General features: G+C 52.7%; 2 protein-coding genes across 2 annotated transcripts; one reads left to right on the plus strand and one right to left on the minus strand.

Moving 5' to 3' along the window:
• Positions 1-31,842: 31,842 nt before the first annotated feature.
• On the plus strand, positions 31,843-37,741 carry aoc1 (amine oxidase, copper containing 1). Its single transcript, XM_002943016.5, has 5 exons — positions 31,843-31,965; positions 32,059-33,620; positions 35,375-35,663; positions 36,056-36,188; positions 36,897-37,741. Exons 2-5 carry the CDS (start codon positions 32,081-32,083, stop codon positions 37,164-37,166), a joined length of 2,232 nt encoding a protein of 743 aa, XP_002943062.2. The 5' UTR covers positions 31,843-31,965; positions 32,059-32,080; the 3' UTR covers positions 37,167-37,741.
• Positions 37,742-39,767: 2,026 nt separating this feature from the next.
• Positions 39,768-59,306, minus strand: LOC100486443 (zinc finger protein Xfin-like). Its single transcript, XM_031903940.1, has 8 exons — positions 59,066-59,306; positions 57,640-57,711; positions 54,776-57,046; positions 46,262-46,320; positions 45,707-46,181; positions 45,456-45,554; positions 43,406-44,740; positions 39,768-42,839 (listed from the first exon to the last, which is right to left on the minus strand). The coding sequence occupies exons 1-8, from the start codon at positions 59,205-59,207 to the stop codon at positions 41,998-42,000; spliced, it is 5,295 nt and encodes a 1,764-aa protein (XP_031759800.1). The 5' UTR covers positions 59,208-59,306; the 3' UTR covers positions 39,768-41,997.
• Between the last annotated feature and the right edge of the window lie 1,642 nt (positions 59,307-60,948).

Consider the following 60,948-nt stretch of genomic DNA (forward strand, 5'->3'; position numbering starts at 1 on the left):
ACAGTAATGGCTGCTGGTTGGCCCATTCTCTAACAGTAATGGCTTGCTGGTTGGCCCATTCTCTAACAGTAATGGCTGCTGGTTGGCCCATTCTCTAACAGTAATGGCTGCTGGTTGGCCCATTCTCTAACAGTAATGGCTGCTGGTTGGCCCATTCTCTAACAGTAATGGCTGCTGGTTGGCCCATTCTCTAACAGTAATGGCTGCTGGTTGGCCCATTCTCTAACAGTAATGGCTGCTGGTTGGCCCATTCTCTAACAGTAATGGCTGCTGGTTGGCCCATTCTCTAACAGTAATGGCTGCTGGTTGGCCCATTCTCTAACAGTAATGGCTGCTGGTTGGCCCATTCTCTAACAGTAATGGCTGCTGGTTGGTCCATTCTCTAACAGTAATGGCTGCTGGTTGGCCCATTCTCTAACAGTAATGGCTGCTGGTTGGCCCATTCTCTAACAGTAATGGCTGCTGGTTGGCCCATTCTCTAACAGTAATGGCTGCTGGTTGGCCCATTCTCTAACAGTAATGGCTGCTGGTTGGCCCATTCTCTAACAGTAATGGCTGCTGGTTGGCCCATTCTCTAACAGTAATGGCTGCTGGTTGGCCCATTCTCTAACAGTAATGGCTGCTGGTTGGCCCATTCTCTAACAGTAATGGCTGCTGGTTGGCCCATTCTCTAACAGTAATGGCTGCTGGTTGGCCCATTCTCTAACAGTAATGGCTGCTGGTTGGCCCATTCTCTAACAGTAATGGCTGCTGGTTGGCCCATTCTCTAACAGTAATGGCTGCTGGTTGGCCCATTCTCTAACAGTAATGGCTGCTGGTTGGCCCATTCTCTAACAGTAATGGCTGCTGGTTGGCCCATTCTCTAACAGTAATGGCTGCTGGTTGGCCCATTCTCTAACAGTAATGGCTGCTGGTTGGCCCATTCTCTAACAGTAATGGCTGCTGGTTGGCCCATTCTCTAACAGTAATGGCTGCTGGTTGGCCCATTCTCTAACAGTAATGGCTGCTGGTTGGCCCATTCTCTAACAGTAATGGCTGCTGGTTGGCCCATTCTCTAACAGTAATGGCTGCTGGTTGGCCCATTCTCTAACAGTAATGGCTGCTGGTTGGCCATTCTCTAACAGAATGGTGCTGGTTGGCCATTCTCTAACAGTAATGGTGCTGGTGGCCCATTCTCTAACAGTAATGGCTTGCTGGTTGGCCCATTCTCTAACAGTAATGGCTGCTGGTTGGCCCATTCTCTAACATGTAATGGCTGCTGGTTGGCCCATTCTCTTAACAGTAATGGCTGCTGGTTGGTCCATTCTCTAACAGTAATGGCTGCTGGTTGGCCCATTCTCTAACAGTAATGGCTGCTGGTTGGCCCATTCTCTAACAGTAATGGCTGCTGGTTGGCCCATTCTCTAACAGTAATGGCTGCTGGTTGGTCCATTCTCTAACAGTAATGGCTGCTGGTTGGCCCATTCTCTAACAGTAATGGCTGCTGGTTGGCCCATTCTCTAACAGTAATGGCTGCTGGTTGGCCCATTCCTCTAACAGTAATGGCTGCTGGTTGGCCCATTCTCTAACAGTAATGGCTGCTGGTTGGCCCATTCTCTAACATGTAATGGCTGCTGGTTGGCCCATTCTCTAACAGTAATGGCTGCTGGTTGGCCCATTCTCTAACAGTAATGGCTGCTGGTTGGCCCATTCTCTAACAGTAATGGCTGCTGGTTGGCCCATTCTCTAACAGTAATGGCTGCTGGTTGGCCCATTCTCTAACAGTAATGGCTGCTGGTTGGCCCATTCTCTAACAGTAATGGCTGCTGGTTGGCCCATTCTCTAACAGTAATGGCTGCTGGTTGGCCCATTCTCTAACAGTAATGGCTGCTGGTTGGCCCATTCTCTAACAGTAATGGCTGCTGGTTGGCCCATTCTCTAACAGTAATGGCTGCTGGTTGGCCCATTCTCTAACAGTAATGGCTGCTGGTTGGCCCATTCTCTAACAGTAATGGCTGCTGGTTGGCCCATTCTCTAACAGTAATGGCTGCTGGTTGGCCCATTCTCTAACAGTAATGGCTGCTGGTTGGCCCATTCTCTAACAGTAATGGCTGCTGGTTGGCCCATTCTCTAACAGTAATGGCTGCTGGTTGGCCCATTCTCTAACAGTAATGGCTGCTGGTTGGCCCATTCTCTAACAGTAATGGCTGCTGGTTGGCCCATTCTCTAACAGTAATGGCTGCTGGTTGGCCCATTCTCTAACAGTAATGGCTGCTGGTTGGCCCATTCTCTAACAGTAATGGCTGCTGGTTGGCCCATTCTCTAACAGTAATGGCTGCTGGTTGGCCCATTCTCTAACAGTAATGGCTGCTGGTTGGCCCATTCTCTAACAGTAATGGCTGCTGGTTGGCCCATTCTCTAACAGTAATGGCTGCTGGTTGGCCCATTCTCTAACAGTAATGGCTGCTGGTTGGCCCATTCTCTAACAGTAATGGCTGCTGGTTGGCCCATTCTCTAACAGTAATGGCTGCTGGTTGGCCCATTCTCTAACAGTAATGGCTGCTGGTTGGCCCATTCTCTAACAGTAATGGCTGCTGGTTGGCCCATTCTCTAACAGTAATGGCTGCTGGTTGGCCCATTCTCTAACAGTAATGGCTGCTGGTTGGCCCATTCTCTAACAGTAATGGCTGCTGGTTGGCCCATTCTCTAACAGTAATGGCTGCTGGTTGGCCCATTCTCTAACAGTAATGGCTGCTGGTTGGCCCATTCTCTAACAGTAATGGCTGCTGGTTGGCCCATTCTCTAACAGTAATGGCTGCTGGTTGGCCCATTCTCTAACAGTAATGGCTGCTGGTTGGCCCATTCTCTAACAGTAATGGCTGCTGGTTGGCCCATTCTCTAACAGTAATGGCTGCTGGTTGGCCCATTCTCTAACAGTAATGGCTGCTGGTTGGCCCATTCTCTAACAGTAATGGCTGCTGGTTGGCCCATTCTCTAACAGTAATGGCTGCTGGTTGGCCCATTCTCTAACAGTAATGGCTGCTGGTTGGCCCATTCTCTAACAGTAATGGCTGCTGGTTGGCCCATTCTCTAACAGTAATGGCTGCTGGTTGGCCCATTCTCTAACAGTAATGGCTGCTGGTTGGCCCATTCTCTAACAGTAATGGCTGCTGGTTGGCCCATTCTCTAACAGTAATGGCTGCTGGTTGGCCCATTCTCTAACAGTAATGGCTGCTGGTTGGCCCATTCTCTAACAGTAATGGCTGCTGGTTGGCCCATTCTCTAACAGTAATGGCTGCTGGTTGGCCCATTCTCTAACAGTAATGGCTGCTGGTTGGCCCATTCTCTAACAGTAATGGCTGCTGGTTGGCCCATTCTCTAACAGTAATGGCTGCTGGTTGGCCCATTCTCTAACAGTAATGGCTGCTGGTTGGCCCATTCTCTAACAGTAATGGCTGCTGGTTGGCCCATTCTCTAACAGTAATGGCTGCTGGTTGGCCCATTCTCTAACAGTAATGGCTGCTGGTTGGCCCATTCTCTAACAGTAATGGCTGCTGGTTGGCCCATTCTCTAACAGTAATGGCTGCTGGTTGGCCCATTCTCTAACAGTAATGGCTGCTGGTTGGCCCATTCTCTAACAGTAATGGCTGCTGGTTGGCCCATTCTCTAACAGTAATGGCTGCTGGTTGGCCCATTCTCTAACAGTAATGGCTGCTGGTTGGCCCATTCTCTAACAGTAATGGCTGCTGGTTGGCCCATTCTCTAACAGTAATGGCTGCTGGTTGGCCCATTCTCTAACAGTAATGGCTGCTGGTTGGCCCATTCTCTAACAGTAATGGCTGCTGGTTGGCCCATTCTCTAACAGTAATGGCTGCTGGTTGGCCCATTCTCTAACAGTAATGGCTGCTGGTTGGCCCATTCTCTAACAGTAATGGCTGCTGGTTGGCCCATTCTCTAACAGTAATGGCTGCTGGTTGGCCCATTCTCTAACAGTAATGGCTGCTGGTTGGCCCATTCTCTAACAGTAATGGCTGCTGGTTGGCCCATTCTCTAACAGTAATGGCTGCTGGTTGGCCCATTCTCTAACAGTAATGGCTGCTGGTTGGCCCATTCTCTAACAGTAATGGCTGCTGGTTGGCCCATTCTCTAACAGTAATGGCTGCTGGTTGGCCCATTCTCTAACAGTAATGGCTGCTGGTTGGCCCATTCTCTAACAGTAATGGCTGCTGGTTGGCCCATTCTCTAACAGTAATGGCTGCTGGTTGGCCCATTCTCTAACAGTAATGGCTGCTGGTTGGCCCATTCTCTAACAGTAATGGCTGCTGGTTGGCCCATTCTCTAACAGTAATGGCTGCTGGTTGGCCCATTCTCTAACAGTAATGGCTGCTGGTTGGCCCATTCTCTAACAGTAATGGCTGCTGGTTGGCCCATTCTCTAACAGTAATGGCTGCTGGTTGGCCCATTCTCTAACAGTAATGGCTGCTGGTTGGCCCATTCTCTAACAGTAATGGCTGCTGGTTGGCCCATTCTCTAACAGTAATGGCTGCTGGTTGGCCCATTCTCTAACAGTAATGGCTGCTGGTTGGCCCATTCTCTAACAGTAATGGCTGCTGGTTGGCCCATTCTCTAACAGTAATGGCTGCTGGTTGGCCCATTCTCTAACAGTAATGGCTGCTGGTTGGCCCATTCTCTAACAGTAATGGCTGCTGGTTGGCCCATTCTCTAACAGTAATGGCTGCTGGTTGGCCCATTCTCTAACAGTAATGGCTGCTGGTTGGCCCATTCTCTAACAGTAATGGCTGCTGGTTGGCCCATTCTCTAACAGTAATGGCTGCTGGTTGGCCCATTCTCTAACAGTAATGGCTGCTGGTTGGCCCATTCTCTAACAGTAATGGCTGCTGGTTGGCCCATTCTCTAACAGTAATGGCTGCTGGTTGGCCCATTCTCTAACAGTAATGGCTGCTGGTTGGCCCATTCTCTAACAGTAATGGCTGCTGGTTGGCCCATTCTCTAACAGTAATGGCTGCTGGTTGGCCCATTCTCTAACAGTAATGGCTGCTGGTTGGCCCATTCTCTAACAGTAATGGCTGCTGGTTGGCCCATTCTCTAACAGTAATGGCTGCTGGTTGGCCCATTCTCTAACAGTAATGGCTGCTGGTTGGCCCATTCTCTAACAGTAATGGCTGCTGGTTGGCCCATTCTCTAACAGTAATGGCTGCTGGTTGGCCCATTCTCTAACAGTAATGGCTGCTGGTTGGCCCATTCTCTAACAGTAATGGCTGCTGGTTGGCCCATTCTCTAACAGTAATGGCTGCTGGTTGGCCCATTCTCTAACAGTAATGGCTGCTGGTTGGCCCATTCTCTAACAGTAATGGCTGCTGGTTGGCCCATTCTCTAACAGTAATGGCTGCTGGTTGGCCCATTCTCTAACAGTAATGGCTGCTGGTTGGCCCATTCTCTAACAGTAATGGCTGCTGGTTGGCCCATTCTCTAACAGTAATGGCTGCTGGTTGGCCCATTCTCTAACAGTAATGGCTGCTGGTTGGCCCATTCTCTAACAGTAATGGCTGCTGGTTGGCCCATTCTCTAACAGTAATGGCTGCTGGTTGGCCCATTCTCTAACAGTAATGGCTGCTGGTTGGCCCATTCTCTAACAGTAATGGCTGCTGGTTGGCCCATTCTCTAACAGTAATGGCTGCTGGTTGGCCCATTCTCTAACAGTAATGGCTGCTGGTTGGCCCATTCTCTAACAGTAATGGCTGCTGGTTGGCCCATTCTCTAACAGTAATGGCTGCTGGTTGGCCCATTCTCTAACAGTAATGGCTGCTGGTTGGCCCATTCTCTAACAGTAATGGCTGCTGGTTGGCCCATTCTCTAACAGTAATGGCTGCTGGTTGGCCCATTCTCTAACAGTAATGGCTGCTGGTTGGCCCATTCTCTAACAGTAATGGCTGCTGGTTGGCCCATTCTCTAACAGTAATGGCTGCTGGTTGGCCCATTCTCTAACAGTAATGGCTGCTGGTTGGCCCATTCTCTAACAGTAATGGCTGCTGGTTGGCCCATTCTCTAACAGTAATGGCTGCTGGTTGGCCCATTCTCTAACAGTAATGGCTGCTGGTTGGCCCATTCTCTAACAGTAATGGCTGCTGGTTGGCCCATTCTCTAACAGTAATGGCTGCTGGTTGGCCCATTCTCTAACAGTAATGGCTGCTGGTTGGCCCATTCTCTAACAGTAATGGCTGCTGGTTGGCCCATTCTCTAACAGTAATGGCTGCTGGTTGGCCCATTCTCTAACAGTAATGGCTGCTGGTTGGCCCATTCTCTAACAGTAATGGCTGCTGGTTGGCCCATTCTCTAACAGTAATGGCTGCTGGTTGGCCCATTCTCTAACAGTAATGGCTGCTGGTTGGCCCATTCTCTAACAGTAATGGCTGCTGGTTGGCCCATTCTCTAACAGTAATGGCTGCTGGTTGGCCCATTCTCTAACAGTAATGGCTGCTGGTTGGCCCATTCTCTAACAGTAATGGCTGCTGGTTGGCCCATTCTCTAACAGTAATGGCTGCTGGTTGGCCCATTCTCTAACAGTAATGGCTGCTGGTTGGCCCATTCTCTAACAGTAATGGCTGCTGGTTGGCCCATTCTCTAACAGTAATGGCTGCTGGTTGGCCCATTCTCTAACAGTAATGGCTGCTGGTTGGCCCATTCTCTAACAGTAATGGCTGCTGGTTGGCCCATTCTCTAACAGTAATGGCTGCTGGTTGGCCCATTCTCTAACAGTAATGGCTGCTGGTTGGCCCATTCTCTAACAGTAATGGCTGCTGGTTGGCCCATTCTCTAACAGTAATGGCTGCTGGTTGGCCCATTCTCTAACAGTAATGGCTGCTGGTTGGCCCATTCTCTAACAGTAATGGCTGCTGGTTGGCCCATTCTCTAACAGTAATGGCTGCTGGTTGGCCCATTCTCTAACAGTAATGGCTGCTGGTTGGCCCATTCTCTAACAGTAATGGCTGCTGGTTGGCCCATTCTCTAACAGTAATGGCTGCTGGTTGGCCCATTCTCTAACAGTAATGGCTGCTGGTTGGCCCATTCTCTAACAGTAATGGCTGCTGGTTGGCCCATTCTCTAACAGTAATGGCTGCTGGTTGGCCCATTCTCTAACAGTAATGGCTGCTGGTTGGCCCATTCTCTAACAGTAATGGCTGCTGGTTGGCCCATTCTCTAACAGTAATGGCTGCTGGTTGGCCCATTCTCTAACAGTAATGGCTGCTGGTTGGCCCATTCTCTAACAGTAATGGCTGCTGGTTGGCCCATTCTCTAACAGTAATGGCTGCTGGTTGGCCCATTCTCTAACAGTAATGGCTGCTGGTTGGCCCATTCTCTAACAGTAATGGCTGCTGGTTGGCCCATTCTCTAACAGTAATGGCTGCTGGTTGGCCCATTCTCTAACAGTAATGGCTGCTGGTTGGCCCATTCTCTAACAGTAATGGCTGCTGGTTGGCCCATTCTCTAACAGTAATGGCTGCTGGTTGGCCCATTCTCTAACAGTAATGGCTGCTGGTTGGCCCATTCTCTAACAGTAATGGCTGCTGGTTGGCCCATTCTCTAACAGTAATGGCTGCTGGTTGGCCCATTCTCTAACAGTAATGGCTGCTGGTTGGCCCATTCTCTAACAGTAATGGCTGCTGGTTGGCCCATTCTCTAACAGTAATGGCTGCTGGTTGGCCCATTCTCTAACAGTAATGGCTGCTGGTTGGCCCATTCTCTAACAGTAATGGCTGCTGGTTGGCCCATTCTCTAACAGTAATGGCTGCTGGTTGGCCCATTCTCTAACAGTAATGGCTGCTGGTTGGCCCATTCTCTAACAGTAATGGCTGCTGGTTGGCCCATTCTCTAACAGTAATGGCTGCTGGTTGGCCCATTCTCTAACAGTAATGGCTGCTGGTTGGCCCATTCTCTAACAGTAATGGCTGCTGGTTGGCCCATTCTCTAACAGTAATGGCTGCTGGTTGGCCCATTCTCTAACAGTAATGGCTGCTGGTTGGCCCATTCTCTAACAGTAATGGCTGCTGGTTGGCCCATTCTCTAACAGTAATGGCTGCTGGTTGGCCCATTCTCTAACAGTAATGGCTGCTGGTTGGCCCATTCTCTAACAGTAATGGCTGCTGGTTGGCCCATTCTCTAACAGTAATGGCTGCTGGTTGGCCCATTCTCTAACAGTAATGGCTGCTGGTTGGCCCATTCTCTAACAGTAATGGCTGCTGGTTGGCCCATTCTCTAACAGTAATGGCTGCTGGTTGGCCCATTCTCTAACAGTAATGGCTGCTGGTTGGCCCATTCTCTAACAGTAATGGCTGCTGGTTGGCCCATTCTCTAACAGTAATGGCTGCTGGTTGGCCCATTCTCTAACAGTAATGGCTGCTGGTTGGCCCATTCTCTAACAGTAATGGCTGCTGGTTGGCCCATTCTCTAACAGTAATGGCTGCTGGTTGGCCCATTCTCTAACAGTAATGGCTGCTGGTTGGCCCATTCTCTAACAGTAATGGCTGCTGGTTGGCCCATTCTCTAACAGTAATGGCTGCTGGTTGGCCCATTCTCTAACAGTAATGGCTGCTGGTTGGCCCATTCTCTAACAGTAATGGCTGCTGGTTGGCCCATTCTCTAACAGTAATGGCTGCTGGTTGGCCCATTCTCTAACAGTAATGGCTGCTGGTTGGCCCATTCTCTAACAGTAATGGCTGCTGGTTGGCCCATTCTCTAACAGTAATGGCTGCTGGTTGGCCCATTCTCTAACAGTAATGGCTGCTGGTTGGCCCATTCTCTAACAGTAATGGCTGCTGGTTGGCCCATTCTCTAACAGTAATGGCTGCTGGTTGGCCCATTCTCTAACAGTAATGGCTGCTGGTTGGCCCATTCTCTAACAGTAATGGCTGCTGGTTGGCCCATTCTCTAACAGTAATGGCTGCTGGTTGGCCCATTCTCTAACAGTAATGGCTGCTGGTTGGCCCATTCTCTAACAGTAATGGCTGCTGGTTGGCCCATTCTCTAACAGTAATGGCTGCTGGTTGGCCCATTCTCTAACAGTAATGGCTGCTGGTTGGCCCATTCTCTAACAGTAATGGCTGCTGGTTGGCCCATTCTCTAACAGTAATGGCTGCTGGTTGGCCCATTCTCTAACAGTAATGGCTGCTGGTTGGCCCATTCTCTAACAGTAATGGCTGCTGGTTGGCCCATTCTCTAACAGTAATGGCTGCTGGTTGGCCCATTCTCTAACAGTAATGGCTGCTGGTTGGCCCATTCTCTAACAGTAATGGCTGCTGGTTGGCCCATTCTCTAACAGTAATGGCTGCTGGTTGGCCCATTCTCTAACAGTAATGGCTGCTGGTTGGCCCATTCTCTAACAGTAATGGCTGCTGGTTGGCCCATTCTCTAACAGTAATGGCTGCTGGTTGGCCCATTCTCTAACAGTAATGGCTGCTGGTTGGCCCATTCTCTAACAGTAATGGCTGCTGGTTGGCCCATTCTCTAACAGTAATGGCTGCTGGTTGGCCCATTCTCTAACAGTAATGGCTGCTGGTTGGCCCATTCTCTAACAGTAATGGCTGCTGGTTGGCCCATTCTCTAACAGTAATGGCTGCTGGTTGGCCCATTCTCTAACAGTAATGGCTGCTGGTTGGCCCATTCTCTAACAGTAATGGCTGCTGGTTGGTCCATTCTCTTAACAGTAATGGCTGCTGGTTGGCCCATTCTCTAACAGTAATGGCTGCTGGTTGGTCCATTCTCTACAGTAATGGCTGCTGGTTGGCCCATTCTCTAACAGTAATGGCTGCTGGTTGGCCATTCTCTACATTATGGCTGCTGTTGTCCATTCCTTAACAGTAATGGCTGCTGGTTGGCCCATTCTCTAACAGTAATGGCTGCTGGTTGGCCCATTCTTAACAGTAATGGCTGCTGGTTGGCCCATTCTCTAACATGTAATGGCTGCTGGTTGGTCCATTCTCTAACAGTATGGCTGCTGGTTGGTCCATTCTCTAACAGTAATGGCTGCTGGTTGGCCCATTCTCTAACAGTAATGGCTGCTGGTTGGCCCATTCTCTAACAGTAATGGCTGCTGGTTGGCCCCATTCTCTAACAGTAATGGCTGCTGGTTGGCCAATTCTCTAACAGTAATGGCTGCTGTTGGCCCATTCTCTAACAGTAATGGCTGCTGGTTGGCCCATTCTCTAACAGTAATGGCTGCTGGTTGGCCCATTCTCTAACAGTAATGGCTGCTGGTTGGCCCATTCTCTAACAGTAATGGCTGCTGGTTGGCCCATTCTCTAACAGTAATGGCTGCTGGTTGGCCCATTCTCTAACAGTAATGGCTGCTGGTTGGCCCATTCTCTAACAGTAATGGCTGCTGGTTGGCCCATTCTCTAACAGTAATGGCTGCTGGTTGGCCCATTCTCTAACAGTAATGGCTGCTGGTTGGCCCATTCTCTAACAGTAATGGCTGCTGGTTGGCCCATTCTCTAACAGTAATGGCTGCTGGTTGGCCCATTCTCTAACAGTAATGGCTGCTGGTTGGCCCATTCTCTAACAGTAATGGCTGCTGGTTGGCCCATTCTCTAACAGTAATGGCTGCTGGTTGGCCCATTCTCTAACAGTAATGGCTGCTGGTTGGCCCATTCTCTAACAGTAATGGCTGCTGGTTGGCCCATTCTCTAACAGTAATGGCTGCTGGTTGGCCCATTCTTCTAAACAGTAATGGCTGCTGGTTGGCCCATTCTCTAACAGTAATGGCTGCTGGTTGGCCCATTCTCTAACAGTAATGGCTGCTGGTTGGCCCATTCTCTAACAGTAATGGCTGCTGGTTGGCCCATTCTCTAACAGTAATGGCTGCTGGTTGGCCCATTCTCTAACAATAATGGCTGCTGGTTGGGCCCATTCTCTAACAGTAATGGCTGCTGGTTGGCCCATTCTCTAACAGTAATGGCTGCTGGTTGGCCCATTCTCTAACAGTAATGGCTGCTGGTTGGCCCATTCTCTAACAGTAATGGCTGCTGGTTGGCCCATTCTCTAACAGTAAGGCTTGCTGGTTGGCCCATTTCTAACACTAATGGCTGCTGGTTGGCCATTCTCTAACAGTAATGGCTGCTGGTTGGCCCATTCTCTAACAGTAATGGCTGCTGGTTGGCCCATTCTCTAACAGTAATGGCTGCTGGTTGGCCATTCTCTAACAGTAATGGCTGCTGGTTTGTCCATTCTCTAAACAGTAATGGCTGCTGGTTGGTCCATTCTCTAACAGTAATGGCTGCTGGTTGGCCCATTCTCTAACAGTAATGGCTGCTGGTTGGCCCATTCTCTAACAGTAATGGCTGCTGGTTGGCCCATTCTCTAACAGTAATGGCTGCTGGTTGGCCCATTCTCTAACAGTAATGGCTGCTGGTTGGCCCATTCTCTAACAGTAATGGCTGCTGGTTGGCCCATTCTCTAACAGTAATGGCTGCTGGTTGGCCCATTCTCTAACAGTAATGGCTGCTGGTTGGCCCATTCTCTAACAGTAATGGCTGCTGGTTGGCCCATTCTCTAACAGTAATGGCTGCTGGTTGGCCCATTCTCTAACAGTAATGGCTGCTGGTTGGCCCATTCTCTAACAGTAATGGCTGCTGGTTGGCCCATTCTCTAACAGTAATGGCTGCTGGTTGGCCCATTCTCTAACAGTAATGGCTGCTGGTTGGCCCATTCTCTAACAGTAATGGCTGCTGGTTGGCCCATTCTCTAACAGTAATGGCTGCTGGTTGGCCCATTCTCTAACAGTAATGGCTGCTGGTTGGCCCATTCTCTAACAGTAATGGCTGCTGGTTGGCCCATTCTCTAACAGTAATGGCTGCTGGTTGGCCCATTCTCTAACAGTAATGGCTGCTGGTTGGCCCATTCTCTAACAGTAATGGCTGCTGGTTGGCCCATTCTCTAACAGTAATGGCTGCTGGTTGGCCCATTCTCTAACAGTAATGGCTGCTGGTTGGCCCATTCTCTAACAGTAATGGCTGCTGGTTGGCCCATTCTCTAACAGTAATGGCTGCTGGTTGGCCCATTCTCTAACAGTAATGGCTGCTGGTTGGCCCATTCTCTAACAGTAATGGCTGCTGGTTGGCCCATTCTCTAACAGTAATGGCTGCTGGTTGGCCCATTCTCTAACAGTAATGGCTGCTGGTTGGCCCATTCTCTAACAGTAATGGCTGCTGGTTGGCCCATTCTCTAACAGTAATGGCTGCTGGTTGGCCCATTCTCTAACAGTAATGGCTGCTGGTTGGCCCATTCTCTAACAGTAATGGCTGCTGGTTGGCCCATTCTCTAACAGTAATGGCTGCTGGTTGGCCCATTCTCTAACAGTAATGGCTGCTGGTTGGCCCATTCTCTAACAGTAATGGCTGCTGGTTGGCCCATTCTCTAACAGTAATGGCTGCTGGTTGGCCCATTCTCTAACAGTAATGGCTGCTGGTTGGCCCATTCTCTAACAGTAATGGCTGCTGGTTGGCCCATTCTCTAACAGTAATGGCTGCTGGTTGGCCCATTCTCTAACAGTAATGGCTGCTGGTTGGTCCATTCTCTAACAGTAATGGCTGCTGGTTGGCCCATTCTCTAACAGTAATGGCTGCTGGTTGGCCCATTCTCTAACAGTAATGGCTGCTGGTTGGCCCATTCTCTAACAGTAATGGCTGCTGGTTGGCCCATTCTCTAACAGTAATGGCTGCTGGTTGGCCCATTCTCTAACAGTAATGGCTGCTGGTTGGCCCATTCTCTAACAGTAATGGCTGCTGGTTGGCCCATTCTCTAACAGTAATGGCTGCTGGTTGGCCCATTCTCTAACAGTAATGGCTGCTGGTTGGCCCATTCTCTAACAGTAATGGCTGCTGGTTGGCCCATTCTCTAACAGTAATGGCTGCTGGTTGGCCCATTCTCTAACAGTAATGGCTGCTGGTTGGCCCATTCTCTAACAGTAATGGCTGCTGGTTGGCCCATTCTCTAACAGTAATGGCTGCTGGTTGGCCCATTCTCTAACAGTAATGGCTGCTGGTTGGCCCATTCTCTAACAGTAATGGCTGCTGGTTGGCCCATTCTCTAACAGTAATGGCTGCTGGTTGGCCCATTCTCTAACAGTAATGGCTGCTGGTTGGCCCATTCTCTAACAGTAATGGCTGCTGGTTGGCCCATTCTCTAACAGTAATGGCTGCTGGTTGGCCCATTCTCTAACAGTAATGGCTGCTGGTTGGCCCATTCTCTAACAGTAATGGCTGCTGGTTGGCCCATTCTCTAACAGTAATGGCTGCTGGTTGGCCCATTCTCTAACAGTAATGGCTGCTGGTTGGCCCATTCTCTAACAGTAATGGCTGCTGGTTGGCCCATTCTCTAACAGTAATGGCTGCTGGTTGGCCCATTCTCTAACAGTAATGGCTGCTGGTTGGCCCATTCTCTAACAGTAATGGCTGCTGGTTGGCCCATTCTCTAACAGTAATGGCTGCTGGTTGGCCCATTCTCTAACAGTAATGGCTGCTGGTTGGCCCATTCTCTAACAGTAATGGCTGCTGGTTGGCCCATTCTCTAACAGTAATGGCTGCTGGTTGGCCCATTCTCTAACAGTAATGGCTGCTGGTTGGCCCATTCTCTAACAGTAATGGCTGCTGGTTGGCCCATTCTCTAACAGTAATGGCTGCTGGTTGGCCCATTCTCTAACAGTAATGGCTGCTGGTTGGCCCATTCTCTAACAGTAATGGCTGCTGGTTGGCCCATTCTCTAACAGTAATGGCTGCTGGTTGGCCCATTCTCTAACAGTAATGGCTGCTGGTTGGCCCATTCTCTAACAGTAATGGCTGCTGGTTGGCCCATTCTCTAACAGTAATGGCTGCTGGTTGGCCCATTCTCTAACAGTAATGGCTGCTGGTTGGCCCATTCTCTAACAGTAATGGCTGCTGGTTGGCCCATTCTCTAACAGTAATGGCTGCTGGTTGGCCCATTCTCTAACAGTAATGGCTGCTGGTTGGCCCATTCTCTAACAGTAATGGCTGCTGGTTGGCCCATTCTCTAACAGTAATGGCTGCTGGTTGGTCCATTCTCTAACAGTAATGGCTGCTGGTTGGCCCATTCTCTAACAGTAATGGCTGCTGGTTGGCCCATTCTCTAACAGTAATGGCTGCTGGTTGGCCCATTCTCTAACAGTAATGGCTGCTGGTTGGCCCATTCTCTAACAGTAATGGCTGCTGGTTGGCCCATTCTCTAACAGTAATGGCTGCTGGTTGGCCCATTCTCTAACAGTAATGGCTGCTGGTTGGCCCATTCTCTAACAGTAATGGCTGCTGGTTGGCCCATTCTCTAACAGTAATGGCTGCTGGTTGGCCCATTCTCTAACAGTAATGGCTGCTGGTTGGCCCATTCTCTAACAGTAATGGCTGCTGGTTGGCCCATTCTCTAACAGTAATGGCTGCTGGTTGGCCCATTCTCTAACAGTAATGGCTGCTGGTTGGCCCATTCTCTAACAGTAATGGCTGCTGGTTGGCCCATTCTCTAACAGTAATGGCTGCTGGTTGGCCCATTCTCTAACAGTAATGGCTGCTGGTTGGCCCATTCTCTAACAGTAATGGCTGCTGGTTGGCCCATTCTCTAACAGTAATGGCTGCTGGTTGGCCCATTCTCTAACAGTAATGGCTGCTGGTTGGTCCATTCTCTAACAGTAATGGCTGCTGGTTGGCCCATTCTCTAACAGTAATGGCTGCTGGTTGGCCCATTCTCTAACAGTAATGGCTGCTGGTTGGCCCATTCTCTAACAGTAATGGCTGCTGGTTGGCCCATTCTCTAACAGTAATGGCTGCTGGTTGGCCCATTCTCTAACAGTAATGGCTGCTGGTTGGCCCATTCTCTAACAGTAATGGCTGCTGGTTGGCCCATTCTCTAACAGTAATGGCTGCTGGTTGGCCCATTCTCTAACAGTAATGGCTGCTGGTTGGCCATTCTCTAACAGTAATGGCTGCTGGTTGGCCCATTCTCTAACAGTAATGGCTGCTGGTTGGCCCATTCTCTAACAGTAATGGCTGCTGGTTGGCCCATTCTCTAACAGTAATGGCTGCTGGTTGGCCCATTCTCTAACAGTAATGGCTGCTGGTTGGCCCATTCTCTAACAGTAATGGCTGCTGGTTGGCCCATTCTCTAACAGTAATGGCTGCTGGTTGGCCCATTCTCTAACAGTAATGGCTGCTGGTTGGCCCATTCTCTAACAGTAATGGCTGCTGGTTGGCCCATTCTCTAACAGTAATGGCTGCTGGTTGGCCCATTCTCTAACAGTAATGGCTGCTGGTTGGCCCATTCTCTAACAGTAATGGCTGCTGGTTGGCCCATTCTCTAACAGTAATGGCTGCTGGTTGGCCCATTCTCTAACAGTAATGGCTGCTGGTTGGCCCATTCTCTAACAGTAATGGCTGCTGGTTGGCCCATTCTCTAACAGTAATGGCTGCTGGTTGGCCCATTCTCTAACAGTAATGGCTGCTGGTTGGCCCATTCTCTAACAGTAATGGCTGCTGGTTGGCCCATTCTCTAACAGTAATGGCTGCTGGTTGGCCCATTCTCTAACAGTAATGGCTGCTGGTTGGCCCATTCTCTAACAGTAATGGCTGCTGGTTGGCCCATTCTCTAACAGTAATGGCTGCTGGTTGGCCCATTCTCTAACAGTAATGGCTGCTGGTTGGCCCATTCTCTAACAGTAATGGCTGCTGGTTGGCCCATTCTCTAACAGTAATGGCTGCTGGTTGGCCCATTCTCTAACAGTAATGGCTGCTGGTTGGCCCATTCTCTAACAGTAATGGCTGCTGGTTGGCCCATTCTCTAACAGTAATGGCTGCTGGTTGGCCCATTCTCTAACAGTAATGGCTGCTGGTTGGCCCATTCTCTAACAGTAATGGCTGCTGGTTGGCCCATTCTCTAACAGTAATGGCTGCTGGTTGGCCCATTCTCTAACAGTAATGGCTGCTGGTTGGCCCATTCTCTAACAGTAATGGCTGCTGGTTGGCCCATTCTCTAACAGTAATGGCTGCTGGTTGGCCCATTCTCTAACAGTAATGGCTGCTGGTTGGCCCATTCTCTAACAGTAATGGCTGCTGGTTGGCCCATTCTCTAACAGTAATGGCTGCTGGTTGGCCCATTCTCTAACAGTAATGGCTGCTGGTTGGCCCATTCTCTAACAGTAATGGCTGCTGGTTGGCCCATTCTCTAACAGTAATGGCTGCTGGTTGGCCCATTCTCTAACAGTAATGGCTGCTGGTTGGCCCATTCTCTAACAGTAATGGCTGCTGGTTGGCCCATTCTCTAACAGTAATGGCTGCTGGTTGGCCCATTCTCTAACAGTAATGGCTGCTGGTTGGCCCATTCTCTAACAGTAATGGCTGCTGGTTGGCCCATTCTCTAACAGTAATGGCTGCTGGTTGGCCCATTCTCTAACAGTAATGGCTGCTGGTTGGCCCATTCTCTAACAGTAATGGCTGCTGGTTGGCCCATTCTCTAACAGTAATGGCTGCTGGTTGGCCCATTCTCTAACAGTAATGGCTGCTGGTTGGCCCATTCTCTAACAGTAATGGCTGCTGGTTGGCCCATTCTCTAACAGTAATGGCTGCTGGTTGGCCCATTCTCTAACAGTAATGGCTGCTGGTTGGCCCATTCTCTAACAGTAATGGCTGCTGGTTGGCCCATTCTCTAACAGTAATGGCTGCTGGTTGGCCCATTCTCTAACAGTAATGGCTGCTGGTTGGCCCATTCTCTAACAGTAATGGCTGCTGGTTGGCCCATTCTCTAACAGTAATGGCTGCTGGTTGGCCCATTCTCTAACAGTAATGGCTGCTGGTTGGCCCATTCTCTAACAGTAATGGCTGCTGGTTGGCCCATTCTCTAACAGTAATGGCTGCTGGTTGGCCCATTCTCTAACAGTAATGGCTGCTGGTTGGCCCATTCTCTAACAGTAATGGCTGCTGGTTGGCCCATTCTCTAACAGTAATGGCTGCTGGTTGGCCCATTCTCTAACAGTAATGGCTGCTGGTTGGCCCATTCTCTAACAGTAATGGCTGCTGGTTGGCCCATTCTCTAACAGTAATGGCTGCTGGTTGGCCCATTCTCTAACAGTAATGGCTGCTGGTTGGCCCATTCTCTAACAGTAATGGCTGCTGGTTGGCCCATTCTCTAACAGTAATGGCTGCTGGTTGGCCCATTCTCTAACAGTAATGGCTGCTGGTTGGCCCATTCTCTAACAGTAATGGCTGCTGGTTGGCCCATTCTCTAACAGTAATGGCTGCTGGTTGGCCCATTCTCTAACAGTAATGGCTGCTGGTTGGCCCATTCTCTAACAGTAATGGCTGCTGGTTGGCCCATTCTCTAACAGTAATGGCTGCTGGTTGGCCCATTCTCTAACAGTAATGGCTGCTGGTTGGCCCATTCTCTAACAGTAATGGCTGCTGGTTGGCCCATTCTCTAACAGTAATGGCTGCTGGTTGGCCCATTCTCTAACAGTAATGGCTGCTGGTTGGTCCATTCTCTAACAGTAATGGCTGCTGGTTGGCCCATTCTCTAACAGTAATGGCTGCTGGTTGGCCCATTCTCTAACAGTAATGGCTGCTGGTTGGCCCATTCTCTAACAGTAATGGCTGCTGGTTGGCCCATTCTCTAACAGTAATGGCTGCTGGTTGGCCCATTCTCTAACAGTAATGGCTGCTGGTTGGCCCATTCTCTAACAGTAATGGCTGCTGGTTGGCCCATTCTCTAACAGTAATGGCTGCTGGTTGGTCCATTCTCTAACAGTAATGGCTGCTGGTTGGCCCATTCTCTAACAGTAATGGCTGCTGGTTGGTCCATTCTCTAACAGTAATGGCTGCTGGTTGGTCCATTCTCTAACAGTAATGGCTGCTGGTTGGCCCATTCTCTAACAGTAATGGCTGCTGGTTGGCCCATTCTCTAACAGTAATGGCTGCTGGTTGGCCCATTCTCTAACAGTAATGGCTGCTGGTTGGCCCATTCTCTAACAGTAATGGCTGCTGGTTGGTCCATTCTCTAACAGTAATGGCTGCTGGTTGGCCCATTCTCTAACAGTAATGGCTGCTGGTTGGCCCATTCTCTAACAGTAATGGCTGCTGGTTGGCCCATTCTCTAACAGTAATGGCTGCTGGTTGGCCCATTCTCTAACAGTAATGGCTGCTGGTTGGTCCATTCTCTAACAGTAATGGCTGCTGGTTGGCCCATTCTCTAACAGTAATGGCTGCTGGTTGGCCCATTCTCTAACAGTAATGGCTGCTGGTTGGCCCATTCTCTAACAGTAATGGCTGCTGGTTGGCCCATTCTCTAACAGTAATGGCTGCTGGTTGGCCCATTCTCTAACAGTAATGGCTGCTGGTTGGCCCATTCTCTAACAGTAATGGCTGCTGGTTGGCCCATTCTCTAACAGTAATGGCTGCTGGTTGGCCCATTCTCTAACAGTAATGGCTGCTGGTTGGCCCATTCTCTAACAGTAATGGCTGCTGGTTGGCCCATTCTCTAACAGTAATGGCTGCTGGTTGGTCCATTCTCTAACAGTAATGGCTGCTGGTTGGCCCATTCTCTAACAGTAATGGCTGCTGGTTGGCCCATTCTCTAACAGTAATGGCTGCTGGTTGGCCCATTCTCTAACAGTAATGGCTGCTGGTTGGCCCATTCTCTAACAGTAATGGCTGCTGGTTGGCCCATTCTCTAACAGTAATGGCTGCTGGTTGGCCCATTCTCTAACAGTAATGGCTGCTGGTTGGCCCATTCTCTAACAGTAATGGCTGGGATTGCTGGTTGGCCCATTCTCTAACAGGAAAGGCTGCTGGTTGGCCCATTCTCTAACAGTAATGGCTGCTGGTTGGCCCATTCTCTAACATGTACTGGCTGCTGGTTGGCCCATTCTCTAACAGTAATGGATGCTGGTTGGTCCATTCTCTAACAGTAATGGATGCTGGTTGGCCCATTCTCTAACAGGAAAGGCTGCTGGTTGGCCCATTCTCTAACAGTAATGGCTGCTGGTTGGCCCATTCTCTAACATGTACTGGCTGCTGGTTGGCCCATTCTCTAACATGTACTGGCTGCTGGTTGGCCCATTCTCTAACAGTAATGGATGCTGGTTGGCCCATTCTCTAACATGTAATGGCTGCTGGTTGGCCCATTCTCTAACATGTAATGGCTGCTGGTTGGCCCATTCTCTAACAGTAATGGCTACTGGTTGGTCTATTGTCTAACATGTAATGGCTGCTGGTTGGCCCATTTTCTAACAGTAATGGCTGCTGGTTGGCCCATTTTCTAACAGTAATGGCTGCTGGTTGGCCCATTCTCTTACATGTAATGGATGCTGGTTGGTCCATTTTCTAACAGTAATGGCTGCTGGTTGGCCCATTCTCTAACAGTAATGGCTGCTGGTTGGCCCATTTTCTAACAGTAATGGCTGCTGGTTGGCCCATTCTCTAACATGTAATGGCTGCTGGTTGGTCCATTCTTGAACAGTCATGGCTGCTGGTTGGTCCATTCTCTAACAGTAATGGCTACTGGTTGGCCCATTCTCTAACAGTAATGGCTGCTGGTTGGCTCATTCTCTAACAAGAATGGCTGCTGGTTGGCCCATTCTCTTACAGTAATGGCTGCTGGTTGGCCCATTCTCTCACAGTAATGGCTGCTGTTTGGCCCATTTTCTAACAGTAATGGCTGCTGGTTGGCCCATTCTCTTACAGTAATGGCTGCTGGTTGGCCCATTTTCTAACAGTAATGGCTGCTGGTTGGCCCATTCTCTAACAGTAATGGCTGCTGGTTGGCTCATTCTCTTACAGTAATGGCTGCTGGTTGGCTCATTCTCTTACAGTAATGGCTGCTGGTTGGCCCATTCTCTTACAGTAATGGCTGCTTTTTGGCCCATTCTCTAACAGTAATGGCTGCTGGTTGGTCCATTCTCTAACAGTAATGGCTGCTGGTTGGTCCATTCTCTAACAGTAATGGCTACTGGTTGGCCCATTCTCTAACAGTAATGGCTGCTGGTTGGTCCATTCTCTAACAGTAATGGCTGCTGGTTGGCCCATTCTCTAACAGTAATGGCTGCTGGTTGGTCCATTCTCTAACAGTAATGGCTGCTGGTTGGCTCATTCTCTTACAGTAATGGCTGCTGGTTGGCCCATTCTCTAACAGTAATGGCTGCTGGTTGGCTCATTCTCTTACAGTAATGGCTGCTGGTTGGCCCATACTCTTACAGGAATGGCTGCTGGTTGGCCCATTCTCTAACAGTAATGGCTGCTGGTTGGCCCATTCTCTAACAGTAATGGCTGCTGGTTGGCCCATTCTCTTACAGTAATGGCTGCTGGTTGGCCCATTCTCTAACAATAATGGCTGCTGGTTGGCCCATTCTCTAACAGTAATGGCTGCTGGTTGGCCCATTTTCTAACAGTAATGGCTGCTGGTTGCCCCATTCTCTAACAGTAATGGCTGCTGGTTGGCTCATTCTCTTACAGTAATGGCTTCTGGTTGGCCCATTCTCTAACACTAATGGCTGCTGGTTGGCCCATTCTCTAACATGTAATGGCTGCTGGTTGGTCCATTCTCTAACAGTAATGGCTGCTGGTTGGTCCATTCTCTAACACTAATGGCTGCTGGTTGGCCCATTCTCTAACAGGAAAGGCCGCTGGTTGGCCCATTTTCTAACAGTAATGGCTGCTGGTTGGCCCATTCTCTAACATGTAATGGCTGCTGGTTGGTCCATTCTCTAACAGTAATGGCTGCTGGTTGGTCCATTCTCTAACACTAATGGCTGCTGGTTGGCCCATTTTCTAACAGTAATGGCTGCTGGTTGGTCCATTCTCTAACACTAATGGCTGCTGGTTGGCCCATTTTCTAACAGTAATGGCTGCTGGTTGGCCCATTCTCTAACATGTAATGGCTGCTGGTTGGTCCATTCTCTAACACTAATGGCTGCTGGTTGGCCCATTTTCTAACAGTAATGGCTGCTGGTTGGCCCATTCTCTAACAGGAAAGGCCGCTGGTTGGCCCATTTTCTAACAGTAATGGCTGCTGGTTGGCCCATTCTCTAACATGTAATGGCTGCTGGTTGGTCCATTCTCTAACACTAATGGCTGCTGGTTGGTCCATTCTCTAACAGTAATGGCTGCTGGTTGGCCCATTTTCTAACCGTAATGGCTGCTGGTTGGCCCATTCTCTTACATGTAATGGCTGCTGGTTGGTCCATTCTTGAACAGTCATGGCTGCTGGTTGGTCCATTCTCTAACAGTAATGGCTACTGGTTGGTCCATTCTCTAACAGTAATGGCTGCTAGTTGGCCCATTCTCTAACAGTAATGGCTGCTGGTTGGCCCATTCTCTTACAGTAATGGCTGCTGGTTGGACCATTCTCTAACAGTAATGGCTGCTGGTTGGCCCATTTTCTAACAGTAATGGCTGCTGGTTGGCCCATTCTCTTACAGTAATGGCTGCTGGTTGGCCCATTTTCTAACAGTAATGGCTGCTGGTTGGCCCATTCTCTAACAGTAATGGCTGCTGGTTGGCCCATTCTCTAACAGTAATGGCTGCTGGTTGGCTCATTCTCTTACAGTAATGGCTGCTGGTTGGCCCATTCTCTTACAGTAATGGCTGCTGGTTGGCCCATTCTCTTACAGTAATGGCTGCTGGTTGGCCCATTTTCTAACAGTAATGGCTGCTTTTTGGCCCATTCTCTAACAGTAATGGCTGCTGGTTGGCCCATTTTCTAACAGTAATGGCTGCTGGTTGGCCCATTCTCTAACATGTAATGGCTGCTGGTTGGCCCATTCTCTAACAGTAATGGCTACTGGTTGGCCCATCCTCTAACACTAATGGCTGCTGGTTGGCCCATTCTCTTACAGTAATGGCTGCTGGTTGGTCCATTCTCTAACAGTAATGGCTGCTGGTTGGCCCATTCTCTAACAGTAATGGCTGCTGGTTGGCCCATTCTCTAACAGTAATGGCTGCTGCTTGGCCCATTCTCTAACATGTAATGGCTGCTGGTTGGTCCATTCTCTAACATGTAATGACTGCTGGTTGGTCCATTCTCTAACATGTAATGGCTGCTGGTTGGCCCATTCTCTAACATGTAATGGCTGCTGGTTGGTCCATTCTCTAACAGTAATGGCTGCTGGTTGGCCCATTCTCTTACAGTAATGGCTGCTGGTTGGCCCATTCTCTAACACTAATGGCTGCTGGTTGGTCCATTCTCTAACAGTAATGGCTGCTGGTTGGCCCATTCTCTAACAGTAATGGCTGCTGGTTGGCCCATTTTCTAACCGTAATGGCTGCTGGTTGGCCCATTCTCTTACATGTAATGGCTGCTGGTTGGTCCATTCTTGAACAGTCATGGCTGCTGGTTGGTCCATTCTCTAACAGTAATGGCTACTGGTTGGTCCATTCTCTAACAGTAATGGCTGCTAGTTGGCCCATTCTCTAACAGTAATGGCTGCTGGTTGGCCCATTCTCTTACAGTAATGGCTGCTGGTTGGCCCATTTTCTAACAGTAATGGCTGCTGGTTGGTCCATTCTCTAACATGTAATGGCTGCTGGTTGGTCCATTCTCTAACACTAATGGCTGCTGGTTGGTCCATTCTCTAACACTAATGGCTGCTGGTTGGCCCATTTTCTAACAGTAATGGCTGCTGGTTGGCCCATTCTCTAACAGTAATGGCTGCTGGTTGGTCCATTCTCTAACACTAATGGCTGCTGGTTGGCCCATTCTCTAAAAGTAATGGCTGCTGGTTGGCCCATTCTCTAACAGTAATGGCTGCTGGTTGGTCCATTCTCTAACAGTAATGGCTGCTGGTTGGCCCATTCTCTAACAGTAATGGCTGCTGGTTGGTCCATTCTCTAACAGTAATGGCTGCTGGTTGGTCCATTCTCTAACAGTAATGGCTGCTGGTTGGTCCATTCTCTAACAGTAATGGCTGCTGGTTGGTCCATTCTCTAACAGTAATGGCTGCTGGTTGGCCCATTCTCTAACAGTAATGGCTGCTGGTTGGTCCATTCTCTAACAGTAATGGCTGCTGGTTGGCCCATTCTCTAACAGTAATGGCTGCTGGTTGGCCCATTCTCTAACAGTAATGGCTGCTGGTTGGCCCATTCTCTAACAGTAATGGCTGCTGGTTGGCTCATTCTCTAACAGTAATGGCTGCTGGTTGGCCCATTCTTAACAGTAATGGCTGCTGGTTGGCCCATTTTCTAACAGTAATGGCTGCTGGTTGGCCCATTCTCTAACAGTAATGGCTGCTGGTTGGCCCATTTTCTAACAGTAATGGCTGCTGGTTGGCCCATTCTCTAACAGTAATGGCTGCTGGTTGGCCATTCTCTAACAGTAATGGCTGCTGGTTGGCCCATACTCTAACAGTAATGGCTGCTTGTTGGCCCATTTTCTAACAGTAATGGCTGCTGGTTGGCCCATTCTCTAACAGTAATGGCTGCTGGTTGGCCCATTCTCTAACAGTAATGGCTGCTGGTTGGCCCATTTTCTAACAGTAATGGCTGCTGGTTGGCCCATTCTCTAACAGTAATGGCTGCTGGTTGGCCCATTTTCTAACAGTAATGGCTGCTGGTTGGCCCATTCTCTAACAGTAATGGCTGCTGGTTGGCCCATTCTCTAACAGTAATGGCTGCTGGTTGGCCCATTTTCTAACAGTAATGGCTGCTGGTTGGCCCATTCTCTAACAGTAATGGCTGCTGGTTGGCCCATTTTCTAACACTAATGGCTGCTGGTTGGCCCATTCTCTAACAGGAAAGGCCGCTGGTTGGCCCATTTTCTAACAGTAATGGCTGCTGGTTGGCCCATTCTCTAACAGTAATGGCTGCTGGTTGGCCCATTTTTAACAGTAATGGCTGCTGGTTGGTCCATTCTCTAACAGTAATGGCTGCTGGTTGGCCCATTCTCTAACAGTAAAGGCTGCTGGTTGGCCCATTCTCTAACAGTAATGGCTGCTGGTTGGCCCATTCTCTAACAGTAATGGCTGCTGGTTGGCCCATTCTCTAACAGTAATGGCTGCTGGTTGGCCCATTCTCTAACAGTAATGGCTGCTGGTTGGTCCATTCTCTAACAGTAATGGCTGCTGGTTGGTCATTCTCTAACAGTAATGGCTGCTGGTTGGCCCATTCTCTAACAGTAATGGCTGCTGGTTGGTCCATTCTCTAACAGTAATGGCTGCTGGTTGGCCCATTCTCTAACAGTAATGGCTGCTGGTTGGTCCATTCTCTAACAGTAATGGCTGCTGGTTGGCCCATTCTCTAACAGTAATGGCTGCTGGTTGGTCCATTCTCTAACAGTAATGGCTGCTGGTTGGTCCATTCTCTAACAGTAATGGCTGCTGGTTGGTCCATTCTCTAACAGTAATGGCTGCTGGTTGGCCCATTCGCTAACAGTAATGGATGCTGGTTGGCCCATTCTCTAACAGTAATGGCTGCTGGTTGGTCCATTCTCTAACATGTAATGGCTGCTGGTTGGTCCATTCTCTAACAGTAATGGATGCTGGTTGGTCCATTCTCTAACAGTAATGGATGCTGGTTGGCCCATTCTCTAACAGTAAAGGCTGCTGGTTGGCCCATTCTCTAACAGTAATGGCTGCTGGTTGGCCCATTCTCTAACAGTAATGGCTGCTGGTTGGTCCATTCTCTAACAGTAATGGATGCTGGTTGGCCCATTCTCTAACAGTAATGGATGCTGGTTGGCCCATTCTCTAACATGTAATGGCTGCTGGTTGGCCCATTCTCTAACAGTAATGGATGCTGGTTGGTCCATTCTCTAACAGTAATGGCTGCTGGTTGGCCCATTCTCTAACAGTAATGGCTGCTGGTTGGCCCATTCTCTAACAGTAATGGCTGCTGGTTGGTCCATTCTCTAACATGTAATGGCTGCTGGTTGGCCCATTCGCTAACAGTAATGGCTGCTGGTTGGCCCATTCTCTAACAGTAATGGCTGCTGGTTGGCCCATTCGCTAACAGTAATGGCTGCTGGTTGGCCCATTCGCTAACAGTAATGGATGCTGGTTGGCCCATTCGCTAACAGTAATGGCTGCTGGTTGGCCCATTCTCTAACAGTAATGGCTGCTGGTTGGCCCATTCTCTAACAGTAATGGCTGCTGGTTGGTCCATTCTCTAACATGTAATGGCTGCTGGTTGGCCCATTCTCTAACAGTAATGGATGCTGGTTGGCCCATTCTCTAACAGTAATGGCTGCTGGTTGGTCCATTCTCTAACATGTAATGGCTGCTGGTTGGTCCATTCTCTAACAGTAATGGATGCTGGTTGGTCCATTCTCTAACAGTAATGGCTGCTGGTTGGCCCATTCTCTAACAGTAATGGCTGCTGGTTGGTCCATTCTCTAACATGTAATGGCTGCTGGTTGGTCCATTCTCTAACATGTAATGGCTGCTGGTTGGCCCATTCTCTAACAGTAATGGCTGCTGGTTGGTCCATTCTCTAACATGTAATGGCTACTGGTTGGTCCATTCTCTAACATGTAATTGCTGCTGGTTGGTCCATTCTCTAACATGTAATGGCTGCTGGTTGGCCCATTCGCTAACAGTAATGGATGCTGGTTGGCCCATTCTCTAACATGTAATGGCTGCTGGTTGGCCCATTCTCTAACAGTAATGGCTGCTGGTTGGTCCATTCTCTAACATGTAATGGCTGCTGGTTGGCCCATTCGCTAACAGTAATGGATGCTGGTTGGTCCATTCTCTAACATGTAATGGCTGCTGGTTGGCCCATTCGCTAACAGTAATGGATGCTGGTTGGTCCATTCTCTAACATGTAATGGCTGCTGGTTGGCCCATTCGCTAACAGTAATGGCTGCTGGTTGGTCCATTCTCTAACATGTAATGGCTGCTGGTTGGCCCATTCGCTAACAGTAATGGATGCTGGTTGGCCCATTCGCTAACAGTAATGGATGCTGGTTGGCCCATTCTCTAACATGTAATGGCTGCTGGTTGGCCCATTCTCTAACAGTAATGGCTGCTGGTTGGTCCATTCTCTAACAGTAATGGCTGCTGGTTGGTCCATTCTCTAACATGTAATGGCTGCTGGTTGGTCCATTCTCTAACAGTAATGGATGCTGGTTGGTCCATTCTCTAACAGTAATGGATGCTGGTTGGCCCATTCTCTAACAGTAATGACTGCTGGTTGGTCCATTCTCTAACATGTAATGGCTGCTGGTTGGTCCATTCTCTAACATGTAATGGCTGCTGGTTGGCCCATTCTCTAACAGTAATGGCTGCTGGTTGGCCCATTCTCTAACAGTAATGACTGCTGGTTGGTCCATTCTCTAACAGTAATGGCTGCTGGTTGGCCCATTCTCTAACAGTAATGGCTGCTGGTTGGCCCATTCTCTAACAGTAATGACTGCTGGTTGGTCCATTCTCTAACATGTAATGGCTGCTGGTTGGTCCATTCTCTAACATGTAATGGCTGCTGGTTGGCCCATTCGCTAACATGTAATGGCTGCTGGTTGGTCCATTCTCTAGCATGTTATGGCTACTGGTTGGCCCATTCTCTAACAGTAAAGGCTGCTGGTTGGCCCATTCTCTAACAGTAAGTGTCAGCTCTTCTGCCTACTGCCCCTCTCTCTGTGTAAGTGTCAGCTCTTCTGCCTACTGCCCCTCTCTCTGTGTATGTAAGTGTCAGCTCTTCTGCCTACTGCCCTCTCTCTGTGTAAGTGTCAGCTCTTCTGCCTACTGCCCCTCTCTCTGTGGTAAGTGTCAGCTCTTCTGCCTACTGCCCCTCTCTCTGTGTAAGTGTCAGCTCTTCTGCCTACTGCCCCTCTCTCTGTGTAAGTGTCAGCTCTTCTGGCCTACTGCCCCTCTCTCTGTGTAAGTGTCAGCTCTTCTGCCTACTGCCCCTCTCTCTGTGTATGTAAGTGTCAGCTCTTCTGCCTACTGCCCTCTCTCTGTGTAACTGTCAGCTCTTCTGCCTACTGCCCTCTCTCTGTGTAAGTTGTCAGCTCTTCTGCTACTGCCCCTCTCTCTGTGTATGTAAGTGTCAGCTCTTCTGCCTACTGCCCCTCTCTCTGTATAAGTGTCAGCTCTTCTGCCTACTGCCCTCTCTCTGTGTAACTGTCAGCTCTTCTGCCTACTGCCCTCTCTCTGTGTAAGTGTCAGCTCTTCTGCCTACTGCCCCTCTCTCTGTGTATGTAAGTGTCAGCTCTTCTGCCTACTGCCCCTCTCTCTGTGTAAGTGTCAGCTCTTCTGCCTACTGCCCCTCTCTCTGTGTATGTAAGTGTCAGCTCTTCTGCCTACTGCCCTCTCTCTGTGTAAGTGTCAGCTCTTCTGCCTACTGCCCCTCTCTCTGTGTATGTAAGTGTCAGCTCTTCTGCCTACTGCCCCTCTCTCTGTGTAAGTGTCAGCTCTTCTGCCTACTGCCCCTCTCTCTGTGTAAGTGTCAGCTCTTCTGCCTACTGCCCCTCTCTCTGTGTAAGTGTCAGCTCTTCTGCTACTGCCCCTCTCTCTGTGTAAGTGTCAGCTCTTCTGCCTACTGCCCCTCTCTCTGTGTAAGTGTCAGCTCTTCTGCCTACTGCCCCTCTCTCTGTGTATGTAAGTGTCAGCTCTTCTGCCTACTGCCCTCTCTCTGTGTAACTGTCAGCTCTTCTGCCTACTGCCCTCTCTCTGTGTAAGTGTCAGCTCTTCTGCCTACTGCCCCTCTCTCTGTGTAAGTGTCAGCTCTTCTGCCTACTGCCCTCTCTCTGTGTATGTAAGTGTCAGCTCTTCTGCCTACTGCCCTCTCTCTGTGTAAGTGTCAGCTCTTCTGCCTACTGCCCCTCTCTCTGTGTATGTAAGTGTCAGCTCTTCTGCCTACTGCCCTCTCTCTGTGTATGTAAGTGTCAGCTCTTCTGCCTACTGCCCTCTCTCTGTGTAAGTGTCAGCTCTTCTGCCTACTGCCCCTCTCTCTGTGTAAGTGTCAGCTCTTCTGCCTACTGCCCCTCTCTCTGTGTAAGTGTCAGCTTTCTGCCTACTGCCCCTCTCTCTGTGTATGTAAGTGTCAGCTCTTCTGCCAACTGCCCTCTCTCTGTGTAAGTGTCAGCTCTTCTGCCTACTGCCCTCTCTCTGTGTATGTAAGTGTCAGCTCTTCTGCCTACTGCCCCTCTCTCTGTGGTAAGTGTCAGCTCTTCTGCCCTACTGCCCCTCTCTCTGTGTATGTAAGTGTCAGCTCTTCTGCCTACTGCCCTCTCTCTGTGTAAGTGTCAGCTCTTCTGCCTACTGCCCCTCTCTCTGTGTAAGTGTCAGCTCTTCTGCCTACTGCCCCTCTCTCTGTGTAAGTGTCAGCTCTTCTGCCTACTGCCCCTCTCTCTGTGTATGTAAGTGTCAGCTCTTCTGCCTACTGCCCTCTCTCTGTGTAAGTGTCAGCTCTTCTGCCTACTGCCCCTCTCTCTGTGTAAGTGTCAGCTCTTCTGCCTACTGCCCCTCTCTCTGTGTAAGTGTCAGCTCTTCTGCCTACTGCCCCTCTCTCTGTATGTAAACTGTGTGTATCCTCACTCAGGCACTCACTCACACTCACACTGACAGACACTCCATGATTAGCTGCCGCCTTGTCTATTAATAAGATTGGCACCATGATATACTGGCCAGGTGGCACCCCTCCCCATACTCACTCACACTGATACTCACACTGATACTCACACTGATACTCACACTGATACTCACTCACACTCACACTGATACTCACTCACACTCACACTGATACTCACACTAATACTCACACTGATACTCACACTGATACTCACTCACACTCACACTGATACTCACACTAATACTCACACTGATACTCACTCACACTCACACTGATACTCACTCACACTGATACTCACTCACACTGATACTCAAACTCACACTGATACTCACACTGATACTCACTCACACTCACACTGATACTCACACTGATACTCACACTCACACTGATACTCACACTGATACTCACTCACACTCACACTGATACTCACTCACACTCACACTTATACTCACTCACACTCACACTGATACTCACACTGATACTCACACTCACACTGATACTCACACTGATACTCACACACACTGATACTCACACTCACACTGATACTCACACTCACACACTGATACTCACACTCACACACTGATACTCACACTCACACACTGATACTCACACTCACACACTGATACTCACACTCACACACTGATACTCACACTCACACTAATACTCACACTCACACTGATACTCACACTGATACTCACACACACTGATACTCACTCTCACACTGATACTCACACTCACACTGATACTCACACTGATACTCACACTCACACACTGATACTCACACTCACACTGATACTCACACTCACACTGATACTCACACTCACACACTGATACTCACACTCACACTGATACTCACACTGATACTCACACTCACACTGATACTCACACTGATACTCACACTCCCACTGATACTCACACTCACACTGATACTCACACTCACACTGATACTCACTCACACTGATACTCACACTGATACTCACACTGATACTCACACTGATACTCACACTGATACTCACACTGATACTCACACTCACACTGATACTCACTCACACTCACACTGATACTCACTCACACTGATACTCACACTGATACTCACACTGATACTCACACTCACACTGATACTCACACTGATACTCACACTCACACTGATACTCACACTCCTGATGGCCCAGGAAGGGGTGCCAGGATACTGGAGAGGGGGTGCAGGGGTATATAAGTATGGGGGAGGGGCTGGGGCAGTGATGAGTGAATTTGCCCCATTACCCTTATTACACGCGACACAAATACATTTAAGTCAATGGGGATTTTTCTTAGTGAATTTTTTTTGTTGCTGCAAATTTTCACAAAATTTTCAAGAAGAATTTGCGGAATTTCAGTGCGAATCCAACGTCGGCGACAAAATCCTCCCATCATGGAACCTATTCCTCTCCTATTAATTGCCTTTCCCACCCCAGTCACACGGGGGCACAGTAATGCCCGGGGGTCACTGCCCCTGGGGGTCTTGTATAGGGGGGCACATTCTCTACAGTTCGGGGTAACGTAATGGCACCGGGGGGGGGGGGGGGGGGGCAGGGGTCTCACTAATGTTACACCCCCTACTGGCCAGCTGCACTCACTATACACAGGGAATCATATGTATATATACACTGCCCCCCCCCCAAAGCTCCAGGGGCACAAACTAACCCAGGGGCCAAAGCTTAGCCAGACCATTAACCCTTTAGCTCTTGGGGCAGTATTCACAGAAAGAAGTCTAAGGAGGGGGCGCGCGCCTGTGGGGGGGAGAGTAAGGAGGGCGCGCGCCCCTATTCTGTGCCCTACGGGTCCCTGAGCCCCTAATTCTCCTGTGGCCCCTCACCCCCACAGGCACGCACCCTCCTTACTCTCACCCCCCCCAGACGCGCGCCCTCCTTACTCTCCCCCCCCCCCCCCACAGGCGCGCGCCCTCCTTACTCTCCCCCCCCCCCAGGCGCCCGCCCTCCTTACTCTCCCCCCACAGGCGCGCGCCCTCCTTACTCTCCCTCCCCCCACAGGCGCGCGCCCTCCTACTCTCCCTCCCCCCACAGGCGCGCGCCCTCCTTACTCTCCCTCCCCCCACAGGCGCGCGCCCTCCTTACTCTCCCTCCCCCCACAGGCGCGCGCCCTCCTTACTCTCCCTCCCCCCACAGGCGCGCGCCCTCCTTACTCTCCCTCCCCCCACAGGCGCGCGCCCTCCTTACTCTCCCTCCCCCCACAGGCGCGCGCCCTCCTTACTCTCCCTCCCCCCACAGGCGCGCGCCCTCCTTACTCTCCCTCCCCCCACAGGCGCGCGCCCTCCTTACTCTCCCTCCCCCCACAGGCGCGCGCCCTCCTTACTCTCCCTCCCCCCACAGGCGCGCGCCCTCCTTACTCTCCCTCCCTCCACAGGCGCGCGCCCTCCTTACTCTCCCTCCCCCCACAGGCGCGCGCCCTCCTTACTCTCCCTCCCCCCAACAGGCGCGCGCCCTCCTTACTCTCCCTCCCCCACAGGCGCGCGCCCTCCTTACTCTCCCCCCCCCCAGGCGCGCGCCCTCCTTACTCTCCCCCCACAGGCGCGCGCCCTCCTTACTCTCCCTCCCCCCACAGGCGCGCGCCCTCCTTACTCTCCCTCCCCCACAGGCGCGCGCCCTCCTTACTCTCCCCTCTCCCCCCACAGGCGCGCGCCCTCCTTACTCTCCCCTCTCCCCCCACAGGCGCGCGCCCTCCTTACTCTCCCTCCCCCACAGGCGCGCGCCCTCCTTACTCTCCCTCCCCCACAGGCGCGCGCCCTCCTTACTCTCCCTCCCCCCACAGGCGCTCGCCCTCCTTACTCTCCCTCCCCCCACAGGCGAGCGCCCTCCTTACTCTCCCTCCCCCACAGGCGCGCGCCCTCCTTACTCTCCCCCCCCCACAGGCGCGCGCCCTCCTTACTCCCCCCCCAACAGGCGAGCGCCCTCCTTACTCCCCCCCCAGGCACCCCCTATGTGCCCTCAGACACTGCCCCCATGTGCTCCCATACACTGCCCCCCATGTGCCCCCAGACATACTGGGAGTATAATGGGAGTATAATGGGAGTATAATTGGGTGTAATGAGGGAATAGGGGTGTAATGGAAGTGTAATGTGGGTTGAATGGGGTACAAGGGAGAGTAGAAAGTAGGGAGGCACCAAATGTAATATTTTGGGGTTTGGCCGAACCCCAACTCCTCTGTAACAGACTCGGCCAAATACCCAACTGAACCCTAATTTGGGGCAAAGAGTGTGAAATAGACGCAACATGTGTGAGTTCACGTGACCAAAAGTCACATGGTTTTAAGGATTCGGTTTCGCTTCCACCAGGAACTTGGATTTGGCTGAATGTGAATCCTGATCCGAATCCTGAAGCTGAGAAGATTTGGGGATAATTCCCAGATACCCCTGGGCCAGAGGAAGGTATATTTGGGGTCTATCCAATGACCAACCCACAATGCTCCTGTCATGTTTATTTCTGATGAAGGTACCAATCATCTGCTCTTACATTTCTAGGTCTCGGCTAATTCGCCTGGATATGTGGCCAGTCGGGCTTGTGTGGGCGGCCATTGCCCACTGTGTCTTACTTGCCCCCAGCAGTGCCCACCCATACAGGGGCAGATACAAGGCCTCCGTATTCTCTGACCTTACTTCTTCTGAAATGACCTCTGTACAGAACTTCTTGATGGACCAGGAGGGTCTCCGTCTGGGATCCACTCAGCAAACCCTGAGGAAAAATACCATCTTCATGATGGAGCTCAACGTGCCCAAGAAGCAGCAAGTTCTCAGCTTTCTGGACCGAAATGGGCCCAAACCTCCGAGAGAGGCCAAAGTGGTCATCAGCTTTGCAGACCAGCCTCAACCCAACGTCACAGAATTCCTTGTCGGCCCACTGCCCCACCCCTATTACTATAGGCCCATTGTCTACAGGGGCAACAAGACGATCAAGTTCGAGTCCCGGCCGGTCACCACCACAGAGTATCATTTCATTCACCAGAAGTTGCTGGAGGTTATGAGGGAGGTGGGACACATCCTACTGGAGACTTCAGGGTTCTCCTACTACAACTGCACCGACCGCTGCCTTTCCTTCACCGACATTGCCCCCCGAGGCCTGAAATCTGGGGACCGCAGGTCCTGGCTAATGATAAACAAGTACGTGGAGGGGTATTTTCTCCATCCTATAGGCTTTGAGGTTCTGCTCAACCATCGCTCCCTGGACCCCAAGGAATGGGCCGTGGAGAAGATTTGGTACAATGGACAATATTTTGACGGCGTTGAGGAACTGGTCAGGAAATATGCCAATAACCAATTGTCCAAGCTCCGCCTGCCGGACCATATGGACGCTGATCCCTACTCCACGTTCATACCCCGGGGGCAGTATAAGACCAAATCAGACATACATGGCCCCAAGGTGTGTGAGCCTCAGGGCAAGCGCTACCGGGTCATGGGTAACTATGTGGAGTACGCGGGGTGGAGCTTGGCCTTCCGCTCCAGCACGTCGGCCGGGATGCAGCTCTACGACATACAGTACAACGATGAACGTATCGCCTACGAGGTGAGCATCCAGGAGGCCATTGCTTTCTATAGTGGGGTCACCCCCTCGGCAATGCAGACTAAGTCTATCGACTCGGGGTGGGGCATGGGCACGGTTGACTATGAGTTGGCCAAAGGCATTGACTGCCCCGAGGTGGCCACCTACCAGGATGTCTATCACTTCTATGACTCAAACAAACCAGTCCGTTACAGGAATGCCGTTTGCATCTTTGAGCTCCCTACTGGGGTGCCCTTACGCCGGCACTTCGACAGTAACTACCGGGGGGGCTACAGCTTCTACGGTGGCCTGGAGAATCATGTCCTGGTGCTCAGAACCACCTCTACCGTCTATAACTATGATTATATCTGGGACTTCATCTTCTACCAGAATGGGGTGATGGAGGTGAAGGTTCACCCTACAGGCTACATCCAGGCGACCTTCCTCACCCCCCATGGGACCCTCTATGGCAGCAAAGTCCATAACAACGTCCTGGGGAACCTACACACCCACCTGATCCATTATAAGGTGGACCTGGACATTGCAGGTAACGTATATCTCAGTGTTGGCTTGGTAGGACTGGGACATTATCCCGTACACAGGAAATAGAGACAGTCACATGGGTACCGGGAAATACACTCCCCCGTGCAAAGGAAGCAGAGACAGTCACACGGGTACCGGGAAATACACTCCCCCGTGCAAAGGAAGCAGAGACAGTCACACGGGTACCGGGAAATACACTCCCCCGTGCAAAGGAAGCAGAGACAGTCACATGGGTACCGGGAAATACACTCCCCCGTGCAAAGGAAGCAGAGACAGTCACACGAGTACCGGGAAATACACTCCCCCGTGCAAAGGAAGCAGAGACAGTCACATGGGTACCGGGAAATACACTCCCCCGTGCAAAGGAAGCAGAGACAGTCACATGGGTACCAGGAAATACACTCCCCCGTGCAAAGGAAGCAGAGACAGTCACATGGGTACCGGGAAATACACTCCCCCGTGCAAAGGGAGCAGAGACAGTCACATGGGTACCAGGAAATACACTCCCTGTAGAGACAGTCACATGGGTACCAGGAAATACACTCCCCCGTGCAAAGGAAGCAGAGACAGTCACATGGGTACCGGGAAATACACTCCCCCGTGCAAAGGAAGCAGAGACAGTCACATGGGTACCAGGAAATACACTCCCCCGTGCAAAGGAAGCAGAGACAGTCACATGGGTACCGGGAAATACACTCCCCTGTGCAAAGGGAGCAGAGACAGTCACATGGGTACAGGGAAATACACTCCCCCCGTGCACAGGAAGCAGAGACAGGCACATGGGTACCAGGAAATACACTCCCCCACGCACAGGAAGTAGAGACAGTCACATGGGTACCGGGAAATTCTACTTCCTGTGCAAGGGGGAGTGTATTTCCTGGTACCCATGTGACTGTCTCTACAGGGAGTGTATTTCCTGGTACCCATGTGACTGTCTCTACTTCCTGTGCACGGGGGAGTGTGACAGTCACATGGGTACCAGGAAATACACTCCCCCCCCGTGCACAGGAAGTAGAGACAGTCACATGGGTACCAGGAAATACACTCCCCCGTGCATAGGAAGCAGAGACAGTCACATGGTTCCCGGGAAATACACTCCCACATGCACAGGAAGTAGAGACAGTCACAAGGGTACCAGGAAATACACTCCCCCGTGCACAGGAAGTAGAGACAGTCACATGGGTACCAGGAAATACACTCCCCGTGCATAGGAAGCAGAAACAGTCACATGGTTCCCAGGAAATACACTCCCACATGCACAGGAAGTAGAGACAGTCACACGGGTACCAGGAAATACACTCCCCCGTGCAAAGGAAGCAGAGACAGTCACATAGGTACCGGGAAATACACTCCCCTGTGCAAAGGAAGCAGAGACAGTCACATGGGTACCGGGAAATACACTCCCCCGTGCACAGGAAGTAGAGACAGTCACATGGGTACCGGGAAATACACTCCCCCGTGCAAAGGAAGCAGAGACAGTCACATGGGTACTGGGAAATACACTCCCCCGTGCACAGGAAGCAGAGACAGTCACATGGGTACCGGGAAATACACTCCCCCGTGCACAGGAAGCAGAGACAGTCACATGGGTACCGGGAAATACACTCCCCCCGTGCAAAGGAAGCAGAGACAGTCACACGGGTACCAGGAAATACACTCCCCCGTGCAAAGGAAGCAGAGACACATGGTTCCCGGGGTGGGAGGTGCTTTATTCCATGCCTACCCTGCGTAAGGTTAATACCAAGCTGCTCTCCGTAGGGACAGACAACACCTTCCAGACGATGGGGCTGAAGGCTGAGAACATCTCCAACCCCTGGAGCCCCGGGGACTTTATATTCCAGCACCGCCTGGAGCGCCACCTGAAGGTCTCTGAGAGACATGCGGCCTTCAGATTCGGCACGCCCCTCCCCAAGTACTTAATATTCATGAACCCCAACAAGATGAACAAATGGGGGCACCCAAAGAGCTACAGAATCCAGTACAACTCCCATGGCGACCAAATCCTGCCCAGACGCTGGAAGGAGGAGAAGGGGGTGTCCTGGTCCAGGTAACGGGCCCCTCCCTGTACCCCAATATATGGCTGGGGGGCCCCTGTAGTAGGGCAGGTCTAGTACTGGTTCCACCACAACAGGAGGGGCGCAAGTTGAATTTAGCAAATGTATATTATTTACCCTTTAGATGGGGCCCTAAGCCTCCCGCTATGCCGGGGCCCTAAGCTTCCCGCTATGCCGGGGCCCTAAGCTTCCCGCTATGCCGGGGCCCTAAGCTTCCCGCTATGCCGGGGCCCTAAGCTTCCCGCTATGCCGGGGCCCTAAGCTTCCCGCTATGCCGGGGCTCATGGGAAAAAAGGAGCAGCCCAGATACTTCAACTGCTCTACACGCCCAGTATTGCCCCTCCCCTCCCATCTATAACCTCTGTCCCTCGTCTTCTATTGGTAGGTACAGCCTGGCAGTCACGCGCCATAGCAACGCCGAGGTAACCAGCAGCAGCATCTACGCCCAGAATGATCCCTGGGACCCCTTCGTTTACTTCGAGAATTTCATCCGCAACAATGAAGATATCATTAATAAGGTAATTAGTAATTAGGGGTGGTGTGGTTCCAACAGTCCCCCCACTATAGTTCCAGGGGTACCCAGGGCACAAATAAGCACTCACCCCAAATCCCCCCCTAACTGGCCTTCAGGCTGGGCCCCCTTAGCCCATAACAAGGCTACAGATATATAGAAACATTGGGGTAACAGTCACCCCGCTATAGTTCCAGGGGTACCCAGGGCACAAATAAGCACTCACCCCAAATCCCCCCCTAACTGGCCTTCAGGCTGGGCCCCCTTAGCCCATAACAAGGTTACAGATATATAGAAACATTGGGGTAACAGTCACCCCGCTATAGTTCCAGGGGTACCCAGGGCACAAATAAGCACTCACCCCAAATCCCCCCCTAACTGGCCTTCAGGCTGGGCCCCCTTAGCCCATAACAAGGTTACAGATATATAGAAACATTGGGGTAACAGTCACCCCACTATAGTTCCAGGGGTACCCAGGGCACAAATAAGAACCCCAAATCCCCCCCTAACTGGCCTTCAGGCTGGGCCCCCTTAGCCCATAACAAGGTTACAGATATATAGAAACATTGGGGTAACCGTCACCCCGCTAAAGTTCCAGGGGTACCCAGGGCACAAATAAGCACTCACCCCAATATAAATAAATACCCCTGGAACACATTTGGGGGTGACTATGACTGAATGCTGTTAATAAAAGGGGTGACTTTTACCTGCTCAGGACCTGGTTGCCTGGGTGACGGTGGGTTTCCTACACGTACCCCACGCAGAAGATATCCCCAACACAACCACCCCAGGAAATGCAGTGGGGTTCTTGCTGCGCCCCTTTAACTTCTTTGATGAGGACCCCTCGGTGGCGTCTAGGGGTGCGGTGATGGTGAGACCCACAGACGGTTCCTTCTCTAAAGTCGAGGTTCAGCGTTGGACCCCACAAGTCGTTGGTCACTGTGTTTCCGATGAGCCATTCAGATATAACGGCACCTACTTCTAATGGGGCCCCCGGGAACCCTATTGTGGGGGGCCCCCGGGAACCCTATTGTGGGGGGCACTGGGGATCCCCATGGAACATTTCAGAACGTGGGGTTCTCCTGGGTGAGCCCGGGGCTGGGGGTACAGGGACAGTTGCACCCAATCACATGACTCGGATGGGGATCAGTCACGGGGGGGGGGTCCCACAGTTTGAGGTACAGGTTTGTGCCTGAGGAAGAGCCCAAGGGGTAGCGCAGAGTAACACTATATATATAATATAATCACACCAATACATGTATAAGGGAATATACTGAATAACAAATCAATGGATTATTTAACACAAATCAATATATTTACATTATATACAGATTAATAACAAAACATTACAGCTCCCGACAGGCACAGAACATGGGGGTTCCTTCTCTCTAACCAGCTGGTCATTGGCTCCCTCTGGTCTGTACCCCCACATCCTCCCTGGTCCCTTCCGATGCAGTTCCCAGGTGCTCCCCCAGGTGCTCCCTCAGATGCTCCCCCCAGGTGCTCCCCCAAGTGCTCCCCCAGGTGCTCCCCCAAGTGCTTCCCCCAGGTGCTCCCTCAGATGCTCCCCCAGGTGCTCCCCCAAGTGCTTCCCCCAGATGCTCCCCCAGATGCTCCCTCAGGTGCTCTCCCAGATGCTCCCCCCAGGTGCTCCCTCAGGTGCTCTCCCAGATGCTCCCCCCAGGTGCTCCCTCAGGTGCTCCCCCCAGGTGCTCCCTCAGATGCTCCCCCCAGGTGCTCCCTCAGATGCTCCCCCAGGTGCTTCCTCAGATGCTCCCCCCAGGTGCTCCCCCAGATGCTCCCCCAGATGCTCCCCCAGATGCTCCCCCAGATGCTCCCCCAGATGCTCCCTCAGGTGCTCTCCCAGATGCTCCCCCAGATGCTCCCTCAGGTGCTCTCCCAGATGCTCCCCCCAGGTGCTCCCCCCAGGTGCTCCCTCAGATGCTCCCCCCAGGTGCTCCCTCAGATGCTCCCCCAGGTGCTTCCTCAGATGCTCCCTCAGGTGCTCCCTCAGGTGCTCCCTCAGATGCTCCCCCAGGTTCTCCCTCAGATGCTCCCCCAGGTGCTCCCCCAGGTGCTCTCCCATATGCTCCCCCAGGTGCTCCCTCAGATGCTCCCTCAGATGCTCCCCCAGTTACTCCCCCAGGGGCTCCCTCAGATGCTCCCCCAGGTGCTCCCCCAGGTGCTCCCTCAGATGCTCCCCCCAGGTGCTCCCTCAGATGCTCCCCCAGATGCTCTCCCAGATGCTCCCTCAGGTGCTCCCTCAGGTGCTCCCTCAGATGCTCCCCCAGATGCTCCCCCCAGATGCTCCCTCAGGTGCTCCCTCAGGTGCTCCCTCAGATGCTCCCCCAGGTGCTCCCTCAGATGCTCCCCCAGTTGCTCCCTCAGATGCTCCCCCAGGTGCTCCCCCAGGTGCTCCCTCAGATGCTCCCTCAGGTGCTCCCCCAGGTGGTCTCCCAGGTGCTCCCTCAGATGCTCCCCCAGATGCTCCCCCAGGTGCTCTCCCAGATGCTCCCTCAGATGCTCCCTCAGATGCTCCCTCAGATGCTCCCCCAGATGCTCCCTCAGATGCTCCCTCAGATGCTCCCTCAGATGCTCCCCCAGATGCTCCCCCAGATGCTCCCTCAGGTGCTCCCCCAGGTGCTCCCTGAGATGCTCCCCCCAGGTGCTCCCTCAGATGCCCCCCCAGGTGCTCCCCTCAGATGCTCCCCCAGGTTCTCCCTCAGATGCTCCCTCAGATGCTCCCTCAGATGCTCCCCCAGGTTCTCCCTCAGATGCTCCCTCAGATGCTCCCTCAGATGCTCCCTCAGGTGCTCCCCCAGGTGCTCCCTCAGATGCTCCCTCAGATGCTCCCCCAGGTGCTCCCTCAGATGCTCCCCCAGATGCTCCCCCAGGTGCTCTCCCAGGTGCTCCCTCAGATGCTCCCCCAGGTGCTCCCTCAGATGCTCCCCCAGATGCTCCCCCAGGTGCTCCCCCAGATGCTCCCCCAGGTGCTCCCTCAGATGCTCCCCCCAGGTGCACCCCCAGGTGCTCTCCCAGATGCTCCCCCAAGTTCCCCCCCAGATAATCAGTAGAACTCCCCCATACTCAGTATATAACACATAAATATGTATATTGCCCCCCAATATGAGCAGTTTCTTACAGCAGTTACCCCAGCGGTGCCCCCTGCATATTGCTGGCCAGTCTGGGCCGGACGTTCTGCTAAGGACAAAGCCCATAGGGTACTGGTTCTGTTATTCTGCCCCCGGCCAGTCTGTGTGTCTGTGCTGTGATTGGCTGTGGAGAGATCACATGTACCTGTTTGCCCCCCAGCAGTGAGTTCATTCTCAGAAAGAAGGGAAATTGGATAAATATTGGGGAATAAAATGATTTGTAACGAGTGAAGGTTCCGGTCTGTATGGGGGGGAGTTGGGGGGCTGCTAATATCATGTGTCCCCCCCCAGTGCTGAGCCCGGGGATATAGTCACTGACACAGGGGGGCCCCCAGGTGCGGCTCAGAGGGGGGGGGGCGCGGTGCTGAGCAGCAATGGGAAATCCCATGATATTAGCGGCATAAAACTGAAATATGTAAAGAAAAGTGCAAAAGTGCCGAGATAAATTCCATATTTAATGTTTGTTCTGAAAAGAGCTTGTGGGGCAACGAAAGAGGGGGGGACTTGGGCTGCACAGTCCCTTGACATCTGTCACTCTATTCCTTCTCAGGTGTTAGTTCCCCTTTAATTGGCACCCGAGGGAACCTGCACCCAAAGCTCAGGAACCAATGAACCCGCTGCTCCTGTTTGGTTCCAAAGTGCAGAAACGTTGGTGTTGCACAAGTGCCCGTGTCCCTCGCACGTTTATTCACTGGGAAATAACCCGCAGGTTTGTTTGGGAATCCGCCCCTTTTACTGAGCATTCTGGGAAATGTTGGCTCTGTGCCGGCATGGCAAATCCAAAGGAGCCCCAGGGCATTGTGGGTAACATTCCGACTGTCAGTGGGGCAGGACCCTAATTATACATGGACTGCAAGCTCTTGGGGCAGGGACTATTCTATATCCCAGTTACAGGGCCACTAATGAACCCAAGCGGCTGCCTCAGGATCAGTACAAACCCAAACCAGTACATCACCAGGGCCAATGTTTATTGGGGACACAAAGCCTCCGGGGGGGCCCTGGGTGGGTCCATTTCTTTAGCCCCAACCCAATGCACAAACTGGGCCGGCACCCCAAACTGTAAGTGGCACCCCAAACTGTGCCGTCACCCCAAACTGTAAGTGACACCCCAAACTGTGCCGTCACCCCAAATTGTAAGTGTCACCCCAAACTGTGCCGTCACCCCAAATTGTAAGTGTCACCCCAAACTGTGCCGTCACCCCAAACTGTAAGTGTCATCCCAAACTGTGCCGTCACCCCAAACTGTAAGTGGCACCCCAAACTGTGCCGTAACCCCAAACTGTGCCGTAACCCCAAACTGTAAGTGGCACCCCAAACTGTGCCGTAACCCCAAACTGTGCCGTAACCCCAAACTGTAAGTGGCACCCCAAACTGTGCCGTCACCCCAAACTGTGTCACCCCAAACTGTGCCGTCACCCCAAACTGTAAGTGGCACCCCAAACTGTGCCGGCACCCCAAACTGTAAGTGTCACCCCAAACTGTGCCGTCACCCCAAACTGTAAGTGTCACCCCAAACTGTGCCGGCACCCCAAACTGTGCCGGCACCCCAAACTGTAAGTGGCACCCCAAACTGTAAGTGGCACCCCAAACTATGTCACCCCAAACTGTGCCGTCACCCCAAACTGTGCCGTCACCCCAAACTGTGCCGTCACCCCAAACTGTGCCGTCACCCCAAACTGTAAGTGTCACCTCAAACTGTGCCGGCACCCCAAACTGTAAGTGTCACCCCAAACTGTGCCGGCACCCCAAACTGTAAGTGTCACCCCAAACTGTGCCGTCACCCCAAACTGTAAGTGGCACCCCAAACTGTGCCGTCACGCCAAACTGTAAGTGGCACCCCAAACTGTGCCGTCACCCCAAACTGTAAGTGGCACCCCAAACTGTGCCGTCACCCCAAACTGTGCCGTAACCCCAAACTGTGCCGGCACCCCAAACTGTAAGTGGCATCCCAAACTGTGCCGTCACCCCAAACTGTGCCGTAACCCCAAACTGTGCCGGCACCCCAAACTGTAAGTGGCACCCCAAACTGTGCCGGCACCCCAAACTGTAAGTGGCACCCCAAACTGTGCCGTCACCCCAAACTGTAAGTGGCACCCCAAACTGTGCCGTCACCCCAAACTGTAAGTGGCACCACCCAAAGTCTGGGGGCAATAGAACTAACAGTACTGAGCCCCATAACCCAACTCACCCCCATACCCGCCAGTCCAACCCGGCATTCAGCAAGTACCCCATTCCCATGCCCATACACTGCCTGATCCACTCATCCGGCCCCCAAATAACTGATCTGGGCTCTGATTGGTTACCCACACACCCACACTGAACTGAGCCGCTCTGATCATTGGCCAGAGGGGATACAGTGGGGTCTATGGAGACCTGTTGGGCAAAGACTGCATCAAGGCACCAACACTCCTTATTGGACCATTTCTTCACTGGATTGATATCTGCCCAGAACCATCATTGGGCCCCAAACACTGGCCAATAAGCTGCCAGCTCTGTCTGTAGGGAGTGGGCAGATATTATTGGCCAGTATACGGCCAGCTTTAGGGATTAAAGGGGAAATAAGAAGAAACAATAACCAGTAGGCAGAACATTGGCCTAGGACTGGGCCCCCCGGGCACTTGAGGGTCGGGGTGGTCTCCCCGTTGCTAAGGCAAAGAGAGGGGGTCAGGCCTGGGCATTGTGGGAGCACCGACCCCCCAGTCTCTGGTGCCGCAGCAGATGCTCCTTCCTACTAAAGCCTTTGGCACAGTTGGGGCAGGGGTAGGGCCTCTCGCCCGTATGGGAGCGCTGGTGCCGGACAAGGAGCTCCTTCTGGTTGAAGCGCTTGGGGCACTCGGAGCAGCCGTAGGGTCTCTCCCCGCTGTGGCTTCTCTGGTGTTTGCCGAGCCAGGAGCTGCGGGTGAAGCTCTTGCCGCACTCAGTACAGGGGTACAGGGTCCCCCCTTTGTGGCTCCTCTGGTGGGTGGCAAAGTGCGCGTATCGAGTGAAGCTCCTCCCACACTCCGGGCAGGTGTATGGTTTCTCCCCGGTGTGGGTCCTACGGTGGGTAACCAGCTGGGAGTTCTGCCGAAACCTCTTGGCACAGTCGGCGCAGCAGTAAGGCTTCTCCCCCGTGTGGATCCTCAGGTGGGTGCCAAGCTGGGAGCTTTGGGCAAATCCCTTGCCACACTGGGGGCAGATAAAGGGCTTCTCCCCCGTGTGGGTTCTGTAATGGCGCTGGTAGTTGGATTTGCTACTGAAGCCTTTGCCGCAGGCCGGGCACAGGAACGGGCACTTCTTCTGCTTGTGGCCCCTGCCCAGTGCCTTCACCCCCGCACTCCTGCCCTGCCTACTGGTACCTACTGAATGGGGGGGCAGCAGCTGCAAAGGGTTAATCTGAGGGGCACCCAACGGGTCCCTGAGGTTCTCCCCTCCCAGATACAGTGGCGCCACCTCATTACCCACCACCGGTCCCGGCGCCTTGGGCTTTGCATGGAGATGCCACGTCCACTCTCTCTTCTGCCGACCTGTGGGAGGGGTACAGGGGTTATATGAGATACCCCGATACCCCGATACCCCACAGCAACAGGAGCCGAGAAACAAGGTGCATATTCCCATGAACCCCCAGCCAGTACTACCCAACCAATCAATGAACCCCCAGCCAGTACTTCCCAACCAATCAATGAACCCCCAGCCAGTACTACCCAACCAATCAATGAACCCCCAGCCAGTACTACCCAACCAATCAATGAACCCCCAGCCAGTACTTCCCAACCAATCAATGAACCCCCAGCCAGTACTTCCCAACCAATCAATGAACCCCCAGCCAGTACTTCCCAATAAATCAACCAATCAATGAACCCCCAGCCAGTACTTCCCAATTAATCAACCAATCAATGTACCCCCAGCCAGTACTTCCCAATCAGTCAACCAATCAATGTACCCCCAATGCTTGTTATATACCCCGGGGCAAAGGACACATTGTAATACCCCAGGGCAAAAGACACATCGTTATACTCCGGGGCAAGGGTATTAAGGTAATAAGCCAAACACTAATATTCACTCTCACACATTTTCTTGGGGGGTAACTTACCCTTTGTGGGGTTCAGGAAGCAGTGGGGACCCCTCATTTTCTGATGGCGGCTCAGGTGCTCTTTCCGGCGAAAGCTCTTTCCGCACCGGGGGCAGGGGAAGGGTCTCTCACCGGAGTGGGACATCTGGTGTCTCGTTAAATGCTTCTTGTCACCGAAGGCTTTGGCGCACTGGGGGCAGGCGTAGGGTTTCTCCCCCGTGTGGCTGCGCAAGTGGATCAGCGCCTGCGAGTAGCGGCCGAAACGCTTCCCACACTCCCGGCAGCTGAATGGTTTCTCCCCCGTGTGGCTCTTGCGGTGGGTACAGAGCTGGGAGCTGCGGCTGAAGGTTTTGCCACACTCAGGGCAGGTATAGGGTTTCTCCCCCGTGTGGCTCTTGCGGTGGGTACAGAGCTGGGAGCTGCGGCTGAAGGTTTTGCCACACTCAGGGCAGGTATAGGGTTTCTCCCCCGTGTGGCTCTTGCGGTGGGTACAGAGCTGGGAGCTGCGGCTGAAGGTTTTGCCACACTCAGGGCAGGTATAGGGTTTCTCCCCCGTGTGGCTCTTGCGGTGGGTACAGAGCTGGGAGCTGTGGCTGAAGGTTTTGCCACACTCAGGGCAGGTATAGGGTTTCTCCCCCGTGTGGCTCTTGCGGTGGGTACAGAGCTGGGAGCTGTGGCTGAAGGTTTTGCCACACTCAGGGCAGGTATAGGGTTTCTCCCCCGTGTGGCTCTTGCGGTGGGTACAGAGCTGGGAGCTGTGGCTGAAGGTTTTGCCACACTCAGGGCAGGTATAGGGTTTCTCCCCCGTGTGGCTCTTGCGGTGGGTACAGAGCTGGGAGCTGTGGCTGAAGGTTTTGCCACACTCAGGGCAGGTATAGGGTTTCTCCCCCGTGTGGCTCTTGCGGTGGGTACAGAGCTGGGAGCTGTGGCTGAAGGTTTTGCCACACTCAGGGCAGGTATAGGGTTTCTCCCCCATGTGGATTTGAATGTGCAACGCCAGCTGCGAGCTCTGAATGTAGCTCCTCCCACACTCAGGGCAGGTATAGGGTTTCTCCCCCGTGTGGGTCCTCAGGTGCCTCAGGTAGTTGGACTTGTTGGGGGTGACGCGGCCACACTGCATGCAGATGTACATCTTCCTCCCCAGGGAGCTCCTCCTCATCCTGCTGGGAGGGGCCTCTAGGGGGCGCTGTTCTATGTAATAACTCAGGCACTGGGTGCCGCTTATTTCATGGTGCAATAGAGTGGGGCCAGGGGCAGGGACCGGGGGCAGATTGGGCTCTAGAGACAGCAGGTCTTCCTCTGGTTCCCGCTTGACCCCGGCTGTGAGAATGCCAGATTGTGCCCCAACGGGGGTATCTAGAATGGAAGGTATTGTTAGCAGTAACCACCACTCGCCATAGGAAGCCTATTGACATGGGAGCCCTGGTGGGGGGCAATGAGATGTAGGGCGGGGGGGCAGACTTTCTACATATGGCCGGGCAGTGCCCAGCGGGGGCTCCGTATTGGAAGGGACCCCAAACTACTGGCACCCCAGGTTGGCTTATTGGGAATTCCACCGGACACAGAACTCTACTCAACGAGACCAACTGCAAAGACTTGGATGGTCCCAACCCCCCCACCGTACAACACTGGGCCCAACACTGGGACCAACACTGGGCCCAACACTGGGTCCAACACTGGGCCCAACACTGGGTCCAACACTGGGTCCAACACTGGGACCAACACTGGGACCAACACTGGGACCAACACTGGGTCCAACACTGGGACCAACACTGGGACCAACACTGGGCCCAACACTGGGCCCAACACTGGGTCCAACACTGGGTCCAACACTGAGCCCAACACTGAGACCAACACTGGGCCCAACACTGGGCCAACCTTCTAACAAGGGCAGATTTATTTGGCCCCGAGGCACCAGACCCAGAAGGGCTCCATGGTGAAACTCCAACTTAATGACTGTAAAGCCTATATGACATCACGCTGTGACATCATTCTGTGGGAAGACTTAGAGCCAGCCCACTTTAAGATTTTTTTTTAATCTCAGATATAGATCAGCTGACTTTATTGTTACCTGGGGCAGTTGTTGGCGAATCCCTGAGTTCCTCGGCGCTACGGGGTGGCTCCTCCCCCTCTATGTCGGACGTCACCTCCAGTTTGATGATGGAAATATCTGTGTGGGGGAATCAAGTTAGAGACAAGGAACATCCTTGACCTAAAGCTAGGGTCACATGGGTCACTGAATAATCACAGGTGATTGGTCAGATGTTTTTACAATAGCCAATGGGCTGATGAAGTAGACAACTGACATCAGGAGGCACTTGCCTGGTACTGACCCGGTGCCGTTGCTATGGCCTCCACCCACGGCCGCCTTGGCCTCGCGGTGCCTGACCAGGTGCTCCTTGCGGCTGAAGCTTTTCCCACATTCTGGGCAGGTGAATGGTTTCTCCCCGGTGTGGACCTTCCGGTGCCTCAGGAGGTGCTCCTTGCGGGTGAATCTCCGCCAACATTCCGTGCAGGGGAAGGGCCTCTTTCCCGAGTGGGTGACTTGGTGTTCGGCCAGTTTGGAGGCCCAGTTGAAGACCTTCCCGCAGTCCTTGCACACATAGGGTTTTGCCCCACTGTGGCTTTTCCTGTGGGTCTCCAGCTGGAGCTTATTGGGGGGCTTTCTGGAACCATTAGAGATGAGACCCATTTCTACTGTATTGGTGCCCTCAATATCTGTCCCCCACAGGCCCAGTACAGCCTCTGCTCTGATTGGCTGTTCAGTTGCCAAATTCTCTGGCTTTACCAGCTGGGACTATTTCTCCTTAGGGGAAGGAATTTCTGTCCCACCACTCACTTCCTGGTTCCTGATTCCCACTGACCCCTGGGTCCCACTCTGGCTTTAGTTATGTCCCTTGGGATAAGCTCCTCCTCCTCTGAGGAGCCACCAAAACCTAAGGAGAAAGAGTTTGACCATTAAGCTCTGAGGGAACCAACCATAAATGTATGCACTCGGCTAATCTGATCTGACCATTGGCGGGAGTGTGTGGGGGGGGGGGGGGGGCCAGATCATGTAGAATTTCATGATGGAGGAAAGAAGATCTTGGATATTTTGAGGGAGGTGAGCTCAAGGGCCCTGTTACTAACCCGAGGGCCCTGTTACTAACCCGAGGGCCCTGTTACTAACCCGAGGGCCCTGTTACTAACCCGAGGGCCCTGTTACTAACCCGAGGGCCCTGTTACTAACCCGAGGGCCCTGTTACTAACCCGAGGGCCCTGTTACTAACCCGAGGGCCCTGTTACTAACCCGAGGGCCCTGTTACTAACCCGAGGGCCCTGTTACTAACCCGAGGGCCCTGTTACTAACCCGAGGGCCCTGTTACTACCCGAGGGCCCTGTTACTAACCCGAGGGCCCTGTTACTAACCCGAGGGCCCTGTTACTAACCCGAGGGCCCTGTTACTAACCCGAGGGCCCTGTTACTAACCCGTGGGCCCTGTTACTAACCCGTGAGTCCTGTTACTTACATGAGGGCCCTATTACTAACCTGAGGGATCTGTTACTAACCCAAGGGCCCTATTAATAACCTGAGGACCCTGTTACTAATCTGAGGGACCTGTTACTAACCCAAGGGCCCTATTACTAACCCCAGGGACCTGTTACTAACCCGAGGCACCTGTTACTAACCCGAGGGACCTGTTACTAACCCGAGGGACCTGTTACTAACCCGTGGGCCCTGTTACTAACCTGAGGGCCCTATTACTAACCTGAGGGCCCTATTACTAACCTGAGGGCCCTGTTACTAACCTGAGGGCCCTGTTACTAACTTGAGGGCCCTGTTACTAACCCGAGGAACCTGTTACTAACTGGAGGTCCCTCACTTTGTCCTGGTTGGATCCAGTAATGTTCCAGTAGGTTCTGGCACCCCAGAGGAGGAGTCACAAACATGTAAAGTACTGTCACAGGGCCGACAGTAGCCACCTTCCCATACAGACTACTGTAACCTCCTGTCACTCACCCTTTGGCTCCGGCCCTTCCCATACAGACTACTGTAACCTCCTGTCACTCACCCTTTGGCTCCGGCCCTTCCCATACAGACTACTGTAACCTCCTGTCACTCACCCTTTGGCTCCGGCCCTTCCCATACAGACTACTGTAACCTCCTGTCACTCACCCTTTGGCTCTGTCCCTTCCCATACAGACTACTGTAACCTCCTATCACTCACCCTTTGGCTCTGGCCCTTCCCATACAGACTACTGTAACCTCCTGTCACTCACCCTTTGGCTCTGGGCCTTCCCATACAGACTACTGTAACCTCCTGTCACTCACCCTTTGGCTCTGGGCCTTCCCATACAGACTACTGTAACCTCCTGTCACTCACCCTTTGGCTCCGGCCCTTCCCATACAGACTACTGTAACCTCCTGTCACTCACCCTTTGGCTCTGGCCCTTCCCATACAGACTACTGTAACCTCCTGTCACTCACCCTTTGGCTCTGTCCCTTCCCATACAGACTACTGTAACCTCCTGTCACTCACCCTTTAGCTCCGGCCCTTCCCATACAGACTACTGTAACCTCCTGTCACTCACCCTTTGGCTCCGGCCCTTCCCATACAGACTATTGTAACCTCCTGTCACTCACTCTTTGGCTCCAGCCCTTCCCATACAGACTACTGTTACCTCCTGTCACTCACCCTTTGGCTCCGGCCCTTCCCATACAGACTACTGTAACCTCCTGTCACTCAACCTTTGGCTCCGGCCCTTCCCATACAGACTACTGTAACCTCCTGTCACTCACCCTTTGGCTCCGGCCCTTCCCATACAGACTACTGTAACCTCCTGTCACTCAACCTTTGGCTCTGTCCCTTCCCATACAGACTACTGTAACCTCCTGTCACTCAACCTTTGGCTCTGTCCCTTCCCATACAGACTACTGTAACCTCCTATCACTCAACCTTTGGCTCTGGCCCTTCCCATACAGACTACTATAACCTCCTGTCACTCACCCTCTGGCTTTGGCCCTTCCCATACAGACTACTGTAACCTCCTGCCACTTACCCTTTGGCTCCGGCCCTTACCCATACAGACTACTGTAACCTCCTGTCACTCACCCTTTGGCTCTGTCCCTTCCCATACAGACTACCGTAACCTCCTGTCACTCACTCAATTACTTTTTATTCCACTCACACCCAGTGAGTGACCCCCTTCCCCCCAGATACTGCTCTATGTTGCTGTGGGGGGCACCTGTGGGGAAGGGGAGACACCAGCAGTAAAGAGGATCCTATGAGCTGATAGTTTGCATGTTCTTAGTTGTTGCCCCCCCTCACTACACCAACAACTGGGCCCCCTGTCTGCCCACAGACTCTTAATTTACCCTCAGGGTCCCTATGTTCTCACCCGTGAGCGTGTATTGAGTGTGCCCTCCCGTGAGTGTGTATTGAGTGTGCCCTCCCACGTCTCTCTGATTTCTACTCAGCCCCCCCTCCCATTAGGGACAGAAACCCCAGTCTTCCCGGCCCCCCCAATATGGATAGAGAGGGACCCCTGTCCTCTCACCCCCATTCTGCAAAGGCCCCCCCTCTCCCCCTACAGGAGGGCCCCTGAGTCTGATTCCATGTGGGGGACAGGGTAACCTGCACTCACTGTACCCCCAATACGCTACCTCTTGTATTACCTGAAGGTGTGCCCCTTATGGCTTACCTGCCATACCCCCTAATTTAGTGGGACCCCCCTGTGGTTATCTATATATATTATAATAATGACCCATTACAGGGACCCCCCCCTGCAGTTCTGCATTACAGACCCCCATTCCCCTGCTGGAGGGGCCCGGGGCTGATTCCATGTGGGGTACAGAATATACCCTGTGCCCCCCAATACATTGTACCCCCTGTACCTACTCACATTCCCCGCTGTCTCTCCCCTGCAGTCTCGTATTCCCGGGCGCCTCTCTGACTTCTCTCCCCACTCCCCTTGGTTCATTCCCAGCCAATCCCATCTGTCAGGCAGGGGGGGGCTTCTAACTCTTCTCCCCCCACTGTCTCTCCCTCCCGCCCCCCCCTCCTCCTTCCATTCTCCCCCTCCCCCCCTTCCCTCTGGGCCGTGCCCCCCCCTTCCCTCTGGGCCGTGCCCCCCCCTTCCCTCTGGGCCGTGCCCCCCCCCTTCCCTCTGGGCCGTGCCCCCCCCCCTTCCCTCTGGGCCGTGCCCCCCCCCTTCCCTCTGGGCCGTGCCCCCCCCCTTCCCTCTGGGCCGTGCCCCCCCCTTCCCTCTGGGCTGTGCTCCCCCCTTTTTCTCCATTCACCTCCCCCCCCCATATCTGTTCTCTCATTTCCGCTCTCCCCAATTTACTCCCCTGTCAGTTCTCCCCCTTCTCTGTACTTGTCTAGACTTGTCTTGCTGCTCCCCTAAATCTGTGGCTTTTGTAACACCCCCCCCAAAGCCTTTCCCTCACCTGCTCTGCTCCTGCCCCCCATTATCTGTAGCCTTGCCCCCCCCCAGCCTATTCCTTCCTCCCCCCACTGAACTGCGCATGTAGCGGAACTGCATCTCCCCCCACTTCCCTGTGTATCTGGCTTGTCTGTACCCCCCTCTGGTGTATATAGGCTCTATACCTACCCCCCTCTGGTGTATATAGGCTCTATACCTACCCCCCTCTGGTGTATATAGACTCTATACCTACCCCCCTCTGGTGTATATAGACTCTATACCTACCCCCCTCTGGTGTATATAGACTCTATACCTACCCCCCTCTGGTGTATATAGGCTCTATACCTACCCCCCCTCTTGTGTATATAGACTCTATACCTACCCCCCCTCTGGTGTATATAGGCTCTATACCTACCCCCCCTCTGGTGTATATAGACTCTATACCTACCCCCCCTCTGGTGTATATAGACTCTATACCTACCCCCCTCTTGTGTATATAGACTCTATACCTACCCCCCTCTGGTGTATATAGACTCTATACCTACCCCCCTCTGGTGTATATAGGCTCTATACCTACCCCCCTCTGGTGTATATAGGCTCTATACCTACCCCCCTCTGGTGTATATAGGCTCTATACCTACCCCCCCTCTGGTGTATATAGACTCTATACCTACCCCCCCTCTGGTGTATATAGACTCTATACCTACCCCCCTCTGGTGTATATAGACTCTATACCTACCCCCCTCTGGTGTATATAGACTCTATACCTACCCCCTCTGGTGTATATAGACTCTATACCTACCCCCCTCTGGTGTATATAGACTCTATACCTACCCCCCTCTGGTGTATATAGACTCTATACCTACCCCCCTCTGGTGTATATAGACTCTATACCTACCCCCCTCTGGTGTATATAGACTCTATACCTACCCCCCTCTGGTGTATATAGGCTCTATACCTACCCCTATCCTTCTCATTCCTGCCTTCAGTCTGTACATTCTCTCTGCCTCCCCCACCAGTTAACCAAGTGAAACAAGTGCAGCCTCCGCACTGAATTTACTACAAGTGTCTCTGATTTTTCACAACTGCCCCAGCTAACTGCCCCAGCTCAGCTGGAATGTCACCCACGTACCTACAGACCTGCCCCAGCTAACTGCCCCACCTCAGCTGAAATGTCACCCACGTACCTACAGACCTGCCCCAGCTAACTGCCCCACCTCAGCTGAAATGTCACCCACGTACCTACAGACCTGCCCCAGGCACTGCCCTGACCCACCCACTGCCCTGCCCCAGGCACTGCCCTGACCCACCCACTGCTCTTAGGTATATTACCCAGTGGGTGGGGTAGCTATGTGCCCCAATGTTTCTGGGGTGTAAGGGGCAGCTATAATGTAACACACAGTACAACCCACTTCCCATAGAAGAATCTCAGAACCATTTGGGCTCCTTGTTGGTCAGTTCTGATATGAGAAGCCTGAGCAGCGCAATACCCAATAGGAACAGGCAGCATTCATAGGTCCAATTGCTCCTGCCCTGCTACCCCCCCCACCAGACCCCCAGTACCCAGACCCCCAGTACCCAGACCCCCAGTACCCAGACCCCCAACACCCAGACTCCCAGTACCCAGACCCCCAGTACCCAGACCCCCAGTACCCAGACTCCCAACACCCAGACCCCCAGTACCCAGACTCCCAACACCCAGACCCCCAACACCCAGACCCCCAACACCCAGACTCCCAGTACCCAGACCCCCAGTACCCAGACCCCCAACACCCAGACCCCCAGTACCCAGACCCCCAACACCCAGACCCCCAGTACCCAGACCCCCAACACCCAGACCCCCAGTACCCAGACCCCCAACACCCCAGTACCCAGACCCCCAACACCCCAGTACCCAGACCCCCAACACCCAGACCCCAACACCCAGACCCCCAACACCCAAAACCCCAGTACCCAGACCCCCAGTACCCAGACCCCAACACCCAGACTCCCAACACCCAGACTCCAACACCCAGACCCCCAGTACCCAGACCCCCAACACCCAGACTCCCAACACCCAGACCCCCAGTACCCAGACCCCCAACACCCAGACTCCCAACACCCAGACTCCCAACACCCAGACCCCCAACACCCAGACCCCCAACACCCAGACCCCCAACACCCAGACCCCCAACACCCAGACCCCCAGTACCCAGACCCCCAACACCCAGACCCCCAGTACCCAGACCCCCAGTACCCACACGGGGGGAACCTGTTTTACTGGTTTTACCATAAAATCTTCATGTTTTCCCCAATGACAAATTCAATAAATAATAAATATACATTTCTTTATCCACATAATAATCAGACAGTGGCCTCGCTCGGCTGCGCTGCTGCAAACACCTGGAAGGCTGGGAGTCCATTAAACAGAGAACTGAGGTTCTGTTATACAGATTTCTGGGGTCACAGTCAGATCTGCAGGTTTGTTACCCGTGCCGTGGGGCAGTAGCTGCCAAGGGATTCCAAGAGGGATCTTCTTCTCAGCACTAAAGTGTGCCATTAGGCAGAAGAGCTCACACTCACTATGGCTAAAGCTCTGGCTAGACGTACCTATCAATATGAACAACCCATGGGCACCCCAGTAACGGGAACCATTGTTTCCAGTGCAGAAGATACCTGGGGAAAATCTGCCAAAACAGTCACAAGAACATGGACAGGAGAGGGTTGTTTACACAGAGCTCATTATTTCAAGTTCAAGTTATTTCACCGCTTTATAATAAAAAGTTTTGTCCTTTTGTCCATAAATAAATTATGATAAAATCTTTAAAAAGTGACTGATGTTTCTGTAGCCCTGAGAGTTGCACTTACCCCCCACATACAGTAACCATCACTGGTACCCTCAACTGGGGTAAGTACAGTAACCATCCCTGGTACCCTCAACTGGGGTAGGTACAGTAACCATCCCTGGTACCCTCAACTGGGGTAGGTACAGTAACCATCCCTGGTACCCTCAACTGGGGTAGGTACAGTAACCATCCCTGGTACCCTCAACTGGGGTAGGTACAGTAACCATCCCTGGTACCCTCAACTGGGGTAAGTACAGTAACCATCCCTGGTACCCTCAACTGGGGTAGGTACAGTAACCATCACTGGTACCCTCAACTGGGGTAGGTACAGTAACCATCACTGGTACCCTCAACTGGGGTAAGTACAGTAACCATCACTGGTACCCTCAACTGGGGTAAGTACAGTAACCATCACTGGTACCCTCAACTGGAGTAAGTACAGTAACCATCACTGGTACCCTCAACTGGGGTAAGTACAGTAACCATCACTGGTACCCTCAACTGGGGTAGGTACAGTAACCATCACTGGTACCCTCAACTGGGGTAGGTACAGTAACCATCACTGGTACCCTCAACTGGGGTAGGTACAGTAACCATCACTGGTACCCTCAACTGGGGTAGGTACAGTAACCATCACTGGTACCCTCAACTGGGGTAGGTACAGTAACCATCACTGGTACCCTCAACTGGGGTAGGTACAGTAACCATCACTGGTACCCTCAACTGGGGTAAGTACAGTAACCATCACTGGTACCCTCAACTGGGGTAGGTACAGTAACCATCACTGGTACCCTCAACTGGGGTAGGTACAGTAACCATCACTGGTACCCTCAACTGGGGTAGGTACAGTAACCATCACTGGTACCCTCAACTGGGGTAGGTACAGTAACCATCACTGGTACCCTCAACTGGGGTAAGTACAGTAACCATCACTGGTACCCTCAACTGGGGTAGGTACAGTAACCATCACTGGTACCCTCAACTGGGGTAAGTACAGTAACCATCACTGGTACCCTCAACTGGGGTAGGTACAGTAACCATCACTGGTACCCTCAACTGGGGTAAGTACAGTAACCATCACTGGTACCCTCAACTGGGGTAAGTACAGTAACCATCACTGGTACCCTCAACTGGGGTAAGTACAGTACTCACTGATAGCCCTCAAGCTGGTACCTACAGTACTCACTTATAGCCCTCAAGCTGGTACCTACAGTACTCACCGATAGCCCTCAAGCTGGTACCTACAGTACTCACTTATAGCCCTCAAGCTGGTACCTACAGTACTCACTGATAGCCCTCAAGCTGGTACCTACAGTACTCACTGATAGCCCTCAAGCTGGTACCTACAGTACTTACTGATAGCCCTCAAGCTGGTACCTACAGTACTCACTGATAGCCCTCAAGCTGGTACCTACAGTACTCACTGATAGCCCTCAGGCCGGTACCTACAGTACTCACTTATAGCCCTCAAGCTGGTACCTACAGTACTCACTGATAGCCCTCAAGCTGGTACCTACAGTACTCACTGATAGCCCTCAAGCTGGTACCTACAGTACTCACTGATAGCCCTCAAGCTGGTACCTACAGTACTCACTGATAGCCCTCAGGCCGGTACCTACAGTACTCACTGATAGCCCTCAGGCCGGTACCTACAGTACTCACTTATAGCCCTCAAGCCGGTACCTACAGTACTCACTGATAGCCCTCAAGCTGGTACCTACAGTACTCACTGATAGCCCTCAAGCTGGTACCTACAGTACTCACTGATAGCCCTCAAGCTGGAACCTACAGTACTCACTGATAGCCCTCAAGCTGGTACCTACAGTACTCACTGATAGCCCTCAAGCTGGTACCTACAGTACTCACTGATAGCCCTCAAGCTGGTACCTACAGTACTCACTGATAGCCCTCAAGCTGGTACCTACAGTACTCACTGATAGCCCTCAAGCTGGTACCTACAGTACTCACTGATAGCCCTCAAGCTGGTACCTACAGTACTCACTGATAGCCCTCAAGCTGGTACCTACAGTACTCACTGATAGCCCTCAAGCTGGTACCTACAGTACTCACTGATAGCCCTCAAGCTGGTACCTACAGTACTCACTGATAGCCCTCAGGCCGGTACCTACAGGACACTGTACTCGGGTACCTAGTGAGTATTCAGACCTTTACTCTCGTGTGTATTCGCTCGTGTTTGATGAGCTTGGAGCGGTCTATGAAGCGTTTCCCGCACACCGTGCACCCAAAGGGTCTCTCCCCCGTGTGGATCTTCTCGTGCCGCCCAATGTGGGCCTGCTGAGTAAACCTTTTGCCACAAAAGGAGCAGGAGAAGGGTTTCTCCCCGGTGTGGATCCTCTGGTGCTGAAGGAGCGTGGAACGATCGGTGAAGCTTTTGCCGCAGTCGGTGCAGTGAAAGGGCCGTTCGTCCGTGTGTGTCCTCTGATGAACCGCCAGGGAGGACGTCTGGCCAAACCTCTTCCCGCACTCCAGGCAAGTGTAGGGCTTCTCCTTGGTGTGGGACCTCGTGTGCACCTTCAGGTTGTTAGCGTCCCGGAAGCATTTGCCACATTGCTGGCAGACAAATGGCTTCTCCCCGGTGTGGATGCTGTGGTGGTGCATGAGGGTGGAATGGCGAGTGAAGACCTTCCCACACACTTTGCACATGTACGGTTCCCGCTCTGAGGAACATCTTGTTTTCTTCACCGGAGAAGCGCACGTGGCCTCCTGGAATTCCTTCTGATGGGTCACGTGCTCACTAAGCTGGGCGGCATGCTTATAGCCGACTCCATACTCCTCCCCTGCTTTTATACATTGGTCAGGATTGGGCACTGCGCCATTTTGCTTTGATGTTGAGTCTAAGAAACACTGATCCGTGGATCTGGCCTCCATTTGTTGACCTTCTACAGGAGAGATCTTCCCACTGGAAGAACTCAGATCAAGCCTAAAGTCATTGGAGCTGCTGACTGGGCATTTACCAGGGGGGGCCCAGGGCTCCACGTGTTCTGCAATGTTACGAGCGCTGCCAGGGTTCTGAGAGACCTCATTATTCCGCATGGGGCAAACAGTCTGAGAGATCATGTGACCACTTTGGACCTCTGAGCTCACACCAAAATGTCTTTGTGTTTCCGTTTTCTGTCCAGGCCCCGAGGCTTCACTGGGCTGTCTCTGTTCTGAAACACAAGTATCATTCCCATCATGTGAATTCTCATTGGCTCCGGCACTTCCTGGCGGAACATCATGGTGGGCATAATGGTGTTGAGCAGTTTGGGTTCCGTTGCTCAGGGTTAGACCACAGCAGTTTGAGTTGCATTCTCTCGAATCTGGGGCTAAACATTCCCTTTCTTCTCTCTCTATATTCTCTCTCTTTGTCTCTTGGCTCCGAGTTTCAGCTTCTTGGTGTTCATCCCCCCCCACCGCCGCCGCCGGATGATCTCCCCATGACTGTGAGCTTCTCTGCGTTTGCGCTGCTCCCACACTGGCACGCGGCTGGCTTTGTGTGATGGGAGTCCACTGTTCCAGAGTTCTGATGGGTGGGCTTCTGCTCCTTCTGCCGCTGGGTCTAACAGAGACATTCCCACCACAAGCTTCAAATATAACCATGGTGACCACCTCATTGAAGGTGACGCGCTTCTCTCTGCAGCTCGAGAGTCTATTTTTGACAGTTTTATCAACCTTATGTTCCCTGTGCTTGTGGCACCATGGTCTGTGCTTGTAGGTTCTGGGGGTAAGTCCATCTTCTCCATCAGCCTTATCGGTAGGTTCTACCATCAGTGGCCTGTCCACATTGTCCCTTTCTTCCTCACTTTCCCTCAGGGTGACATTTGGAAAGCTCGTCTCTTGGGTACTATTGCCTTCGTGCCTCCACCTTCCGACACCCTTATCTTTGGGTCCCATGGAACACTCGGCTCCATCAGCTGTAACAGAACCTTCTTCTCGTATTTGGGCCAATGGGACCGACCCACTGCACAGTCCCTGACCTTCGCTGAAGAGCGTTACATCAGTTTCTGCTCCTGCACTCAGACCGCCAGAACCATGTGTGCCCGGTGTGGATGTCTCCGCCTTCTCCTGACCTGCCTGGACCTCCTTCCTCATACAGAGCCCTGTGTAGAGCCCAGAAGTCATGCCCGGCCCTGGGGCAGAGGGTTGTGCCGCTGAGATACATTGCTTTATGGCCTCCACCGGCCTCTGTACTTCCCGACTTTGTTCTGAATACGTCCCACTGGGACTTGGGTTCCGAGGGGGCAAGGTGCTGCCATTGTTGGACTCGGCGCTGGTTCCTCTGCTTCTCCTGTGCCTCCATTTCTTTCTCCTCTTCCCTCCTCTCTGCAGCCAGCGCAGTGGGTTCACCCTCGGGTATCGTCTCTGGCGCTTCTCTTGGCTCAGTTCTGAAGCTGGCCCAGTTGGCAGCAGCCTGTCATTGGCTGGCCCCCCTTCTGCGGAACAAAATACACAGAACAAATGAATCCCACTGATGTTTATTCACACGTTTCTCAGCAAGGTCTGGGGATACAGTAATCAGCAAAGTGGTCTGATCTATATAATGTCCGCAAAGCCTTGTGACTGGTGATGGAACCAGCTGTGCAGCCTGCGGCGGGATCACCCCAGGGTGAGGGGAATGTGGCTGTGGGGGCACCAGTACCACCAGACTGGGGCCTACCAGTAACTACCAGCTTAATTCAGCAGGAGCAGCCCAGAATGATCCCCCGCCTGAATAAAGGCAAAGTATTCCTATTGCTCCTGCGGGGACCCAAACGACATGGAGAGATATGGAAAGTCCCACAGGAGAGACATCTGGGGATATGTAACAAAAAGCACTAAGTTTGCCCAGGAGCAGTAACCCATGGCAACCAATCATGCACTGGTCACCTGTTTAACAGCAAACATCTTATTGGTTGCTAAGGGTTACTGCTCAGTCCCTACAGCGCAACACTCACCCATTTTAGTCTGCAGCGACACCCCAAGGTTCCGCCAGGGGGCAGTGTGAGAGCTGCCATGTTACTTCCCCCCCCAGGCCCAATGCACGTACCTGCGCTACTGCTCCGGCTGCCGATGCACGGCTCCTGGCCCAGCACAATTCTGGATATGATCTCAGGCCGACCTATTGAGGGAAAGCAGTCGTGTCATTACTGTGGCACTGTAGAGCGGCATGATTCTGACTGAGCCACTCAGCCCTAACAAGCACAGATTCAAGGGGAAATTCACCTCTCCCCCTCTCATTGCCATAAAGCACCAATTGGCCGAAGCCTCATTATCTCTCACTCATGGAGGGTAAGGTGAGCCCCCACCCGTGATATTCCAACCCCACCGCTCCCAAGTCCCCAAGCACCCTAGCACCCAAGCGCTCAGGGGAGCTGGGAGTTAATCTGTAGCAGGAGGGGGGGGTGCATGAGGGGGGGGGCGCATGTTTATATAGTGGAGCGGGGGGGGGGGCGCATGTTTATATGGTGGAGCGGGGGGGCGGGCGCATGTTTATATGGTGGAGCGGGGGGGGGGGCGCATGTTTAAATGGTGGAGCGGGGGGGGCGCATGTTTATATGGTGGAGCGGGGGGGGGGCGCATGTTTATATGGTGGAGCGGGGGGGGGCGCATGTTTATATGGTGGAGCGGGGGGGGGGGCGCATGTTTATATGGTGGAGCGGGGGGGGGGCGCATGTTTATATGGTGGAGCGGGGGGGGGCGCATGTTTATATGGTGGAGCGGGGGGGGCGCATGTTTATATGGTGGAGCGGGGGGGGGCGCATGTTTATATGGTGGAGCGGGGGGGGGGCGCATGTTTATATGGTGGAGCGGGGGGGGTGCGCATGTTTATATGGTGGGCGGGGGGGTGCGCATGTTTATATGGTGGAGCGGGGGGGCGCATGTTTATATGGTGGAGCGGGGGGGTGCGCATGTTTATATGGTGGGCGGGGGGGGTGCGCATGTTTATATGGTGGAGCGGGGGGGGCGCATGTTATATGGTGGAGCGGGGGGGGTGCGCATGTTTATATGGTGGAGCGGGGGGGGCGCATGTTTATATGGTGGAGCGGGGGGGGTGCGCATGTTTATATGGTGGGCGGGGGGGTGCGCATGTTTATATGGTGGAGCGGGGGGGGCGCATGTTTATATGGTGGAGCGGGGGGGTGCGCATGTTTATATGGTGGGCGGGGGGGGTGCGCATGTTTATATGGTGGAGCGGGGGGGCGCATGTTTATATGGTGGAGCGGGGGGGGCCGCATGTTTATATGGTGGAGCGGGGGGGGGGGCGCATGTTTATATGGTGGAGCGGGGGGGGGGGGCATGTTTATATGGTGGAGTGGGGGAGGGGGGGGAGACAAACCCACAGCACCACTGGGGCACCCCAGCACTATTACCTGCAGGGTAATTACGGGAGGCAGTGCAACACACACAGGGCAATAAGCTCCTGCCTGGGGCAGTGGGAAGCTCCCCCTATGGGGGCAATTAATGATACTCACAGAGCGACAGAACCAGCTGGTAATTGTCCAACATCACCTCCCGGTACAGCTCCTTCTGCTCCTCACTCAGCCGCTCCCACTCCCCCCGGGAGAAGTACAGCGCCACCTCCTGGAACGTCACCTGTAACACAATGAGCCCCATTAGCCCCAGTGTTAGTGCCCCCCAGCTCAGTGGGTGCAGGAGGGCCGCTCATACTGCACTTGCTATTCAGCCAATGTGGCACTGGGGGTAAGTATGAGAGGGGCCCCTAATGGCTGTGCCGCATACAGACCTGTCCTGCTGTGGATTAGACTGTAAGCTCTTCAGTATAGGGACACCCACTGTACAAGGTGTTAAATAGAGTCTCATCGACTACAGACTCTAACGGTAACGCTAGGGCCCCACAGAGTGTCAGCTCCTGGGGCTACACAGAGTGTCAGCTCCTTGGGCCACACAGAGTGTCAGCTCCTGGGGGTACATAGAGTGTCAGCTCCTGGGGGTACATAGAGTGTCAGCTCCTGGGGGTACATAGAGTGTCAGCTCCTGGGGGTACATAGAGTGTCAGCTCCTGGGGGTACATAGAGCGCAAGCTCCTGGGGGTACATAGAGTGCCAGCTCCTGGGGGTACACAGAGTGTCAGCTTCCTGTGGGTACATAGAGTGCCAGCTCCTGGGGGTACATGGAGTGCCAGCTCCTGGGGGTACATAGAGTGCCAGCTCCTGGGGGTACACAGAGTGTCAGCTTCCTGTGGGTACATAGAGTGCCAGCTCCTGGGGGTACATGGAGTGCCAGCTCCTGGGGGTACATAGAGTGCCAGCTCCTGGGGGTACATAGAGCTCCTGGGGGTACATAGAGTGCCAGCTCCTGGGGGTACATAGAGCTCCTGGGGGTACATAGAGTGCCAGCTCCTGGGGGTACATAGAGCTCCTGGGGGTACATAGAGTGCCAGCTCCTGGGGGTACATAGAGCTCCTGGAAGTACATAGAGTGCCAGCTCCTGGGGGTACACAGAGTGTCAGCTTCCTGGGGGTACACAGAGCGCCAGCTCCTGGGGGTACACAGAGCGCCAGCTCCTGGGGGTACATAGAGCGCCAGCTCCTGGGGGTACATAGAGTGCCAGCTCCTGGGGGTACATAGAGTGCCAGCTCCTGGGGGTACATAGAGTGTCAGCTCCTGGGGGTACATAGAGTGCCAGCTCCTGGGGGTACATAGAGCACCTGGGGGTACATAGAGCACCTGGGGGTACATAGAGTGCCAGCTCCTGGGGGTACATAGAGTACCTGGGGGTACATAGAGCACCTGGGGGTACATAGAGTGCCAGCTCCTGGGGGTACATAGAGTACCTGGGGGTACATAGAGTACCTGGGGGTACATAGAGCACCTGGGGGTACATAGAGCACCTGGGGGTACATAGAGTACCTGGGGGTACATAGAGCACCTGGGGGTACATAGAGTACCTGGGGGTACATAGAGTACCTGGGGGTACATAGAGCACCTGGGGGTACATAGAGCACCTGGGGGTACATAGAGTACCTGGGGGTACATAGAGTACCTGGGGGTACATAGAGCACCTGGGGGTACATAGAGCTCCTGGGGGTACATAGAGTACCTGGGGGTACATAGAGTACCTGGGGGTACATAGAGTGTCAGCTCCTGGGGGTACATGGAGCCACAATTCCCAGAACACCCCACTGGCACAAACGACCCCGTTGAATAACAAATCCCGAGGTGCTTCCCTGCAGTTGGTCACAGTTACCCGCACTAGTTCCCTGGGGAACATACGGACACAGCGGCGGGTCAGTTGCCCCGGGATACTCCCTACAGTCAGTGCTACCCTGGGGCACAATCGGGCACAGGGGCAGGTGTATATACTTACCTTGCCCACCTGAGACATGGCGGCAACT

Source organism: Xenopus tropicalis, chromosome 6 (assembly GCF_000004195.4).
Source record: "Xenopus tropicalis strain Nigerian chromosome 6, UCB_Xtro_10.0, whole genome shotgun sequence".
Taxonomy (NCBI): domain Eukaryota; kingdom Metazoa; phylum Chordata; class Amphibia; order Anura; family Pipidae; genus Xenopus; species Xenopus tropicalis.

Bases quoted from the DNA above. Each gene is read 5' to 3' on its own strand.
- LOC100486443 (XM_031903940.1), bottom strand. From the start codon at position 59,207: ATGGGGCTCATTGTGTTACAGGTGACGTTCCAGGAGGTGGCGCTGTAC. The intron at 46,182-46,261 runs GTGGGACCCAGG...AAGGAGAAATAG, and splicing joins GGGACATAACTAAAGCCAGA to TCCCAGCTGGTAAAGCCAGA. The intron at 44,741-45,455 runs GTAACAATAAAG...CTTCCATTCTAG, and splicing joins TTCGCCAACAACTGCCCCAG to ATACCCCCGTTGGGGCACAA.
- aoc1 (XM_002943016.5), top strand. From the start codon at position 32,081: ATGTGGCCAGTCGGGCTTGTGTGGGCGGCCATTGCCCACTGTGTCTTA. The intron at 33,621-35,374 runs GTAACGTATATC...TGCTCTCCGTAG, and splicing joins GGTGGACCTGGACATTGCAG to GGACAGACAACACCTTCCAG. The intron at 36,189-36,896 runs GTAATTAGTAAT...TTACCTGCTCAG, and splicing joins ATGAAGATATCATTAATAAG to GACCTGGTTGCCTGGGTGAC.